Here is a 72,089-nt window from a genome sequence, read left to right on the forward strand (position 1 = left end):
TTTTTAGCGTAGCTGGTGTAGGGGCATCTCGGTAGAAGACTTAAATGTTTTTATTGGAGTTCAGCAGAAAATCAACTATGATATCTTTAACTTAATTATTGACTTTTTCATATTTACGTGTGAAGGGTTCATATGCTTCTTCCAGGTGATTTATGGATATTTACATTTTAGTCTTTCGTAATTTATGTATTTCTTGTAACAATATGAATTTCAATTCTGAATGATAAAGAAAATGCGAAGTATTCCCCATAAGATTTATTTTCTGACCATACTCAAATAAATGCAGTAATACGGAGATTGTTTCAATTAATTTAAAATGTTTTTGGCCCTATTACAAACAAAATAAATAAGCTCCCTTTAACAGTCATACTTACAGGGTCCAACTAAAGTCATGTTAAATTAGCTTTATATAATATAACTATATGTAAGGTTGCAAGATATAATGTTCAAACTCTAGTTGCCTCAAAACTAGATCAAAACAAACAGTTCTCAATGAAATAACCGTTTTGTTCACCACAATGGAAGACACAAGAGAGGTTATAACCAATGAGTACCTGAAGGGCAAATCCATGCTCATCAAGAGAACCATTGCGAGATACCAGGAGATTCAATCTATCAAGGACAGCCCCAGAACATTCTTTTGAACTTGATGTGTGTACGTTCGCGCCCTGGTGATTCCAAAAGAAAGAAATATTCATTATATATATGGATTTCAAGAAAAGATTCTTAGGTTAGATGGAGTTAATAATATAATGTTTAGTTATACTTAATCAGTGCAACTCCATCTAACCAATTAAAGGAACATTAAAAAAAAACAGAGAAAGGTTCAAAAAAGACACCCGGATTTGTTCAAGCAGTGAAGATTGCAAGAAATCTCATGAGGAACCTCACTAAGCTGGCTAATGAGTTCAACATTTGTGCAATAACCAAGCGAGACCTTATCCGAGATGACCTTGTGATGTATCCCTACAAATAGAACAGGTAACAGAACCAGTGAAGCAAGATCTTGGCTAAAAGACTTGAGAGAAGCAATGCCATTCTTCGGAAGCGGAGGATCAGCAAGACTCCAAAGATTTTGTTCAGTGATCAGAAGATTTTCACTTTGGAATAGGCTTTTTACCCCAAAAATGATCGGGTTCTGACTAAAAATGTGAGCTGGGTGACCATGGAGTTAACAGAGTGCAGAAACTAGAGTCTGTGATGGTTTCGGCGGCCGTGAATGAGACAGATAAGTTGGCTTTTGTGTCGGCCAGGTTGAATTCAACACCAAGGAGTACGGCAGCAGCATCCTGAAAGAAGGTTTTGTTTTTTCAGCCCGACAGCTCTTCCGGAATGATTACTTGATTTTCAAACGGGATGGTGGCTCCTCCCATACATTCAGAGAGACGCCGCAGTGGTGTGAGTTCAATTTGAGCTGCTTTTGCGACAAAACAGTCTGCTCCAGCGCAGACCTAAATGTCATTGATTACTTCATGTGTTCCATTCATTAAATCAGAGCTTGTGTGCCCCTAGTAAGAATTTGGACGACCTGAAGGTCAAACTGGTGGCTCTTGGGACTCCATCCAGTGGACATGGTGCGTGCAGCATGCAAGTCCTTTCAAGAAAGACTTTGTGCTGTGGTCAAGGCTAAGGTTGACCATTTCCTATGAAAGCTATGTCACATGTTTTTGGAACTTAAGTCGACCTATTTCTACAATTATATACAAATTGTGTAATTAGGTATATCATTAGTACTTTCATAAAAATTCAATAAAACTTTCCGTCAACCCTGTAGATATAGAAGCAATCGCATACATATTATCTTTCGTATTGATGGTAAACTTATTGAGTATTATGAATTATTATAAATGCAATTTAATACAAGTACGGTTTGTACAAACCTAAGAAAAACCATTTCAACAATCCAAAAACTATTAACCAATTACGTGTCCTTGAATTAATTGGAAAATTATATATTGGACCATGGCGGAAAGCAAATTATACATCTGTAGACAATGAAATAAATCATGTTGACGCCATAAAAATTGTACAAAATTTGGGTAAGCTGTCGCTTCTTGGTATTATATAAGCTGTGTGCGAATTCTAATTACTATTGAATACCCATGCATTAATTGAAAGCTGATTTTGTGCTCCATGTGTCAGTGTTTAACTTCATAAAATAAAATTTTCCCATCCCCATTTAATATAAATGTACTTATATCAAAAAGAGTTATTTATTCATTAATGTACAAACTATATAATATAAAAAAGAAACTTAAAAAAAATGCTTTGAATATTTAAACTTTTTTTTATAAATTTTCAATTTCATATCTATAAAATAATTATTATGGCTTTTTCTTTTCTTCTTATCGTTTAGAAACATAAAAAACGACATAAAGAAAAAGAACTGTCAACCACAACAATATCATAAGTAATAATAAGATTGAAAAAGTGGCTCAGAAGAGGTGGACGAAGTAACTATCGAAAATATTGAATTACTCCGTTTCTAAGGAATCAATATTGGCAATATTGGCATAACTGAAACAATTAAAAAAATTGTATCAAATAAAGTTAATTATGGCCTTTAAATATAAAAAGGAATTGAATCCTTTAACATGCCTACTTAAAAGATATAAAGGGATGGGTGTGTATTTTTACCAAAGAATGATGAAGTAATAGATTTGGAATTTAAAGGATATATGCACAATGACTAATACTTTCTTTAAATGAGATGGCATCCACCGAGTAAGGCACAAGAACCTTTTCTAAAGAGAAGAAATCCCAGTACATCATGGATCTCCCAATGTCATGAACACATATGAATTCAATAAAACTATGACTGTTCAATGGACATAATTTTTATACAAAAACATAGTTTTAACAAAATGAATATTGGACAATGCATAAATATGCATAGAATATATGATGTACAAAAGGTTGTGTCTTTAAATAAAAACACGCAAGAATGACCTTGCAGTTGTAAAACCAAATCTTAAATTCCCTGCAATTCAATTGACATGCATGTTATATTCATACAAACAAAATCTGAAGAGTGCAGCTTGTTGCTCAACTTTTTAATATTTTATACTGCTCCTTAGAAATTTCAATAGTTAGCATTATTACACTTTGAATTAGTTAATTGTTTTTGGATAGCACAAATTTTATTTTTATTTCATATAACATTTTTCAATGTCATAAAAAATTGTGCACATATTTTTGTAAGAAAATTAGAAAACTTATAATTTTTTTCACAAAACTGGTCTAATAAGTTATCAACCAAAAAAGTTTTTAGAAAGTCAGTCAGTAACGTATGAACAGAGAAAATAGAGAGATATTGAATCCTGTTTAAATATTTCCATGATAATTTTATTGAATGCCCAGTAGCACACAATATTTTTATTTAAGTAATTTTAATGCAAATCTTGTTTTGTAATTAAGCAGAACACACAACTTATTTTAGACCATATCTAGAACTAAAAAAAGCGATATTTATTGTCTGCTTGGTTGAAATGGTTACATAAAACCAAATAATTTTATTAAAAACCTCTTTAAATATAGGAAACTGTTTTTTTTAAATTATTAAATGGGTAATGACCCGCAATAATGATTAATTTCCTATTATTTGACAAGCGAAATATGAATGAAATCATGTTAAAACACACTCTAAATTGAGTAAAATGAAGACTAAAAAGAATACAAGACAAGACTTATTCTTTTTTATTATTATTTACTAAATCATTCTTTATTGTCTAGTTATAATAGAAGTCCTTGTTTTAACGGTCTCTTCATAGCATTGTTGAGTGTAAAGGTGGGATTTCTTAAATTTCGACCTTAAACTATTTGATTTTGTGAATATCCACACTAACGAAAATATTAAAATGTATTTAAGTGTGGAGGTGCACGTATCTTCAATAGTGCATAAATAGTTGGATAAGTGCGCTTTAAAGATTGTTTTTTAGGTGAAAAATTATATCTGTTAAATTATGAAGTTTCTGTGTTTATTTTAGTATCCTTTTGAGTGATCGTGCTTTTGTGCCAAATCTAGAATTTTCAATGTGAATTTTGTGAGACTTTTTATTAAATATATTCTTTTGTTTTTGTCTTTCCTTTGAACAAAAGTATTTGTTCTTTTTCTTTATGAATCATCCTCTAAAAAATTATCTTAGTATATATGTTACGGTCAATGTGCAAAAAATCCATTAGAGCGAGTAATCTATAAAATTTTCAATAGAGTAGTCAATTTACTTTTATTTATATTGTTAGATGAAATAATTTTGGAAAATTGAATTTTTAAACAATTCATTGCAAGCAATTTCATCATTAAGGAGTTGATAAGGATCCTATTTTATTGCAAGCAATTTGATAGTCATTTGCATTTTCATTGAAATTTATACTGTATTCGGTCAATCAAACTCATTTATGATCAAAAGGTGGGTTATTACCCACTGCCATTGCTTCCCCTGAGCATCAAATACCCTTTAAAAATCACATTTCGTAAAATATTTCTAACAAGAAACTAAAAAAAATAATTAAGTATGACTCAAAGGAATGATATGATTGAAAACAAAGAAATTGCATTCTTTGTTTAATCATACATATAATCCAAAGCGTCTACACATTTTTTTTTTAATATTTCTAAAAATAAACTAAAAAAAAAACTTCCACCAAAAATCCCACAGATGTCACTTCCTTGACAATCAATGGATTCTAGTTTATGTAAATTACTCAATGGCTCAACTATTTTGCTATTATACTTAGAGGGCTCTGTTAAAGTATGTGACACTTTTGTTGTGATTTATGACCGTCATGCGGCTCCGCTGCAACCATAGTTTAATATGTTATTAATACTAAAATGTAAGCCAAAAAGGTGGACAATTTGAATGAACATGTTACAATGTGGGCACTACAGCAACAAGTCAAGATCTAATAAAAATTTACATAAGAATCGTTGATCCTATTTAATAATATTCGAAATACACAGTTATATATTTTATATCAATTTTATTACTTCATTCAAAACTTCATTAACAAAAAATCTTTTTTCAAAATAATCTTCAACATCAAATATAATTAAGATTAAAATTATCTTTCTAAAGGTGGATTTTTTTTTAATTTAAATATTTTACATGTATTGTAAACATTAAGCAATAAAATAGTAAACTATTTGTTGCAACATGAATTGCTATTATGGCATTTCCTACTACAGAGGTCGCCATTTTTTTGCAAATGCACATATTTGTTTTGCACCGGATGGAGCCTGTATAATTGTACCATTTAAATCCTTGTCCATCTTTGTCCGACAGAATTGATGAAGTCTGTCGCAAAGCAACTTCATTCTCTTTGCCAACTTAATTAATACTTAGGAATGACTCCTTGCATGGCTCAAATTGGCTTCTTATATAGAGTTGTTTTAAGACGCCATTTTTGGGCCTAATTTATAATATCCTGTCTCTGTTACATTAATCGCAACTGCCAAGACTTTGCAGGGATCTGTTTTTACAATGTCCATGCTTGGAACTGGGACTTTGACACACTGGCCTACCTTACTCTCCTTTAACCCCCATGAGGAGAGTTGCATCATTCGGTTTGCTTATTCTTTTTGCTTGTTACAATATCCTGGATGTCTCGATTGGCTCTCCCAACGTATCCCTGAGATTGTGAGTGACTGGGCTTTCCATGCACAAGTTTGTAGTTTTTGCCACATCGTAACCAGTTCTATAATTATTCTATTAGCAAATTCCTTACCATTGTAATATCTGTGGTTCTCCCTTGTCACTAAAGATGTGAAATAAATGATGAGCAACCTCCTCAGCGGTATTTGTCTTCCAGGGACGCCGGCAGACAAATTTAGTAAGGGGAATTGTTTAAAAATCCAATTTTTCAAAATTATTTTATCTGACAATATAAATTTAAGTAAATTGACCACTCTATTGAAAATTTTATAGATTGCCCGGGTGTTTTGAACATAGACCACTTTAATGGGAATTTCGCACAATGCCCGGGTATTTTGCAAAATGCCAGATTTTCTACATTGCCCTTAACATATATATATATAGATAAATGTTTTTTGTTTATATCTTATTATTAGGTATGTTAAATATTTGCAAAAAAATAGATTTCATAGAGATATTTAACTTTATTTGATGTAACTTTTTCTTCTAATTTTAGTGATGACAGTAATTTGAAAATTTTATTTAATGAGAACAAAGTCATTTTAATTTTTCGATAGAAAATCCGCTTTTCGCGAAGAAGAATAAAAATAAGAAAGAGATAAATTACTTAATGTTAATTTAGAAATAAACAGTTAAAACCTGGAATAAGCTTTTGAAATTCCATTGACTTATAAATTAGAAAACTATATTAATCAGTATGTTAACAATAATAATGGGGTATAATCTACCTACACCCGCTTTGATCAATCATTAATGTATTGAATTTTTTTTTCAGATGAGGGGTTTCTTGCCGCTTATAAGCAACAAGGCATGTACATCGAATATAATGCCATGTATCATCAAATATATATATTTGTGAGAATAGAAATGTAATGATAAGGAATAATGTCCCATCCTGCATATCAGCACTTTTATACTGAGATACAGTTAACATCAAAAAATATTATCATATTATTAGGAAATTACCATATACAGGCTTTATTTTTAAACATGCAAGTAAAAGTTTCATTTTTTATGTGGGAAAAATATTATATTGGACGTCCATAGTTTTAACAGTAGACATAATACATTTAAGTTAATATCAAGGTCCTCGATCCTACACCAAGGATGTACGGAAAAAATAAAAAATAACTTTTTCTCTATAACATAGAACTATGACATAGATGTACTAACCGATTTCAAAGGCCATACCGCATGACTTTTAAAAAGTTACTTACTGAAAAAAATCCAATAATAGATAACTTCTTGAATGAGAGCCAATAATAACTTTAAGATAAATTGAAGATTTTAAAGGAAAAAATGGTATAACAATTAATTATACGAAAGAATTCATAAAATCATCATTATTCCTTTAGCATCGATGGGAAACCAATGTCCCATGTTTAAATTAATTTGGCATTGCATTATTTTTCAAGATATTTGAGATATTTTAAAAATATTAGAAAGAGTAATAGTAGAACTCTAAAATTTATAAAAAAACATTTTATCATAGGACTTCATATTCGTGCTATTTAAGTCTCCAATCTAAGCCATTTTTTGGAATTCAATAAAATAAGATTTTACCTATAATATGCTTTTCAGGTATGAATATTCTACATTTTTTATTGTTTTTTTATTCTATATCTCTTATAATGAGTAATTATTGAAAATTTTGCTATGTTTTGATGAAAAATAAAAATGTTATGGCGGTTTAAATTTGTGTTCCTCTGGGTTTGAAAAATATTTATTTATTTATTAGATTTAAAAATTTGTCCAGGATGAATCTTTGGTTTTTGTACTTTTAGAGTGTTCATATTAAAGTATTCTCTATTAGGAAACAGATTAGCAAATAAAAAATATACATACATATATTTTTGAAAAGAAAAGAAAAAGATTTGCTTACTGTGCCAACAAAATATAGAGAATCGGCCTTTGGTCATTCATATGGCTTATTAGCTTGTTTTATGCTTGGTAAGAGATAGTAGTTGCTTCGTTATGTCTCACATGTAAAGCATTCATTGTATTAATATTATTACTTGTTTGAATTAGAAATAAAAAGTATAGCAAAATAATTAATAAATGTTAATAATTCAACTCTATAGCGTAACTTTAGTATTGTGTTTATATTTAATAAAAAAATTCCATTCAAACCCAGAGGGACACCAATGTCCCATCCAATTCTGGCTAAACTATTCAAGTTATTAAAAAAAAAATCGAGGGAGTTGTAATATGACCAAAGATGTTAATAATTGACAATAATTATCTTTGATTTTCTTTTCAATTCCCTGTGGGTCTGAAAGGGTTAGCATCATAATTATTTGTTTTATGTATCTATTGGCTGAATTCAAGGGTGTGTTTCTATATGAACGACATATGCCAAACAATATCATTTAAGGACAGTACATTCTAGTTCATCAATAAGTTCTTAAACTTTAAGAAACTTTGTTGAAAGAGTACAAAGGCATTTGCTTTATTTTATTTCACATTTATAATTTATAGAAAAACAATAAGAAAAAATCACAATTATATTATGTAAATAGAAATTACAGTTATGTAGTATAATACGTTGATTATCTTAAATTTAAATAATGAATACTTTTTAATATTAATTTTTTGGGAAATCCACGATTGCGTAGAAAATAAAATATTAAATAGTTAATGATCTTAAGTTGTAGTATATGCATAAACAACAAATAAATTAAAACAATTATCTATAGTTATAGACAAATAATCATAGTTAATTGGAATTAGAAAAGTTACTTTTGTTATTATTGTAAACGATTGAGAGGTAAATAACGCAAATATGGTTAGTGCCAGGTTTATGAAGTTATATAAGGATAGATAACATTTTAAATATCAGACAGCTGTATGGAGTCTTAAGAAACCCTTGAAATATTCATACCCGATCATGAAAAGGATGTACCTACAAATAATTTAAAGGGTTTAGATCCATACAAATAGAAAAGTACATCATTGATTCATGTAAAATAAATAAGTAATATAATAAATAAAACGAAAAGTGAAAACGAGTATATAAAACCACATAATTGTATTCTTCTCCTATAAAGATTTCATTGCAATCAATGGACAATAAGACATTTTAATATCTTATAATGTCTTCGTTCAATTTCAAGAATGTCGTGTTTTAGGCTATTTTTATTTATATGATAAAATAAATATAACGGTTAGTTATCCTTCTCTAAATAAATCAACTACCATTTCCTACAATCAAATCTATAAAATCAGGTATTTCTGTTATATACAGAAATTGTCATCTTCAGACCTTATACTACGACATACAATAAACACATTAACGAAAGATACAATGTTTGAACTAACAACATAAGATATTCGTTGTATCGACTAAAACTTTAATATACATACATAAGTAAATATCAATATCTTCAACAGTCGTCTTACCGCAAAGATGCTCAGGATGTACAAAAAATAACTTGTTCTCTACATTCTACAAAATAAGACTATTGGAAGAACTAAAATATCTAATAAATTCGATAGCCATGAAAAAAATATTTAGAACGACCTTTCTAAGGTTACTCTATTCTTGAATAAAAGACGATCCTAACCTCAAGCATCATTGAGAAATATATATTTACAAAATTACACTTGAATAAATTAATATAATATTAAAATGTTTATATTCTGATTGTAGTTATTTCATAATACGTCTCGCTGCAATCATATGTATGATTCACTTACATCGACGGAAAATTAAAGAGTTTACCTAATTTTATAACTTACAGAAATTTGTATCTAATAATTCAGTCAATTCATACAAAAATAAATATATAATATGTTTATATTTTTTATAAATATCTATATATAAAGTAATATCACTAAAATAGTAAAATATAATAATGTACCATTTATAATAAAGGATTTTATAGAAATTTATTTACTAATTTATAAAATTTTAATAAATCCATATTTACAAATTTGGATATGACAGTTAAATGCATGTAATTAAGGTTAAGTGCATAAATTTATATTGTAGTGCAGAGCACAAATTGTTGATGTCATCCACATTAAAGTTTGTCATAATAAGATAATTAGAGCATTTTGATATTTTGTCAAATTTTCCAAAGTAGTTTTAGAAGTACGGGCTTGAAAATGAAGACGGTTATCCGAAAGTGGAATTATATGTAATTTTTGTAAGTTTCGAAATACCTATAAAAAATATAAAAAGTTGAAAAGTTATTAAACAAAAGTTGAAGCACATACATCAATCTACAAAACTATTTTAAAAAACCTACTATTTACACTTCCATTAATAATATTAAAGTATATTTGTAGTTTATAGTACTGACAATAATTTTTGGGAACTTTTCTTGGCATTTATGGTTAATATTTGATTTATGAAATTTTGGTAAAGGATGGTTGAAACATTTGAGTATTTTAGCAAACTTTTCAAAATCAAGTCATTCATAAAATTATAGAATTTAATACATATTACTATTTTAATATTGAAATTTAAAGAAAAAACTTCCCCTCGTTTGCATATATAATATTCTGAGTGCACTCTGAGTTGTTAACATACCTAATTATTATTATATCTAGTCCTGATAGGGGTAATTTCGGAAGGGGATTCATTGGATCCAATTCCTAAGAAGCTGAGCTATGCAAGTATTGTAGTAAGACATGGAAAAATTATGAAATATGCGTCGGAGAATATCAATTTCAACTTTGATTTTAAATGGGGTACTTTTGTCCTTGTATTAATTTATGATAATGATGTTTCACTGAGACAGTACTACCTCGATTTTGTGGTAGTATTTAATGCTGCAATTTGATTTGGGTTCAAAGAAGAAGATATATATATGGTGTAAATCTTATGAACTCCTTTGGCCACACAAGTTTTTATACTCACGATCGAGTTGATGTGACAAATAGGACTCCAGATCTGAAGCGGGTATACAAGACTCTAATTACGTTAGTGAGAAGTTGCGATACTATGGTCAAAATGAGAATTAAAGGTTCTGAGAGACTAAATGAGACAATAATTAAAATCTAAAAATTGATGCTCTAAAAACAATAAGGAGAGTTAAAGATGAAGCTATGATAGCTACATGGCTATCAAAGTTTGGGAAATTTCTTGACCATGGTCCATCTAAGTACCCACTTACAAATAAAGCTGCTCACATAAAATTCTATAGTAAAATCAGAGATCTACACTTTGTAATAAGTATAGAGGTAAATCCAAAGAATATCCCTCAAATCATACCAGTTTGATCGTCAGTCTGAATTTGATGGCGTCAGAAGGCAATATCATCAGTGGTTTAGCCTGGGTCATACGAAATTAACTTGTACTGCAAGACGAGTTTAATCTTTTGCCTATGAAAAGATCCTAAATGCTAAAATCAAAGAAAGGCTTATTTCCAATGGGAGAACCAGATTTTAATTAAAAGTCATTCGAAGAGTAAAAGAAATAGGCCTTTAAGTGCATTGTAATTACTCTAACAATCCTTTCTCTTTAAATTCTTTAATCTTGAATTAAATAAAGAATGATGTTGTAACTCTTGTTGACACAAGAACCAGCGAAATGTATAGTCTTAACGAATCCAACTCAAACAAGGCAAGAAATGGTGTTGTAATTTTAACGAAAATAGGCATTGAAGTCTGTTATACCTTCAGTCATATAAGTGGAAATCTATGTAAGGTCAGAATAAAATTCAATTTTTATGGCACAAATAAACACAAACTAGAGTTTTACTCAAAACTACATTCCCCACTTGCAAAGTCCTGTGACTCAATCTTAGCCAGTGATTTTAACTTATTGAGGAAAAGTCAACGTAGGGACGGTCCTTTTGTATATGCCTACATAGACGATACATCTGTTATAATCAATGGAAACACTGTGTTGATAATAGCATCATTCATAGAACTCAATAGAGTTTTAGCATCCTTTGGCACAACGTCAGCCCTCCTACTTAATGAAGAGAAGTCGAGCATGATCACAAATACTCAATACATTGTAAATTTATATCGACAAATAGTCCAAAAAAGGATCAGAGTACTTGGTACATTCATTGGGAAAGAGAGGTCAAGAGAGCAATTCAATCCAAAATATATCAGCGTACCAGTTCCATACACAATCTTGGATTCTATAAATGGGGTCGAATTGATCTATGGAACTCCTCTGTGATTTCTAAATGCCTACATATCATGCATCGAACTGAATTCGATTTAAATTTGTTCAAGGAGGTGGACAAAATTATCCTCGGATTTTTTGATCTCAGGACATAACGTAACATCTCGATGAAGAGAATAATATCTCCAAAGAGGTGGGGAGGTCTAGAAATTATTAGTTTCAAAGACGTATGGAAAGTTATGTTAACCAAGCGGTTGGTGAATTGCTTAAAAATAAAGAACTGATGAAACCACTGTGACTTTGAAAAACACCCAAAATGAAGAGAACTGTCATCAAGGCATGAAGTCGATTTTTCAAAAACTAATTGTAGTTTGTTATATAAATAAACTTATTGTTAATACAAAAAAAAAAAACCGTTCCAATTGCTTGAACTATCTTGTGAAAAAAAACAACTAAAAAAAACTAACATCATACTTCCTTGTTTGTATTATATCTCATTCATAAGTCAGTAAAAAGCAATGAGTGTTGAATCGATTCAAATTTTTTGGCTGCAGTCGTCACTGGATCTGGTAAAGTCGGTATTAAATCGCATGAGCGTTGATTATGAAAGGGTTGAAGGGGCAAGCCACACACAAAGTTGTGAGAGGGTTGTTCAAATGCTCACTGAAGATTCTTTACATTATTTCTCACAAGAAAAGAGAGATGGAGTAACTAGGAATGACGAAACCAGCAGGAGACAGATGTAAAGCCGTGACTCTATAACCTTCACACATTAAATATATTTTAAGAAAGTTATTATGAAAGAAAAATTTGAAATGCTTGAATTGATTCAAATGTAACTTAAATATTTTCATCATTTAATGAAACAAATAATAATTTTATAAATTATTTGGGAATGCGATATTTCTTATCTCTTATTAGATATTTGGATTTAAAATTTTAAAAAAACTGATTAAATGTAACGTCAACAGATATGTAATAAAGAAAAAAACGGCTTTTTCAGAGTGAAATTGATGTAGCTTAGGTTTATTCTATCTTTTTAAGGATTACATTTTTTAAATCTACATAAAAAACGCAGTAAAAAAGTTTTTCGAAAAAAAGGAAGACCCATCCTTTTTTCCGTGTGAAGAAAAAGTAATGAAACTTTCCGAAACTATAGTTTTAAAAATGTATTGTTGATTAAATCTTAAAGTTCCGATTATTTTTTAATAGAGTGAATTTTAAGCCTTTGATTGATGTACATGTTGTAAACAAAAATTATATAAATGTCACGATGGAGGCAAGAAAGGCAATTATAGACAGTTTTATCCGTTCTGGGAAGACCACCTCAGACATCATGAAGGACAACAAGGCCGCAGTCTGTCGTGTAAAAACTTGTGTGGCTGATGGGGGCAACCTTAAGGACATACCCAAGAACGAAAAACCCACCATATTGAAGCCCGATATGTAATGGATGCCTTTTAGGTCAACCCAACGATTAAGATATCAGAATATCCCAAAAAGAAGAAGGTGCATCGGTTTACTGTGGGCAAGAACATCTAAAGGCTAGAGGAAGGTCGCAGAGAAGAATTTAGAGGGCATTCCTATTTTCAGCGATGTCAAGAACTCTTAAATGATTTGAAGCATAACAGCAACCAGGTAATTTTTTTCTATGATGAAAAGACCATTACCGTTTACCCTGTTTACAGGAAGCAAAATGTTCAAGTGGTATTCTTGGGCAAGGCTAATTTCAGCATCAGGACAGTCACCAAGACCAAAATTCCGGCCTCTGTAATAAAGATGGGCGTTGTGGCATCAAATGGAGAGAAAAATGCCCCCAATTTGATTTCCTGCTGGATACCGGTTACCTGCAGCCGACTGGTCCCATAAATTATTAAAAAAAAAGAAGTCCAACAAGGCTGCATAAGTATTTCAGCACGACGGGCTCTTGGTTATACTACTAATATTGTACAAGAGTGGATTGGTAGCAAAATGAACTTCTGGTTCAAGAATTTTTGGACCCCTCAGGGCCTAGATATGAATCCACTGGATTATTCCATCTGGTCGCAAATATAGAAGAATGCCTACAAAGTCTGCCACCCGAATATTAATACCCTGAAGACCTCTGTTAAGCATCAGTGGAGGATTATGAAAAATGACTACATTGCTAATGTGTGCAAGGGGTTCCGAAGGCAGTTGGAGGCTGTCATTGAGGCTAATCGTGGCCAGATTAGTAATTATGAACCTTTTTATTCTAAACAATATTATAAAAGAAAACTTTCTATGTAGAACATCATCTTGATCAATTATGAGTATTTTAATGACTACTTAGAGGAAGGTCTCTGTACTTTTTTTGCACCTAGTATATATATATATATATACTAAGTATGTAAATAGAAAATATCCCCCTTTTTCTATTATAAATTTCATACTCTTGTTCCCCAAAAGTAGGAATTTCAAATTCTTCATATGTTTTTGTGGCATCCTTTAAAGTTGTTGGACAGTCTAATTTTTTGTTTCAGTAGAGCCTTTTATTTGTGTATTTGGCAAATCTTAATCATAAAAAACACAAATCATAACTAGTAAATCATTTTCAATGACATTCATTCCTATATTTTGTCGGGATCCAGGAAGTACCCAATCCAACTAAGAAAACTCAATAAGTTTGGGGGAGGGGGATAAATTGTATTTCAACATAGTCTCCTCCAAGCTCGATATATTTTTTTGCAATATTCAAACAGTTGGATACCCTTCTTAAAAACAGAAACAATCTTACTACTCAATGAGATAGTAATTCAAACTAAAAAGGGGGCCCACAAGAATATTTTTGGGGGGAGAGATTAGTTTTTAATTTTCTTTCATTAAATCCAAAAAAAAAAAATAATAATTCCCAAATTTAAAAAAAAATCTAGTTATTCACAAGATTGAATTTTTTACTCATTAATTTCAAAAATTACAGCTTTTCACAAAAATAAATTTCAAAAAATAAATTTTTTAGAAGAAAATTTCGAAAGTCCACAGCTATTCACAAAAAATTAAATTTTTAGAAAATTTTTAAAATTAATTGCTATTCTTAAAAAATTAAGGAGAAATTATTCATAATCCAGAGCTGTTCACACAAAAAAAAATTGTAAAAAAATAATAAAAATTAAACTTTTTGGAGGAAAATTTCAAAAAGATATAGGTATGAACAGAAAATTAAATGGAGTAAGAACAAACAAGCAAAAACTCCATAATGGAGGAGGGGGCTACAGTCCCTCCAGCCCTCTCCCTCCAGATGCCCCTGTGTTTGTTCATGAAGTATCTCCATTTATCTTATTCAGAATTAGTGAAATATATTTCATTGATGAACAGGTGTTGATTTTGTTATTATTTAATAGATCGAAATATGGCAATAGAAATCTTGTTGGGTCTAACTTTACAAAAAAAAAAATGACCACCAAGGGCTTTTGAAGCCAAGTACAAGGACGGGGGAAACAATATAAATATATATTTTAAAGTTAATAATTAATATTGCCGTTAGGGCCATTGAGCTACCTCTAAATATTCTTAGAAATTGAACAAACTTTGTTAATCCTATTTTTTTTTTCAATAGGAACACATTTGAATCCTCAATTTTTTACTTCTACAAAAAGTGATTTAATGACACCCTAGTAAAGACTCTTCTTCACGTTCAAAAGAACTATTATTCTGAAAAATTTTATTGACTTAATAAATAAAATAAATTGAAAAAAAAAAAAAAATATCTTTGGTCTGTGAATGGAAGTTTCTTTTTTCTTTTTTGCCTTGTGCATGAGTCTTGATACTTCTTTGTTATCTTGTAGAGCAATATCAGACTCGTTATTTGTAAGAGTAGGATTAAAAATGTTCAGATATCCTGCGAATTTCTTGTTTTGAGGATCAAAATCAATATTCAATAATGATAAATATTATGTTCATCATGGAAATCGAGAACTGTATTACATGAATCTAATTCATGTAAATCTATGCCATAATGGTTGCATAGAGTCCAGAGAAATGAACAATAGAAATAAAAGGAGCAAAATTTTATATACACATTCATGACCTAAGTTCATAAACTTTGTATTCCAAATCATTTGTATACACAGTTCAATTCATTTGTAAGAGTTTTATAAAAAAATATTATTTGAAAACTTTTCCTTTATACGAGATAAATTATGCCGTTATGCAATACTAAAATATATTGCTTATTCACTCATTAAGTAAAGAGAAATGCATGTAGCCTACCGTTGGTCAATAATTAACAATAGTTTTAGATATTCATTGATATTTTGAATGGGAGCTACGCTCATTATTTATTTAATAATGTTCATTTTTTAACGTTTATAAAAATAAAAGCTATTCATTAATAGGTTATTATGAATTAATTATCATAGGGGAACACTTCCAAGATTGGAGCAAAAATATGACAAACTTAACTTGATAGAGGGAACTTCGGTTAAATAATTGTGACAAATAAACATAAATAGATTGTTTATTTTTTATTTTGAGGGGTTTTTGTGCAATTTTGTCCTGTCATTACACAATAATAATGCCTAATGGTTTTTTTAATTTTTTTATTCATGATAAAATATGTATTATGTTAAATTAATCAATTTTAAAAAGACGATATTGTATATTATTGTAATATAAATTATATATTAAAGATAGTATATTCGACCTGTGTATATTGAATCTAATATTTCGAATGATTTAATTTAAAAGAATAAAATAATCAACGTTTTTTTCAAAAAAACAGGTAATTTGAAACCAAAAATAAAAAAAATAAAAAATCCACATATAAAGTATCTAATTATTATTTTTTTCGAGAAATATGAAAAAATAAAACGTAACCCATATTAATAAAGTTAGAGTCAAGTGCTATTTATTGGAAATTATTTGATTGTATTCGACAAAGGTTTAGATTGTACAATATTTTTCATTTATTTGAAGAATTATTAAGATGGAATCAGTTCTTTGACCAATTAGTACGATAAATTGTACAGCATAATGCATTCATTTCATTTTTGATCTATTTACGGTGTGGTCAATTAAAATCTGAATACTTTGAATTTTAAATTTCAACAATATATAATTTTTTATTTAACAATATAATTTCAACAAAATTAATACTATATAGCTGTGTGTCTTAGCTTTCTTAATCATTAATGTGGCCGCCTGTCCTTAGTGGCAATGATGGCTTCCAGGCGACGGTGGAAGGCCTGGCACCCTTGCGGATGTAACACTCTATCAAGGCGTCCCAGTGCTGACTGAAAGTGTCATTGAGGACCTGAATGTCTGAATAAAGCACATTCCAGCCCTTCCCCTAGAGATGCACTCAAAATGATGTTCGCATCAGGGCTGTGGGGTTGATTGCAAGTAAAATAGTTCAAAAGACTAATTCAAATGATGTGTGCAACAGAGGAGGTAGGCTTATTGCATTGTTTGTGACAAAAGTGGCCTCTCCACCCTCTGGAGGCTCCTTCCACTCACCTTTTTGATAACTTGTGGACATGAGGGACTTGGTCTTGGCTGTTTTCTTTAATTCCTCCAAGTCCAGTCTGGCTTTTTTGACAAAGCCTTTATTCCTCTCCAACGTTTCGGACTTGTTCACAGCAGAGAGGATGGAGACGACCAACTGCTTGGAGTGTGCAAATGGAAATTCGGCAATCACTTTCGAGTGTCTTGTTCTCTACTTGTGCTTAAGCTAAAGAGCTCTGGTTCATTTTTTTGTAACTAATATATCGATATATGCATTAATTTTTATCAGTCAACCTTAATTAACTACTAAGTGCTCAGATTTCAATGTACCACCCACTGTAACTTATCTCAATTGATAAAACAAAGAAGGCCTCATGGGTATTAATAATAACATAAATTCTTGCTTCTTTCAATCTTAAAGGATGTTTCATTGAGGGAATTAGGGCATTTCAATATGTGACCAGGATATACAATTTTAGTATTCAGTGAGTTGATACAATTTGATTGCATTGAGTAAAACTTTTCTTCTTTTGCAAAAAAAAAAAAAAAATACTTCTAATTTTCCTGAAAAGTAATTAAAAGTAACAATGATTCACCTTAAGAGCGATCAAGCAAGTAAAAACTAATTTTTGTTTATTTTAAAACAAGTCACCAGGTGCAATATAGCTATATAATATACAAATACAGTATAAAGAAAAAAGGGAGTATTATATACAAGCAGCACCGTATAAAATGAATAATATTTCAGAGGCATGTGGTTCAACTATTATTAAAAAAAGAGGGATTTTATATAAAATGAATATGATTTTATATGAGGCATATCAACGGGCTAAAACATTCCCTGTCTCTTCAAATCATATTATTTATTCATTTTTTCTTCTTAACCTATTATGATTATTATATCGAATTTTTTTAATATAAATATATTAGCTTTTTTCCTGACTTTTTATGTACGTCCGATCAAGGGGGTCTATATATACAGGTGAGGCGACAAGGATCTTCTAAGGTAGTCTGGTTGGCGTTCAGCTAACTCAGTTGATGTCACTGTGCGGCAGTTCAGATAATTTCATTTAAGTGAAGTGCACTATTTTGGCTCTGTTCAGCAAAAATGGTATCATCTCGAGGTGCAAAGCGTGTTTTTGTTATGGCCAGCTGTCCCAATCCACGCTTTTCTCTGTATTTTAAATTTCCTCAGAACTATTTGATGTTCCAGGTCCTTTTGATCTCAGTCCACATGAAAAAAGACCTAAGTAATATTTCAGCTTCCATATTAAAATGTAAAATAAAGAACTTCAAATTACCAAGTTAAGCTTGAAAAAAATACAAAATAAATATCAAAAATTAATATCTTATAATCGCATCAAGTCTAAAAATAAGTTATTGTAAAGAGTCTCTCGAGCCTGATTCTTTTTAATTCTTCATTTAAATTAACATAAATTCGAATTTTCAAATTTGATTATTACTTTACTAGCTACAAATTCTATGAAATATAAACACAAACATAATCCCTATTCATTTTGCTGCATTACAGGATTAAGTTTTTAACTTTGTATCTGTCATTATCTTTTTTTTTTTAAATAGTAGTTAGATCTTGAAATGAATTTATTGTTTGAAACTTTTATATGTATTCGAATTCGATCTATAAAAGTAATAAATTGGTCATTAAGAATTTTAAGGATGAGAAAAAAATAATGGCAAAGTTATTTGCCTATGTGACTCCAACAGTCCTATATATCTTTTTGAATCTCTAGTTGAACCACAAAATTGGGAAATTATCAACCTTACATATCTTAGGTATAACAGTTATATCAGGTTTCAATTCAAAATATGCACAAAATTCTTCAACATCTACCCATACTATATTCAGTTATAAATAGGGAAAAGTTAAAAATAACAATGTTTGGAATTTTTTTACTAAATCTACGAAGAATAGAATATTGGAATTTACAGTCTATGTAGCAAAAATATTTCAGTTTCTAGTGTCACACCACTTGGAAAACGTCAATTAAGTAGGTTTAAATTATTTTATCAATAATTATACTGTAAAACTATTTGTCTATGATTATGTCTGGCCTCAAACATAAATGCTTTATCGAAAGGCAGCCATGATTCCGATCAAGGATCTTAAAAAATGATCTATTGTTTCAATGATTCATTAATATATTTTATTTTTTGATTGACAAGTTTTTTAGCGTGTAAAAAGTATTAGAGTGAGTGACCAGTAGTCAGGGGAGTAACGAGTATTCAAATGAATAACGAGTATAGTTCTTAATTCCTCGAGTTTTTTTTTTTTTTTAGTAACTCGAAAATATTCATAGAGGAAAATTCCTCTCGGGAATTTTCACTAGAAGATTATTATTGTTGTTAATAAAAGAGGTAATTAGTTTAGAAACCTTATGTTCAATATAATTATAAATATAATTTGACATATAAATCAGTGACTCCCGCCCAGTATATCATTATACTCTTAATGATAAAAATGTTTGGCTTCTTTGTAATTTACAAAAATCTAATTAATATATATATTTTTTTTTTTTCAACAAAATCCTTAATTCAATTTTGTGTGTATAAAATATAATTTATAAATTAATATTTAATTTGTATGTTTATGGACAAAAATATTCTCATGGTGCTCCTTGAATAGATCATAAATTAGAAATACAATATAAAAAAAACACAAATGCTTAATACATGAGACACACACATAAAAGAACAGAAGCAAACCTGACTGAAAAAGAAGAAGTAAGGAAATTATATCCTAAGTCATAGCAACATAACTGTTTATTTCATAAAAATAAGATTGCATGTTCTGTATACAATTCAATCTCGGTAAGAAGAATAAGGGGTAACATTCTTATATCGTCCCATGGAAATAATTGCTTGGAGTTGAATAATTACTTTAGAAAGCACACGAATTGTTCCCTGGCTCCCAAAAGAACCATGTAGGAGTTCGGGTAAAGAGGGAATCCTGCTAATCCTCTCCCCAATCCGGTTCCGTACGGCTTCCATGATTTATTCAATAGTCTTGGAAAAAGTGTGAGATTTTTTGTTTTGTTTTGTATCACTCGCACAAATAGAGCATGAGTCTTTATTCCCACGAACGATTGCTTTCTCCACTATATTTAAGCTTTCCAAAGTATTAGGTATTATGGACAAATGACGTCATACCCCGTTATAAATAATATGAAATATCATAACATAATACCGCGAATTGCACAAAATTCAAATAAAATAATCATTAATTAATAATTAGGGATACTTTGAATATTAAAATTATCTACTCATCATACTCTTCATATCAGTTCGTTGTTTCTATTATTGAATCCCCTTGAAGGAGTCCAATCTACTCTCATATGAAACCTTGTAGTTTTTCTTGGATGAATTTTTATACCCTTGTAGAATACGGAGTTTCGAAAAAGACAAGAGCATCATTTGAGATGGGTGATCATGTTAGAAGTATCTTCCTTTGGTTCTAATTATTGCAGAACAAAAAGTTCACTTCTTCAAGTATTCATGAATGAAGAAGGATGTTAGGCTTTAAAATTTGTCAAAATAAAATTACATTTAGATTTCAAATTGTTGTATATTGAATATATAGGACACATCCTTAATTCGATGTACAGATTTAAAAACAAACGGAGTCTCAGTGAGAATTTTTTTTTCGATTGGTTTTATTCTTTTCGTTAAAGAGCAAGCATAAATTTTATATTCAGTTTTTAACAACGACATTGGTCTCCACTAATAATTTTTGTTTTACCCTGTCTTCTTAAACAACATAATATTTTGAGTCCACGTTATTGCTTTTTTTGATATTTTCTAGTTCCAGAATTTGTAATTAAAATATGCAATAGATCCAAAAAATTAATATTAATTGGGTTTTAAAAATAGAAATTACACCATTGATTTATTAAGGCATGTAAATTCAGAGCATTTTTTAGTGTACGAGTTTTTTATTTTTTGGCAACTTTAATTGTGTTTTATCTTTTTCTAAAGCTATGACTATTATTTTTTATTTCTTAAGGAAATATGATCAAATTTTAAAGTAATCACAAGAGTCTGCGCTCATTAATTATGGAGAGTACATCCAAAAGTATTCTTAGATCATTTCAAATATCTATTAGACTCAGAGCAGAATTGAAGAACAACAACAGATTCATTCCTGCCCAATAATGTAAATCTGGAATATTTTTTTAGATGTCCGATTAATTTGTAATTGGTAGTATAAGGTAGGAGTTTTCTTTTCATAGCAGTTGTCATTATTATTTAATTCGTGAGTAGTCCTTTTCTATATGAATTTAATTATATTCAAAACCTACTTGAATGTTCGTTAAAGATGGAAGTTAACCTAAGGATTTGTTGCAGAATTATAATTGTAAGTCCTTGTTGGACTCAGATTAGAATTAGAAATGGACATCGTAGTAATTTTAGCAAGTTTCCTTGTTTACATCCTTTTTACCTTCCTCTCTTGTCACATCTGATTGTAACTGATCTTATGAAACGTCATGATCATTATTCTTTCTCTCCTCCTAAACATTTTTCCAATTTTCAGGGTTACCATGTTGATTTTTGTTGTTGTTTTTTTTCAACATGCCCATTCCACACTGGATATTCATCATTGTTCCTACCTATGTTCTTACTGGATAGAGAGGGACTTGTTTTTATTTCCTTTCCTCTCATATCTGCTTGCAACTAATTTATTGAAATGTCGTATCAGTTAAGCTGATTTCCTTCTTAAAACATGTTTCAAGTTTAAAGGGTTACCAGGGTTTTTTTTCGGTTTTTTTACCTATCGAAAATTTCATCCAGTATTGGTATTACTGGTTTCAATAGTAATTTACTTAAGTACAGTTCTAAATGCGTCAATATCCTGGTATTACTATTCCACTGTTGTGCCAAACAATTCTCTACGGACTAAAAAATCACATTCGGTTCCAAACAGGGACTCCTAATTATAAATCCCCAACTTCATTCAAAGAAGTTGGATATTTTGCTAATAGACCCTAATTTTATAATTCCACAAAAAAAAAAATATATATTATTTACTTTTTGATGTTTACTTTGACAACAATATTTGCTTTGCAATAAATCAATTGTAACCTTTACTGTGTAACAAGTAGCACTTTTTTGTTGAAACTACATGTTTCCCAAATCCATACATTGTAATTGGGGCCAAAAACAATCAGTTAACATGGGATGATAGCAATTAATGTTTACAGTGATATGGCAATTATCATAATCAACGAAAAAATCAATATGACCCAATGACTCATCCAGCATGAAGTCCACACCTAACATCAATTTTTTGAGATGCAATGATGTCTTGTGGATTGCTGCACGCATATTTTGCTTATTAACAAAGCTTTTGACCCGAAAATGAGCTTCGTCATTGAAGATGATTTTGTGATGAAAATCAGTTGTCAGAAAAACAGTTATTTTGATAGTTTGCTATCGCTCATCAAGTGTATGCTCAATGATGAAATTTATAATAATGAAGTTTATAAAATTTAAAAAAAGAAAATCAATGTGGCGTTGTTTGTTCCCTAACGGAAAAAAATTGAAGCATCCCTACAGAAAACTCCGTTTTTTTATGGAATTAACCATATCAGCTTTAACAAGAGAAGATGATCACAATTATTTGAAAAAAGAACCACATAGTTTATAATAATCTCTATTCAATCTCCAGTTTAAAATGAAGATAAGCTAGTATGTTATATGTCCTTTAAAAGAACCTATTAAAAGTATAGAGCAACGTTTCATATTAATTTAAGTTAATAGTAATTAATTACCTTTGTCTGACCTGTTAGATCATCTCTAGGTTGAAAAATATCCAACTGGAACTAAAAATTAAAAAAATAAACTAAATAATGTTTTTTGAAAAATAAATTACAAAACTTTTCAAGATATTGGGTTATTAAATTTCATTTAATTCGTGTATATGTATAGAGATAACTAAAATAAATGGCTGATCCTTAATATATGCAAATAATAATAAACAATATAAGAAAGCTCTAGGAATTGTTGCAACTATCCTTTGTATACTGAAGTTAAAATAGATAACTTTTCTTTTCACTCAGTGAGTTTGTAATCTTGATAAATTTATATTAACTGATAACACGTAAAGAATTATTCAGATAATATCACTTACAGGAAAAACTGTTAAAAACAGACAGCATTATTTTAAGAATAATACTACGTTTAAGACTGAAAAACAGTTTTTATTCGATATCTTGTGGCACAGTTAACAAAAATTATTGATTTTTCTAAAATAATTATCATTATATTATAAAACTGTAACATAAATTGTAAAGTTGTATCGTCTTTGGTGTTCCAAGAAGGGGTATTGTGTTAACTGTCCCGTGTTGCAAACGTCCTCGGCCTCTCTTATAACATATAGAAGCTTTCCATTTGAACTATTTCAATCTCATGTTTCATGGGTAAATGTAGTGGGTGTTCCAGATGATTGACTTCTTCGGGGCATCCACAGATGAATAATGCTTAGTACAGGATTCTTGGTCAATCCTCTCACAGAGATAAAAATCATATGTGCTCAGGTCCAGGCTGTTTTAAGGCCAAAAATAAAGGTTCCATAACATTTTGTGCCCAAGACATCTTGCACTTTTTTGGCCTTGTGGGCTGGTACACTGTCTTGTTGGAAGGTATAATGTCTTCCTTGGTCTACTCAATCTATCCATTTAGGGAATGTAAGCTAAAAATGCAAAACCAGAAACAGTACAATGACAATGCTTGATTGGCACAGGTCGACCGGGGCTGCCAAAGCTTACTGGGCCGTGTGAACGAGGTTATCAAGAACGGGGCTTATCATTTGAACCATTGAATTTAAATTTATGTAGCTTTCAAATATGTCTCAACCCGATCTAGTTTATTCCCCTTAAAATATTTTCTCAAATTATCTGGACCACCCTGTACATTATACACCTTTTATATCAATATTTGTTTGACTCAGATGATTGATATTGTAATCAATCATAAATATGTAGAACTTAGTTAGCGTATATAGAATCAAGATAGTGTGCTTGAATAGCATTTATCATTTAAATAATTTTATGAAGAACTTGAATAGAAATAATATATATAAAAATACCTACTCCTGGATATTACTTTTAGGTTTTATGTAAACAAGTACATTGATTATATATCTTGAGAATGTTGTATGATTTTATTCCATTACTTTTTCAGATAGTTATATCGGCAAATTAAGTATTTACATATTATGTTCATATTTTTTATATATCTAGTCCAAATAGTGTAACAATTAATTTATATTATTAGCATAACAAGAGTTACAAAATATACTGTAAATACTTTAAAATGCCGCAATTTTTTTTTTTTTTTTTTAATTACAAATCTAAAATGTTGCTCGCACATTATATAAATAAGGAACAAAAAAGCAGTTTCATGTGATTTTCTTTTGCCAAAATTACAGCCCTGAGTCTGATAGTCAAGACAATTGGTAAAGTTATCAATTATAATCAAAATTTTATAGATTAAGACAAATAAAATTTCTAAGTTTTCTATAACTCTTTGTAGTGTTCTTAGCATTAAAAAATATATTGTTATTTTGTTTTCTTCTATAATATAATTCCTTCAATAAACTGATCGAGTTTTTAGGTCTTCTATATTACTTGTTGTAAAATAACACGATCTATTTGCATTCATAATTTAGCCATTTGTCAAAAATAATATTTCATTAGCTACATATATTTTAGTACTTAAAACACGAGACTGTTGGGGTTAAATCTTGTAAAATAACGATCAGATACCATACTGTTTTAGTCTTAACAGACATAAAAGTCGTATTTTCAGCTTTATAGAAGCATAATAGCTGTACATAATCATGCAGCATTTTCTTACGCTAAATGTATATATTGGTTATCAAAGTCATTCATTTTGAGTGGGTAACTCTATACTGCACGAATAGTCTTTCACATTACATATTGAGTTTCTAACAAAATTTTGACATAAGTCTCTCATTGTACTCAAGCAAAACTATGTCACTTTAATATTGTTAGTTACAACGTTATTTGATTTTTCAGTGATGGAATATAATTAGGTAAATCCATAAACAAGCTTATTTATCACAAAATATATTTTAAAATCTATAAAAAATATACTTTTGGAACTACAAAAATTGTCTCGAAATTTTTTTCAAAAAAGAAAATATTTTATAATTTTAAAAGAAATATATTCAAGAAGATTAATAACAGCATCAGTTTGATATTAGAAGATATTTCGAATGGTTTGTATAGTGGTTGATTTCTAATTTTAAACTTGCAACTCTGAATAAAATAACTTAAATGTATCAAAGGATCAAGTTAAATAACTAAGGATTCAAGAACTGCATTTGTTAACGAAAATGAAGAGGTTGAGCATGATCGATATATATAACTCATTCATTTTCAATCAGTTATGGATGTTTTAATATAAAACAATTGCAAAATAATGTGAAGACATATCTAAAGTATTTTCCTTTGATTGTAGCCCCGTTAAGAACGTAGTGGGCACACAATGTAACCCTGGACGTTACTTCCGCAATTACTTTCCCCCCCTCCCTCCTACAAAAATCCTGTTATAATACTTACATTTTTGCTTTTTTGAATAAGGAGTCTGCAAATAAATTAAGCAGATCTGTTAGAGATTCTAAGTTAGTTATGATTGTTAGTTCAATTAAATGAAGTAACCAGAATAGTTCATTTAATGCTATTCGATGACCAGTTTCCACTAAGGTTCGAATGAAAGCAACGATATCAGGAGTAGAAAATTGTTTCATCGATCACCCTTGTCGGTCTTTGGAATCTCTTCCAGTCTAAATGTGGGTAACAGTAAGAAAATTCTGTAATTCAGAGTTTATTTCTCATTCAAAAGCTGGACAATCTTCAAAAGTGGCTGATTCTTTTGCCAGGGCGAAAATAAAATCTCAAACTTTTACCTTTGAAAATGTTTTGGTAAGCAATTTCAATGTATTTTATTTCCATATCGTTTTCTTTGTCAAAATTGGGTAAAGATAACAAAATATTTTACTAAAAAACTGTTAAAAAAACAAGATATCATACAATTTGCAGGTTTTGTAGTCCTATAAACTTCACAATATACTAAGACTTTAAATACAAACAAAATACCCAAAGTTATTGCAAAATTAATACAAAATATATTTGAAATAACATACATATAAATTAATTGCATTTGTCAAAACAAATAAAGTTAAATATATGAAATTCTTCAAATGTATTTAAAGAAAGAGAATTTTGAATATACTAAGTTAACTACTTTTATCAACAATTATAGATAGGTAATAGTTAGTTTTGGATTCGTTAAAATTTTAAAAGAATAAAAAATGATATATAATCGTTAAACATTCTTATTTCAAAGGACGATATTTCATCTATTCTGTACAATTAAAAAATGGATACTTTTTACAATCCATGAGATCATGGCAGTAGTTTGTAAAGTACTCAAGTTATCCAGAAGGAGGACAGAATGTCCTATTTTTTTATTTCTTTTCATCTAAATTATAAGTATGAATATACTTATATTAAAGGATTTAATTAATTTATATGGAATTTTTCATTTATTTGCACCAATTGTAGCAAAATTCGCAGAGGGAATCTTGATAGCACACATGATAACCATATAACTTGGATTCAGCAATGTTAGCTTCTTTAACTATTTTTTGGGGATCTTCAGGAATTTTCCCTGTTTGCATCTTTAGAGATGTCATTATTTTCGTGTTTCGAAGGCTTTCCCAATATATGAAAAAAAGACTTCCCCCTAATGTTTGAGATCTAGTTTTAAACCTTATCATTAACATTTTATTCATATACTTGCACTTGCAAACTTTCTAACTAGGAATATGAATCTAAAGTTGGTTCTCCCATAAAAAAAAAAAAATATTGTATATTAAACTTGTGCTGTTTTATTGTGAGAATTATCTAAAGCTACATATCTCTAAATTAAAAACTTGTGTGTATAGATGTAAAATTCAGGCAGTCCTCAGCCCACAAAATTTAAGGCCTAAAATTGATCAATTTTTTTTCACAATTTTTTGACAAAAAGGTAGTGAAGTTTTTAAAGATGAAGAAGTTTTTGCTACTTGATAGCCCTAGAAAGACGTTAAGTTTATTTTTTTTCTTATTTTGTTTGTTTTAATCAATTCTTTTTCTATGTTTTACTTAAATAAGGTATTCAAAAGACTATAATTGTTGGAAAAGTAAAGCCGTTGAACAAGAGCTCATTGCCTTTTGATTATGGTTTTCAGCCAATTGCATTTTGGCTTGAAGCTGGTCTTTATTGTGAACAGTAGGAGCTTGGTTGGAAATTTTGACTTGTATTGTTACCAAAGATAAACTGCAATAAAGATTTAATTATCAATTGTACAATATTATGCCCATAGGCTAAATGAAGCAAAGGTTTTTTTAGAGCTCTTTCAATAAGAAGGCATGCTCTTTTATGAAATCCAGTATTTGATTCTGTTGTATCAGAAGACATAGCAGATACATTTTCTTTATTTTTCCAATCATTTATAGCATTACATGTAGCACTAGCCTCTAGTTTTCCAGTTGCTGTTTCATTTACATGAATGTTACGTTTCAATTAATATCAATAAATACACTTAGAACAGTCTGACTCTTTATTTCATATATTAATACAGATTTACACATACTTCTTATTTACATGTTGATAGTTATATCATATCATCTCCCTCTCCAGTTCGATTTTACTCAAATTCTTTTCGGCCTTCTGACTCCAAGTTCATGTGTAGCCCCATTATCTTCCATACATTCCATTTCTTCACCTTTCTTCAGCCCCAAGAGACGTCTATTTCGTCATATAGTTCTTTCTATAGTTAATCGAACTAGGTATTTTCTATTTTTGTCCCCTTTCCAATAATCCGTCTGTCGTCCGAACATCCATTATTCTTGTAATTTTGCACTATCACCTCTATTCCTATTTTCAATTCCTGTAAATCCCTCTCGTTAATATTATAACCGATTATTTCCTTTTCCCTTTCTTCCTCCATTCTCCTCAAACAGTCTTTTTTTTCTATTTTCGGATAGAAAACTTATACTTATACCATAGGTCTTCCAATGAAAAGGTCAACACGATCTTATTTGATAACCAAATAAGATATCATTTGGTGATCTTCCGTCTGCCTTTGGAGTATATCAAAATAACCGGATTCCCTAATTCAGATATTCTACATTTTTCTCCTATTTTCACTAATATATTCTTTATACATTTCACCAAACTCTTAGCAAGTCCATTACTTTGCGGATAAATGTCCCCATCTTACTTCCACATCTTAAAGAATATATGAAATTCTCCGGAACCTATCTGAGGGCCTTGATCTATTTTTATTTTGAAAGAATCCCGTTTTCCGAAAACATTTTTCTTAATGTTACTATTACCTACTTCTCCCGAAGATGGAACTCTTTTGAATTTCTCTACATAAAGATATCTTGAAATACGATTTCCATATAACAAGTAATGTTTTCCTCCATACTCAAATAAATCTGCAGACGTGCTCCCAAATGGCATCATTGGAATTGGGTCCCTGATCATCATTTTTTCCGGTAAACTCGGTAACTTTCTGTACATTTTCTTCATATTGTAATAATTTCTTCAATATCTGAGGAAATTCCAGAACAATAAATCGTCTGCCTTGCTATTCATTTCGTCTTCTCGATACCTTTGATGTGAACTGTGTAATCTCTGAAGAATTTTAACTTGTCTTTCTTTTGGAATTAACAGCCTATTACCATATAAAATAATACCATTTTCAGTACTTAAATAATTTAATATCTTGGAAAATTGTATATTCAATTATCTTGACTAAATCTTTATGTGTTTGCTATTTCATTGCCTCTTTTCTAATATCTTCTATTAATAGATCAACGAATCTTTCTTCATCTTCTAAATGAGTAGCTCTTATAACAACAACTATAATTACTTATTCTCTGTGATATTCAACATTTCTATCCAACTCTTCATCTTCCTCGGGATAATGCATAGAGTACTTCATAGTATTTCTCCTTTATCTATTTCCTTTCAAAATTGATACATTGATATTTTCAATAAAAATCTAATTAGTCTAGCATTATCTAACTTATCTATAGTGTAATTATTTTAGAATAGAAACAAGTGGTTTATGATCCGTAATTACACTAAATGTAGGTAAGCCTGCCAGATATATGTGACATTTCTTTATGGCCCACTCTACACCCAAACATTCTAACTCTATAATGGAGTATCTTGTTTCAGTACTTAATAAAATCGGGAGCCACATGGAATTAATGTTTATTCTTCTTTGTGCTTCTGACATAACACATATACCAATCCATTTACTCTCGATGCATCAGTTTCAAGTTTGGTTTCAAATGTTGGGGGTGAAGTTAAAATTCTTTAATTTCCTTCATTGATAAAGAATAATTTTTGGTACACAAATTCTTTACTTTTGATGATAAAAGCTCTCTCAGTAGGCCTAAAACTTCACTAATTCTTCGTGAGAACTGTCTTAATTGATTGACTAATCCCAAAAAACTTCTTAATTTCTTTCTAGATGATGGCTCTACAAAATCTTAAATAGCATTGTATTTTGTTGGATCCGCTTCAATACTCTTCTTAGATCAAATATAACAACTTTGTTTTAATTTAGGTTGTGTAAATACGAATTTAAATGGATTTAAAGTTATTTTGTTTTCTTTACATCTCTGTAGGATTCAACAGACATTTTTAATATAGTCTTCGAAATGGTGTGATATAGTGAAAATATCATCTACGACTTTGTTAGTGTTTGATAAACCCTCCAATGCCTCGTCTCCACAAAGATAATATATGTCCTCCGTTGCTATGAATCTCATCGAATCTCTATTAAAAAAATATCAACCCTAAGGAGTCATAAAACACGTCATTTTTCTTGATTTTTCTTCCAGTTCCATCTGGCAATATCCCTGGTTGGCATCCAGTGTTGTAAAAAAACTCAACATTCGTTAGAATACTTGATATTATATCCTAAGGAGTTCTTGTGGGATGGATTGAACTCTTAACTTGATCATTCAATTTCTTAAGATCCACACATATTCTCACTTTTCCAATATGTTTGGGTACAACTACCAATAAATGGGACACATCAAAAACTTTATCACTGACTTTACTTATTATTTTAATTCTTTCAATTTTGTTAATTTATTTCATCACTTCTTCTCTATAGGCAAATGGTATGTTTCTTGCAGTATAAGTTGCGTATGGGTGATAATCTTCTTTAAGAATTATCTTCATTGGTTACCCCTCCATCACAAAATATATTCTTAAATTCTTCCATCCATTCTTTTTTTTTTAAATCTCTTGGGGGGGAGGGGGGGGTATCTCTTCTTTCTTCACAGATGGCACCTCAGCATCACCCATTTATTTTGGAAAATCCTTTGAAATGATTCGCAATTCTCTAAGAACTTGTCTAGACAAAAATATTTTAGGAATATTTCGAAATATAATTACATTTTCTGCACTTTTTTCTGAATTTAACCCTAAAGTAATTCTTAACATTCCAATAATTTTTAAATGTAATCCATCAACACCTGAAATCTTCTTTTCTTCTTCTTTTTTTATTTTTCCAATTTTCTTATTTAACACCATTTTCTTAACAAATTATATTCCTGATACAGTAACTTATGCTCCTTTATCAGGAACTGCTTTAATTTTACCAATAATCTTTCTTTCACAAACTACATCCAGTAAAACCATTTGATTATTATTATCTTCCTTCCGCCAATTTGCAGCAAATCCTTTATCATCTATTTTGGACATGCAAACTCTGTGATAATGTCCCATTCTTCTACATCGATTTCACTTCTTTCCATATGCCGGATATTTTCCTCCCTTTCCATGATTGTTACCTCCACAAAAAGAGCATCCCATGAATTTTTGACTTCTTATCTATTTACCATTTTGTTGTTTTATACTATATATTAATCCTAATGATTTAATGTCCGATGCCTCTTCCTGGACTTTTCTCTTCACTGCGGCAGATAAAAATTACTTTTGCAAGGATAACTCGGGTGATTTGGATAATATCAATTTATTTGTAGCTTCATTTTTGATCCCAAGTATAATTAAAATTGACTTCCCAGCATCAAACATCATCTAGCGTAACCCAGCGCATTAGCTTAAACAAATAATGAAGTATAGAATGAATCAACTGTGTAATTCTCTCTTTTTTTTCGTTCCACTAATTTTATTTGTTCAATTGCCATATGTGTTTGTTTTCTTAGGTAATTTCCCATAAGAATTTCAATTTTCAATGTGAATTTCCATAGCGAGATTGATTTTGTTCAACATCTCTGGACTACATAATGATTCAAAAATTGTTTTTTTCTTAACTTCTGTTTGGTCATTCATACCCATTGCCAATAAATAATTGTCCCAGAGTGCTCTCCAATTTATAAACTCTTTGGATTCCATATGTTCTTCAATTTGAGATGGTGGGCCTATGTGTATTTTTACTTCTCTGACACTTGTTGATGGCCTTCCTTCTGTGACTTTTTCATCATCCTCACTTCTCTTATTATCAATGAAATTTTCGAACATTTTCTCCATTAATTGGTAGTTTTCATTTCGAGCTTGTTTTTGTTCTTCCGTCATCATTTTCATTATTGTCATTGTAGATTCTTGATTTGTTATTACTACATTCTTTTCTAGCTTTTGAATCCGCTCCATTAGTGATTGATTTTCCATTTCCTATTCGCTATTTGTCGACATCCTTTTTAATATTTAATCTTCTCTCGTAAGTTTTTTCAATTTCTTAATTATCGTTCAATGCAACATGTTCCGTTTCAATAAATATCAATAAATATACTTCAGACACTTAGAACAGAATAACTTTTTATTTCATATATTTACACATACTTCCTATTTACACGTTTGATACTAATATCATATCAGGGGATAGCCAATATTTTGCATTAAAAAAGACTCCAGTTGTAATTTCTGTCAATCCTTCTACATTTGATATCATTTTTGAATCCCATTGAATTGTAATTCCCCATGGTGACTTGGATGTTACTACCCTGAAAGAGTCTTTCACTTCTTTGGATATATTTGTGCGGGTTTCTTCCCATGATCGGCTTTTGATGAGCTTGAAAGAAACTAATTCCCTATTTCTACTCAACTAGCTATAATTCTTGCTGCAATCAAAATAGTATCCATTCTATTATAAATTTCTCCTCTATCCATGACTTTGGCTATTTTTGGCGATGTTATAACATTTTTGAGGAAGGTCAGTACCTCATTTTTTTGAACGAGTTGATTAGAGAGCTTTCTCTTTTTGTGGAAAAATTCTAAATCCTTTGGAACTGAACTTCCTCTTCTAATCATAGGACATTCTTTATTTGATAATTTATTATTCTTTACTAAATCAATATGCTGTTTTTATTTTTCTAAACGTTTACTTTCTTCTTTTATTCTGTATATTTTCCTTTTAATTTTCTTTTCAAAGGCCTTATCTTTTGCTCCCGGATATACATTTCTCCTGCTCTGAGCATTTTTACCAAAGTCCATATCTTCAAAAAACTTAATCTATGCCTAGAATTGAACAAAGTATTTGTTCTGTTTCGAATTAGAGATATCGAAAACCATAGCTATGTTCTTCAAAAATTTATCAATATATTGTTAATAAACTTGGATGTCCTTTCTTTGTGTTCATTACAAGTCTCATTACAAAAATTGCAGTACTTGATAAGTTTTTTTCTTGGCACAATCATTTGTAATTGTTGATAAAACTCACCTCTCCAAAACAATTGGACTTCATCGATAACGATTCCAGCTTCTTTTATTACTAAACTTCCTTTGCCTAGTAGTTGATTAAATTGTAAGGAAAATGTTTTATATCATGAAAATATTTCAAAACTTGACCAACTGTTGGTAAAATTGATTGTTCCATTACAATTTCTATACAGCTTCTAGTAGCAGGATTAACTTTAGCCATTATGAACTTGAAAGTTTTTATATATAACTCAAACTAGTATATTTATTCAGAAAAAGTCCCAAATTAAACAAAAAATGATTCTTAAATATAAAATAAAAATTAGTAAATGTGTATGTGAAATATTGATTTTTAGTTTTTCCAAATGAATCATATAGATTTTTTACCTTCTTACTAGTGGTGGCTTTCAGTTTGGAAATCCTTGACTGCTCTGAGGCTCTTTTCAGTTTAACTGAATCGGTTTCATAATAAAATTTGGTATAAGAGCATTGGGGTTTTTTTTTTCTTTTAAAAAATTAATTAAAAAGTTTCTTCCATATGATATTTCTATAAAATATCTCTTAGGCCAAGACCGGAATAAAATTGATATAAGGTTGAGTCTGGACTCTACTTTTTATCTCAACTACCAAAAATTCAAAGGTCTATCTTCCAGACCCTTGATGTTGATGGCGACAAATCCTTGCAGAATTTTGACAGACCTGTAATCCACAAAGGTATGCAGTATATTGTTAAAAAAAACCCATAATTTTGAATGGTTAATAAAATTTGACACAATTAGCAGACATCTAAAATTGTGGACTAAATTTCCTGCTATTCGATAGATACATTAGGGAAGATAAAATAATTTTTTCCAATTTTTTTGAAGTCCTAATAAATTTAAATTGTAATCACAATTAAATTGAGCTAATAAATGTCATTTAAGATGCCAGTGTCTATGATTAATAACATATTTTGTAGCTCTTTTTGAAGGGAAGTAAACACGACCTTTAGGACAAGAAAGGTTAAAATAGTTTTTTTCCAGGGCTTCTTCCTCTAAATTTTTCGATGTGTTAAGATTAATAAAAAAGACAGGCTTCTTAACCTTGCCTCAGATTATATCCAGAATAGAATTGCCATTCAATAAAGTAACAGCTGACCAAATAATGAGTTAAGCTGCAGCCCATATCGGGGAGAGAGCTGCAATTTTCTCGTTGGTGAGGTCAGAACCAATCAAGAGCCCCATCTTTTTTTTTTTTTTTTTTTTTCAAGTTGATTTCTTGTAATTGCCTTTGATATCTGTTTTTTACGTGATCCTTCCTCCATCTTTTATTTCTAATTTTATTTGTATTAAATAACCCTTTTTTTAAAACTTTATCTTAATATGATAAAGAGGTATTTTTTACTAAAATTACATAATTATTAGATGATTTGTGCAATTTTATTATTCTTGATAATATTCTTAGACAAAATGAAATAAAAAAAAAGTCACTTACAAACATTGCCTTGCATTTAAAAAATAATGGTCATTATTATTTCTAAAATCATTTTAAATTTATCAATCAATCAAGCAAAATATGGTTTAATCTAATATCATTCAAACGTATACCCTGGAAACAAAGAAAAACAAATGCGGAAAATCTATTGATTTAAAAAATAATTATTCGTTGTTCTAAATTGATATATATCTATATAATTATATAATATCGCAGAATAAATTTGGCTTTTCATATCAAAACAGAATCGTTTAACAAACATAAAGAACATTTTAAGGTATAGCATCAAAAAAAAAAAAAATATGTTTGTGGCTCATTCTACATTTCTTTAAATATGATAAATAAATCCAAATAGTAATTTATTTCGACAATTTCTTCAAAAACGTTCAGTATTGCTTTATAAATAAAAGTTGAAGTCAACTTAAAACAAAGTGTACCATTAAAAGCTCAAAATTGATAAAATCTATTTAACCTAGAAATGCCTAAGTTTTCTAACTAATTTTTTATCTTGTCCTTTATTTGTGGCATTCATTTAATATCGAAATAAATCACTATATCTAAAAAATCTATATTCTCATATTATAAAAATATACTGTGTTTTTGCATTGATCTTTTCCATTTTTCTTGTGCCATTAAAAAAAAGATTAAAAAAATATTCTTATTGAGTTTACTCTCGAAGGTATTCTTCAATAAAATTTAAACACCATTTCGTATCGAATAACCCTAGAAAAAAGGGTTTGTTGTTTCTGATATTCCATATGGAAGGCATTTTCCTCACTTGTCTCTAAAAAAATTGCTTACCATTCCCCTAAGTTTTTCTATTTATGAAACATATCTCTGCAGTCGTTAAAATTTTCGTTGAATGTATATATACACCAGAAAATGCACCATTTAATTCTTTGCTGTTTCAGAGAGTCTTTGAAACGGTCCAAAATTAGAGTCTGAGAGCATTTTGATGACACTGATACCATAATTCTGAAGGGAACACTTTGGTGCTGTACCTTATTGTCCCACGGAAAATATAGCAATCATGCTGTAAGACAATTTGATAAAAAAGAGTCGCAGAGATTGCAGGATTAACAGCGATGTAGAAAGCGTTATTTTTCACATTAAGTGAAAAAATACTTTATGTAACCGACACCTCACACTCTAAATGTTTTTCAAAGTTTGTGTAACTCTTTTCAAGTCTTTACAAAGAAAAAATATTGCAGGTAAATACTCACTTCAGAATCTTGGCCAGTCCAGCACAAGGTTCCCTTGAATGACCAACACCACGCTCTATTAAAAAAAATGTTTTGGATGAAGATTCCATAAAGGACATCTGTACCAAAGTTGCCCGATCCAATACTGTCCTCGGTTTGTAAAACCTATTATCCACATGTTTTTCAGCTTTTTACATTGTTTTCACAGAATAAATGATGTATTTCAGATTTGACAAACAAAGTAACTTGACTTAGTCTCAACTGGTTCGCTACTTAGTAAATCTAAATAGATTTTAAAATTACAAAAAAACGGTGGTTGCTTAGATGTTGATAATAGTTTTTACAAACAGATGACATTATAACAATTAAGGCCTCCAAACACACAAAATTTCAAATACTGAAAGGCCATATTTTCATATGATTATACAGGGTGAGCAAGGTAAATCTAGAATAACTTTAAATGCTAATTATGGGACTTATATAAGTTACATGATATAATTTTTAATACTTGCAACAAGGTAAATGTGTTAGTTATCGAATTTCATAACAACGTTTTTTGAATATATCGTTGTTCCAGCATGGAAAAAGTAAGGAGATTTTCCATTATCGAAGCTCGTCTTGCAGGGACACTCTGTTATGCCCACACTTCTTCCAAAAGGGCCAAAAGGTGACCAAGGAGGTCTACAAGGACGTGGTCATCCATGGATGAAATCAATTGTGGTCTTTAAGGCCTCCATCGTTAAAACAATGAAGGACCTGGATCTGCACGAGGTAGCAAGGGCATGCAAGGCATTCAGGGGCCGTGTAGAGATCGTGATCGAGAACGAAAGCTGGCATTATGAATAATCATTTAACATTTAATGTTGCCTTTAAAAAAACCTCATAATCTCATAATTAGCCGTTAAAGTGATTCCAGATTAACCATGTCCACCCTGTACAATAGTTTGTTTGGTAAAAATGATGTTGTCCATTCCTATATTTTTGACGAAACCTTATTGAGAACCTTGCATTTTCTTGTTGAAAACCAAAGTTAATTTGTTGGCAAGAACATGAGAAATATCTTTTACAAAGAGTTTGCAATGTATGTAGAAACGGATTCTTATGATATTTTGAATCCTTTTTATTTATTTGAATTAAAACAATGTTTCCGTCGGCTGCCAAGCTCGGGAAGTATCCAGTTTTTTGATAAAATTTAAAGGTTAAAACAGAAGGTCCTTGTGTCTTATATAGTTATTCCCGATTGTTTATTTTATTTTATCAAAAATTAAAACTTATTTTTATGTCTAGTTCAAATATTTAATATCCTTAATTTTCATGCATATAGATTTAATCTCACCATTTAATCCTTCAACTGAAACTATATAGTCTATTTTTTATATAATATGTGTCTTAATGGATTTTATTTAATCTGACATACATTGAATATATTAATGTTTTTTTAACCAAAAAAATTGCATATCATATATCAACATATTAACCTAATTAGTTTATTAAGTTGGGTATATATATATTGAGTACGCGTTCTGTAGAGTAAAATAAGATAACTGTGCTTAAGAGGACGGATTAGCATCCTCAATTTGTAATTGAAGCTTTTCTAAGAAATCAATCATCTCTTGTGGAGTGAGTTCAAGTATCAAGATATTACATTTTATATTGTGTAGTTAAAATCGGTACTTTTTTCTGTCTAACTTACCAAAGAGAATAAAAAGGAAGGAGGAGACAAGATATAAAAAGTAAATAAAAACTATGTATATGAATTATGTTCAAGATTTACGTATCTTTGATAAAAAAATATAAAATATAATTAATCTTTGTAGATGATTAGGATTATGTACTTTTGTTTTAAAATAACTTTTACAATTTTTTAGAGCATAATTATGAATCAGATACTAAAAATAATTCTTCTAATAAATAGTTTAGGGTTCTAGTTGAATCTAAAGAAAAATATATATTCTTGTCGGAAACGTTGACCTCCATTAAATTACATTAGATTAATCTTAGTCAAAAGATGTGATAACAAGAAAATGTGCAAAAGAAGTTCAAAGTGCATATAACAATTTTAGAAGAATCAGAATTAGATATAAGAAAAAACATTTTTGATTGATATACATAACTCTTCTTTCCCTTATAGTCTCTTTACAAAGTTCGATATATTGAGTCGTAATTCAAAAATAGATTGTAAAATACACAGATATATTTATAGAGCTCTAAAGGATGTTAATATAAATATTTTGTAAAAAAAAAAAATGCTCATGATTTTTGTACAATTTATTAAAGAACCAATTGATAGCCAAACAATTTCCATTACATAATTATATAAAAATATAATATAGAATATATGAATGATAGAAATGTATTGTATAATATGATTTATTTGGTCTCTAGGAATACCTGTGCGAAATGTCAGGTTATATTACAAATGAGTTAATTAATATCACTAACTAAATATCGTAGGTTGGGATAAAATTGTTTGAGATAAAATGGTAGATAAGGTTAAAGAGGGCGTTGAATATTTTATCTAACTGTTACTATCCCGAGTTGCTTTATCTAAAGTATTTATTTTATTTATATTCATTATCGTATGTATATTTAGTTTTCAACTATTCTAACAATTTTCATCGAATATAATTTAACATTTTTATGTTGTTTTTAAACAACAGTGTATTTATGGCATTGTAATTGAGCATAGAACGATGAAATTACAGTCTACATTCCTAAATTATTTAGTAGAGTATTAGTATTTATAGTTCAAAGAGTAGTCGGGAAACAATAATACAGGGTGATAAAATGATATTGTAGCATCTTTAAAATATATTTTAATTGTCACAGAAGCCACATTTTTTGGCGGACTAACTTAAAAATTGGCTTGAATTTCATGAATGAGTGTTTACAAGAGCTCATTTGATAACATCCAAAATCAATTGACCTGGAATACAGGGCCGAAGGAAAAACAGGCATTACCGAGGTCCTTATTTAGCATATTTATCATTGTTTTCTTGATTGACAAAATCAGAGAGTCTTTGATATGCTCTATTTATTTAAGACCAAAATAATCAATCAGATTAAGGGCTGGACTGCTCGGAGACCATATTTCCTTCCCAATGAAGTTTTTGCTCCTGGTGACGGATCTGCGATCATCAGACTCCAGAAGAGCCTTAAGAATCTTTTGTACTAATCAAATATGAGACCTCCTGATTTCCAAAACTCCATGTGTTTTTGGACAAAAACCATCATTATAGGGCAAGTTCATCCTCCTCTGTAAATTCAATATTATTTATATCTGGAGCAGCTGTCAGTATGAAGCCCAATACTTCACTAAACTTTTTTGATACAACATCGTTTCTGCCGGCAAAAATAAATAAATCTACCATCCAATAGCTGCATCATAACAAAATTGACGGCGTATGCAAGCCCCGAATTGATCTTAACAAAATGTATTTTCTTTTTTTTTAATTTGTTGTATTTCAAGAAATGCATTATGTTAAAATGGTTAGAAATTATAAAAAGAAAAAAATAACATACATATTTGGTTAAAAATCATTTGTCTCATAAAATACTACTCAACACGATTCTTTATATTATTATATATCATTAATCGCTGCGATTTCAACGTGTTTCATCGATGGATTAAATTGAAACTGCAATGACAAAAAATTGGCAAAGACGTACAAAGATAATCTCTTTTTTCTCTCCTACATTTCCTTACATCAAAAGTATTTTTCAAATTTTTTTTTTACCCCTCCGATTCAGGGAAGAAATAGAAATGACTAGTTGAAACAAAACTCATATTTTGACCTATTACATAGTATGTAGTTGTGTTACAAAACGTATTTATTATTGTAAAGTTGAGTACAACATACAGCTCTTGGCAACAATTTTATACTATTAAACAATTTTCTTTCCTTTATTTATAGAAAATTAATGTTTTTCAAAAACAAAATTAATGGTTTTTCTTTCTTTTTATCATTCAATTAATGTACATATTAAGACATAATTTGACTCATATATATTCTTTGATACCTTATACAATCATATATAAGCGCATACATACATCAACAAAGATAAACACTATTATTAAATTTAAGAGATCAATTTATACAAACTTTTAGATGGAAAAATTAATTTGCACATACGTGGTCAAATATCTTTAAAATCCTTATTTAAAGTACATTTTTCACCTCAATTTTAAATTATGTTAATGCTTTGAATCTCTTTCCAGGGTGAATATTTAATTTAATTTTCCCTCTGTGCATTATTCTTTGCCACAGAAATATAAAAAAGGTACCCCTCTTTTGCAATAATAGCAATAAGATACTCCATTGAGTCCCAATATCAATCATACTAAGGCCGCCTACATATTTTGGAGTGAATATTTTTCTCAATCCTAGCGTTTTGGGTAAAAAAATAAGTTCTCTCCCATTCGGCCTCCATACTTGACTATGTGTTTAGTTATAAGACTTATATCTTAGAGTATGGTTCACTCTTGGAATGACTACCATATTCCAGCATGCAATTCGCTCAAAAATGAGTCAATGATTTCTTATTTCCTGAATTGAGCGATCTATATTCTTATTGACTCCTTCTATATTTTTAGTACTTGTATCTCTAATTGAGATTAGATTTCGCACCATGATGGCTCTCTCCACTAATTTGAACGATTTTAGGTTATGAGGTATTGTGGACATATTTGTAATCAATGGAGGCTCAGATATATTTATATTTAGGGCTGGCTACTTTAGAAATGTGGCAAGTATACTGTGAAGCTTTGAAGATTCTATGTGATGTTTTTTTTCTGCCGCGAATGACAGTACAGCCGTCTGCAAAGAATATATTTGTAACTATTTATTCTCCAACATCCATTCCTTCCAGATTGGTGTCCATATTTTTTTTAAGCCCTGCTATAGAAATGACAAAAAGTAGAGGTGGATAGCACAGTCGTAACAATTGATTCGTTATTTTGTATAGATATATATATATATATACATTACTCGTCGTTGTGTGTGTTTGAAGGTGGCATGTGGTCGCCTTTAATAAAATTAGAATTACAGTCCAATAATTAATTTGTGTGGTGAATTAGGCCCGTCTTTGCCTCTAAAAGGAAAGAAAACACTCCGGAGAGGTTTTATTCATGGTCCTTTGAGCCAGATCTTAAGGATTTGGAAAGATTTGTGATTAACAATAGCATAGGGCAATATCATCTGGGATCGTTAGTGTAACAACACGCGGTGGTACATGAATAAAACCTCTCCGGAGCGTTTTCTTTCCTTTTACAGCCAAGGTCAGGCCTAATTCACAATACAAATTGATTGGTGGACTGTAATTCTAATTGTCAATCTAATTCGACATGTACAAAAAGTCATCCATCATAGGTAAAGGAGCCTAAATGCGACTATTGTCTGTTATTCTGACCTTAGAACGAAAAACTTCCTCAGCCTTCGATTCATTTTTTGATAATTGTTTCTTATTAGAGGTACCAATTTCTTCTAGTACCAAAGTTTTTGATAGATGTATGAGATACAGAAGCATAATGACGATTAAATGGGAGAATAACATTTCCACTAATAACCTATCCAAGTTTCGTATGTTTTGCAAACGGTTCATCCTGTTTCCCAATTCTATATGGAATAGATGTTAAAAATCGATTGATCATATTACCTCCTATCAATATTTATATTTTTCCTAGTAGATCTACATAATCAGCTAAATCTAAATTCCATAAATGTGAATGAGAGAATACACTTTTGACTTGATAACAAGTATTCAGAAATACGATTAAATTCAAAGGCTTCGATATGAACTGATTTTCCAGTACGCGTCTATAATCTGATACTTTGTCGAATATACTTTTTAATCAGACAATCCATATCAGCAACACCACTAATAGACATTTCTGCCGGGATTCCCCGTAACTTATTATACTTGACCATCCTAGATGTTACTAAACTTATCTAAGATCCAGGATTGAATAATACACGAACTTTTTTACTACGATCATTGCTTACAATATGTGTTCATGAAGCCATTAACAAAGTTGATTTAATAATTGAAATATGCCCAATATTAAGCTTGAAGAAACAAGTTCTGTTCTATGAAGAAGGGTATTGTGTCTACGATACCACTATTGACATGAATTAATTGATAAATATTTTAGTAGACGATGACACATTTTCAAAAAGTTAAAACAAACATCGAGATTCTTGACTTGTAATTGACGGACATTGCAAGTTTTCTTCTTGAACATCACACAACCATCAGTAAATGTTGTTCTATACAATTATTAGGTCATTGATACAAATTTACTATACTTTTATTAACAACCCTTTTCATGATTTGCGATGTTTTCTCACTCTTACTTGAATTGTGAGTTATTGCAAACTTAGCTGCAATTCGAACATGCAATATAAAATTTTATATCTTGATCTTGAGTTTCACTAACAAATCTCTCCCATCCATCCCTAAGGAGGGCAGAAATTTTATACTCCAGAAAAGGAATGACAAATCTTATTACGTTAGGTTCTTCCAAATCTATATCATTCGCTTTTAGAGCAGATTGAATCGTAATTATTTCATCATGGAAATGATGAAGATCATTTACATTATTTTTTACTTGAATCAGACCCACAAATCTATGGACCAGCTTGGATAATATACTCGAACTACAGCCATAATTTTCTTTTAGTATTCTGATAGCCACGTCATAGCTTTCCTTGGTCACAGGCAGAAATAATTTTGTTTAAAGAGTTGGAGTGGGGATCTCAAAAACGTAAACTTCGTTATAGTTTTGATATTATAATTATCAACATTTGCTATAAAAGTCTCCATCCATGACGTCAAATTTGTCAGTTCCCCGTCAAACTTTAGTAATTCCAATTGGGGTACACGTAACATGGGGAGGGACTCATTAGTTTCTCTTTCAGTCTCTTCAACGAGTAAAGAAAACCCCCTTTTAATATCTAGAAGCTCTTTCTGATATTTTATTTCTATTTTCAAGTTATTGATTTTCAATTCTCTTGCAAAATTTCGAAAGCCTTTATAGCCTTTCCGTGCCGTTTCTGCAACTCCTGAATTTTTCAGAGTTGTTCACTATAAAGATCTTGATGGGTGTCGACCTCCGCATAGAATTTAATTAATTGTTTCATTTCCAAACAAACACCTTCATCCAACTCTTCGATTCTCTTTAAGTCAGGGGATACATCCTTTTTTCTTCAGTTGGCTCTTGAAAATACTCCCTATGCTCTTGAAGAAGTGCAATACCTATTTTAAATGGTGCCATCTTATATTTAAAAAAACAAATATTAAATATTAATATATCTACCACGAAAATGCTATTCAAATCCTTAAGATCCGGCTTTGAAGGACCATGAATATAACCTCTCCCAAACGTTTTCTTTCCTTTTAAAGGCAAGGACGGCCCTAATTCACAACACAAATTAAGAGGATTTAATGGATCCCTTGCCCCACACCTCTTTCCAATCTTTTTTTCAGAACACCCTTTATATCTTTCATCAACTCCACACAACCTAATACGTTACTCAATGCAGAGCAAAATATCTCAAAAAAAGTTTCTTTTCACCAATTCTTCCATGATGAAAAGTCGAAAGTCTTCTCGAAAATCAACCATATAAGTTACCATTCATCTCCATTTTTTCGTCCTGTCCCACTATTGATCACAAACAAATGGTTACATTCTCCATTTGGCGTCCGCAACGAAAACCAAATTGTGTATTTGAAAGAATTTTTTAGAAAATTGGTTTTGGATCTTTCACATAACCATCCTGAAATTTTTATTTTATTTTTTTTCCACCAATGTGACGAATCTCCAATTTTTAATATTTATTTAATCTCTTCCTGCCTTCGGATGTAATTTGATTAACTCACATTTTGCTACCTGGACAGACGTTTTTTGAAGAATTTTTCATTAAAAAGTTCTGTCAAGAAACCCAATAAGCTCTGGGAACTATCAATAAAACTCTGCTGTAAATCCTTAGGCACCTGGGGCTTTATCAGTCCAGATCTCTGATAGGAAGCTCTTTCCTATCCTCGTCAAAAAAAGTCTCTGTCATAGGTTAAAATATCTTACCTTGCCTATATCGGGATGTAAATAAATCTTTCCAACATACTCAACCTTTTCCTTTATATTTGCATCTTCATTATTCTCTACCTTGATATGACTTAAAATATCATGGTAATTTGTTAAAGGAGATTTAAATTTTTAGAATTTATATTTGTATTTCTTACTCATACTTGCGCTCCTTCGGTTTTGTATTCGATTAACCTCTCCAGTTCATTACAGGAAAGACAGTCAGTCCTCTTTGTCCTAAATATGTCTCCGCAGTCGATTTTCTCTGTAAATATACTTTGAAATGGAACATACACATCAATAATACATCTAAAAAATCAAGATATTGCACTATTTTATTTTATAATATGTATCCAGTTTAAATGATTATAGGTTATGTATTTTTATTCGAAAAATATAGAAACTATCATAACCGAAAAACATATACATCAATGATAAGAATACCATAAATAAATGTGATACAAAATATATTTGATATGATGAGTAAAATTTTTGTAAAATAAGGGCCGGTTACCACATCTATCATGTACGTATACGTGTATATGTATTCAATCTTGTCAATCGTTTAGAGGATATTGGTGAGAATAACTCTTCTCCTAGTATGTTATATAGAAATGGGATTTGTGTAAGAGTACAAGGAGAAGGCAGGAAACATGTTAGATGTTAACACACATACTACTTTTTAAAATATGCAGAAAAAAGAAGGATATATTTATGCTCCACCATTTTTCATGTTGTGTTCGCTATACTTTTTTTTTCTTAACATACATCCCATCTTTATTTATGTATATATATGATATTGGGAAAATATTCATATATATATATGTATACGTACACGCATGCACGCCTGATAGATGGGGGTAACCCGTCTTGAGAGCAATTACTGACAATGGATCATTTATTATTTATAATCAACATTGCCATCCTACCAACATAGGTGTATACGGAACCAAAAAGTTAAAACAAGCAATTACGACAAAGTTTTGTTAATCTGAAGTTCCTATAGTTGCAAAAATGCACAAGAAAAGTTCGAAATGAAATTGTGGGAAAGCTACCGAAGCAAAAATATATTTCAAGGTTTGCAATGAGATAATATGAAAAAATCTGCCCGATGAAGATTTCACTCCTACCACAAGGGGATAAGATTTTTTTATTTTTCGAAAATGAAAAGTTCCCAAATATTCGACCATATATAATTTTCATTTTTTTAAATAAATAAAAGATGGTTTTGTGGTTGAACATTTGATTCTGTAGGATGAAGTATTACTCATAAACCCATGCCCCTGCCAATAAAAATAAAATCCTAACCTTAAATTTAAATGTGAAATTATATTTTACTTTTAACAATTTTTTAAGTTTCAAGCTTTTACATTTCTATTACCTATATGGATTTTGAGCGTACTCCTAGAAAAGAAATAAATGAAAAATCCCAAACTAAAATTTCCAGATCTTTTTTTCCATTTTTGACAGGAAAGATGTATTGTTTTGCTCTATGGAAAAATAATAGGCTTTATTTTTTCCCCATTTATTTGGTAATAGAGAAGCGAGAGGGAATTACTTTTCTAATGTAAAGTTCTTTCAACTTAACAAAATTTAGATGATTCTCAAAATGGAGTGGGATATTGGAGGAAATAAGAATTTTCGTTATATAAGTAGTAAAATTGGTAATAGATAATCAGAATTGGAATTGATTATTCGGTTTGTATACAGTTCTAAATGCCTCTAGTGAATAAGAGTTTTTAATGTATTGTTCTACTTTAAATTTATTTGATAAACAAATTGACATGGCAAAAACCAAAAGAATAAACCAATATTTTTACCTAAATTATCATTAATTAAAGAATATAAAATAAATTTTAATACCCTTCACAACCTTTTTAATAAATATTAACGCATTTTGAAAAAAAATCAATAACATTAATTCTAATGACATATATTCTATTTATGACAAATTATACTTTCTTTAATGGAGAAATGTTTATTTTTGTACTTGTAAGTACGAAAAAAAGGGCGTAAAGAAAGATTATAAACTATCAAATTAATATAAGACCTATTTTTTACTAGTACCAAAACAATTTTAATATTTTACCTAGCTCTGATAAATATGTGACATGAACATAAATTGAAATAACATGTTTATAATTTTGTTGTTCTCGACAATGACAATGAAATGAATTCTTCATAATAAAAGCTTTTCATTATATTGAATCCGATTTTAGGCAATAACAATTTTGCAACTAAGAAGAAATAATTTATTATTTTTATAAACGATTTTACGACATATACATGAACCCTTGCTTTAACAATGATATCAACGAAATTTAAAAAAAAAAAAAGGTATCGCTCACATTTTTCACTTTATTAACATAAATTTGGTTATCTATAGTCTTTGTAGAGAGCATTTCTATTTTAAAACAAAACTCCAATGATCCACGCAGGATTGTTTTCATGTTATTTGAACATTTGATTAGGTGTTTATCCTTGATACACACCAATTAAGACAATAGATTAATACTTAATATCATAGCGAAACTATTCCTACCTATACACCATAAATATACAGGGAGTCAGATGGAACAATTGCCTATGCTTATAAAAGAAGCAAAGTAACACTAATGATTTGTAAGGGAGTTATATATGTAGGTCTTCGTTGGAATTAGATTATAATTAAGGATTTACATAGGAGTAATTCTTGCATACATTCTTTCTGTATACAGAGTGGGATTTATGTTTACTTTTGTTCCAACTCCCTCTGGGCTGCTCAAAGCTATTTAAATAAGACGTCATGACAACTAAGCTACTCTCCTCCAAACATTCTTCAAATTTTCAGGGTTACCACCTTAATTTTTTTAAGAATCGCCAATATTGTAAATAATTTGGATATACAAATAATTATGATAATAACTATTTATTACAAACTTTAGAATAATATAAATACAAAATAAAATCCAAATCATGTGACCCTACAGGAATCCAAATTATTTGCAATGCAGTAATCAGTAAGAAGAACCAGCGATGAACTATTTTACTTCCTCATGATCTATACAAAAGTCGTATTGATCAAACAACTTGAATGATTCAGCCCATATAAATAAAATATATAGTTAAATTTTGATTAAAAATTAAAATCTTATACTTATTGTCATGTATCTAACACATTCTGTTGCATAGTAATAATTATAAATTTCTATAGATAATTGCTAAATGTAGTGTGTCAATATACAATAAATCTTGAACTCAAATCAAGAAAAAGGTGAAAATCCCAATTGGTATTTTTATTTACAGCTCATTATTTCATGGATATTTTTGAGTCAATTATAGACGTTGTATTTAAATTTGTAGAATGATTTAAGATACCTTATTTTTTTTGACTGAAGGTTAAACCCTTTAGTTGATTTCCTTGTGTTCCTTTAATTATAAGTATGTGGCTAAATTTTATTAAAAGTTAAGCTGGGGTTTTTCACTTCCAAATAGCTTGTCTAGACAATGAATGACAAAAAATAGTATTGACCTCAAAAACAAAGTGGGTAAACACATTTTTATGGCACCCCATTTTTTTACTCACGATATAGTATTATCTATGTCTCAGTTCTATAATTTGTAAATACTCTATTTAGAAAATTTGTGATATTAATTTTTAGACGTAAAGTACGTAGAAATCATTATTAAATTAAAATGCTTCAATTTAATTTTACTTCAAAAATCTGGTGAAAACTTTAGTTTTATATCTGATGCGCCCATTATTTTGCTAAGTTCTTGAAAAATGAGTAAAATTATATTCAACATACACTATTAGAAAGACAAATCCATTTAACTAAAATATTAAAAATATGCATAACACAAAAATATAGATTAAACAAGTAAATTTATTTGAAATACACTATGACGGATGAAGTGTTTTTCCTATATTCCTATATTTCCTATTGTATTTCTTTTGGTAAGTTTATCACACTATGGACAATTTGTGGATAGGAGATTAATTACCAGCAATGCTATTGACATTTTTTAATTGAATACTGATTCATTGTGGAATTCTTATTAATGCTGTTAGTACATATATTGTTCTGGGCATTGTGTCTCATAAACTTATATACCTGCAAAATATCTTTGAAAAATAGCCATTCAGATGTATACTGAAGCTATTTTTTTTTTTTTTTGCTTAGTTTTGAGGAGGAGTACGTGATATTATTATCTAATATCCGAAATCGATTTGTGATTATCAAAAACTACTATAACAATCGTGTTAAAAGCCCATAAGAAAAAAGTGTTTGAAAGAGCGAATCATCCCTGAAGGATGTGTATGGATCTACCTCCACCAATGTGTGCTCTGTAGAAGGAAAGCAAGATATAGTCATAGCTTAACCTTTGAAGAAACATAGACAAAGTTTAGGTGAGGAGGCAATTTTTTATTATGAGTAGTGAGGTCAAACCCCGGACCTATTCAGCTAGAATGTTGACATTGAGTATGAGGAGTATTGGGAATATTTAAGAATTTTCTCAAGTGGAAGAAGATCAGCTAAGAAAAGAAACGGAATTTATCAACATAGAAGATGTCGAATTTTTCACCCGGACCCGGAAAATAACCCATCATTCAGAAAGAGATATCATGATAGATAGAAGGACATATAGTTGTTAGATTGATGTATTGCCACTCATAAGAAAATTTAGAGATACAATGACTGAGGTGAAAGATATGATACCACTATTATTAATAGGAGAGCAATATCTGCGGAGAAAGTTACGAAACAAGCTGCTTGTGAAAAATGTATGGGTATGTATACAATCAAGAAATAACTGTTGTCTATAAGCCAGTAGCAAATAAACCCAATCTGCTGATGATTACAAACAATACTATGATATATTACCTTCAGCAAGAACCATCGACATATTAAAACGGGAAAAGCCTTATGTCAAGGAAATACAACTACTCTTGTCCTCAAAGAAAATAAGGAACCCACAAAGATTTTATTATGCAACGTTGGAAACGACCGATCAATGAACACTGAGTTCAAGAAACAAGAAAGTACTACGCTCTCTCGAGCGTATTTTCCATAGAGCTACGTCGTTTATCGTAATAATTTAGTCTTTTCATGAATACTCGTATATCTAATCTGAGTTTTATGAACTTATTTATGACTACAGTATCGAATCCTATTATGTCATTCCTAATCTAATTGCTATACTACTTTTAAATCTAAATTTGCCTCTAAAATGGTAGCTTTTATCAAAGTTTATGTAGTAAAGTCGACTTCAGAAGTTAAAAACCCAACCCTAAATTGTTATTTATAGAATGACGGCCCTCTCCTAAAAAGATGGAGATGTGTATAAGTAAACATTATAGTATAAAACTTAATTTATCTGATCTAGAAATTGCATTAGAAGTCTTTTTAAACTATAAATATTTCCTATTATAAAAGCAAATTTCAATCGAACTTATATAAATTGAGTTGAAGATAATAACTTTTTTGAAGCACATTGTCTTCTGAGCTACATCAAGACCTATATTTGGCCCAATATGATTAGAAAATTCAGCAATTTATCATTATTTTATTATCAAGATGCTTTTTTGCAACTTTGATTACAAATCACAGGGTCTCCGATAGATAGATAAAAATTATTTGTGGACATAATTTGAGAATAATTTGTAAAAGTATACAAATGTAATCCACAATCAATTATCATAAAAATAATTGTAACTGCTTTTGTGTTGACAAGCTAAATATATATAAATGGAAGTAACAGGAATAAGGCCCACAATATTTGTGCAAGGAACTATTTTTATAAAAAACTACATTTCTTTGTCAGTGTTCCTAAATATATTACACTACGTGCAAAAATAACTTATTAATATTCTGGTAGTATGTTCGCATAAATGATCTTTGAAATAACTTATACGTGATTTTTTTTTATAAAATAAAATGAATTTTGCATTAATAAGTATCGGGGCATAAAATATGTCTTGCCGGTGTGTAAAAATAAAAGAAATTAAAAATTAACGCAGTAAATTGTCAATTTGAAGAAAAGTAGTTTCACTGTCCAGACTTTTTATTAGATCAGACACAATTAGTCTTGATAGGAAACAAACAAGCACATATTCTATTCCGTATATTGCAAGGATATTACTCCGATGTCGATATTTTGTTCTTATCCACGGGCAACAAGAACTTACACTTATAACTCTCGAGCAATCCCTTATTGTTACTCTACGACGTTTTTTGAGCAAACACACTAGTTTTTACAATATAAAAAACTTCATATATTCTACATGTTATTTTTATATGTATGTATATTTATGATTTTGCTGAATTAATGTGTATTGTAACATTTAAACTTCTTGTTATATAATAATATGTTACCTCTATTTTACATTGAAGTCGTTCGTCCAAAAAAAAAAAAAAAAAAAATACTGGAAAAAGTCCCAAAAAAGGTTGGGTTTTCAAGTATTCTTCCCAAAAATGAAACTATTATTCAATAACTATCGGGAATTGTTCACAGTTTTATTAGAGCTAATTTAAATACAATTAACGCTTTGAAGACTGACACGGGATAAAAAGAAAATAAAACGACAGCTGACAACAAGATCCATAGTCTGAATCATATTTTCTAATACTTTGATGATCAATATATGCGTTTTAGTTAATATTCCTCAAAAAAAAAAAAAAAATAAGTCTATCTTTCTGAATGTCCATCTCAAGTAGATTTTTCTTTAAATTTTGCAACTGTCCTTGGATAAAAAGAGAGTTTAACTACAATTGATATAATTAATTAAAAATGAGATTATGGCACCACCATAAATTATTTAGTACAATTAAAAGATTTGGATAACTTTTTTAGAATTAACTTGTAGAACAATCATTGACTATTATATTACATCGAATATCGAAAGAAGTTCAAGAAATATAAAAAATAAGTGTATATACTACATATCTCGAGTAATCAACAATTATTTTAAATTTCTATACAGTTGAATATTTTCATTATTGAGAATCTTAAAATCGAATCTCAATAAAAGTATATTGAATAATTTGTATTTATGAATGAGTGTTTGATTTGTGTATCAATCGAATTTCTGAAAATTACTTGAACTCACCCGAAATATAATTCAACAACACGGCTTAACTTGAGCCTCTTGTTTTTTTCACATATTTATTGAGTAATCCCAAATATAATAATTGTTTTGTGTGCAAGAGATTTTTTCTTTAGTAGAATTTGCGTCAGGTTTTACTGCTTAGTTAAGTTCACTATTAAAAAAAATATTATTTTTAACTTTATGTTGCAGATACAGAGTCTCCAAAATTAAGATTTGTACCCCTAATATTGCTTAATGTGTTTAATCCGGCTAATGATATTTATAGCTTATAAAATTGACTCTCAACAAGAAACCTTCATTCATGGAGAAAACCCCAATTTTGGCCTCTTGAAATTACTGGCTGGATAAATCAGTATTGGTTCAAAGGCATGAAAGTTTGAAAATCAATGTTAAGGACCATGCTTTTGAGTAGTGATTTTTTAAAATTTGAATAAAAAAAGGCGGAGAAAAATTTCAAACAAAATAGGTTCTAATTAAATTTGAATATTTGATCATTTTTGTTATACTCTCTATCTCAGGTGGTTAATCAATAAACATATTATCATCTTTGACTTTATTCAATACTCAAAAATGTGAACTTTATTCAATATTTAAATACTAATACAAATAGTTATAACTCGAATGCTACAATAATAAAAAATAATGAGCATGAATAGGGTAGTAATTATTTGTTTGTCACTCAATTTGGAGGGGTAAAATTATAATTTATTGTATGTTATCTCTTGACATAATAAATTCTAATTTTTATAATAATTAAAAATACAAGGAATATTTCTTTTATGTTTGATTTTTGTATGAAAGTATAAGTGATTAATATTTATTGATGGAAGTTTGTATTTTTCTATTCAAGAAATATGATAGCAGTAAGTCGATGTATATTTGATACACACACATATACTTTTTCTTAAAAATTATCTTTAATAATAAACTCATCTAAACTATATTTTAATTATGTAGAATAGCTACATCTTTTAATACACTTAAGTAACGAAAACCATATTTTCTAATAGTTCAACTAAAGCAAGCAAATATTGGTATTTAGATGGAGCTCATTTATTCTGGCAAATACTCATTTGAGATTAGATTCTTACTTCCTGGAAAGGTCCGTTTCAAAATAAAACAAAAAAAAAATTATTATTTTTTTCCCTATTCATCTAGAAAAGTTGAATCAAACATTTATAAATAAAATTTTTAGTTTAAGATTACTTTTCTAGAAAAAAAAACCAAAAAATTACATCAATGTACTCCAATACACACCTTTAAAACGATGACTAACCAATAAGCCATGAAAAAGTGTTTGAAAGTTCAAAAAGCAACCATAAAATAAACAAAATGACAAGAATAATAAAAACATGCAAGATATTTTTTGAAAGAGCTTCAATCTCTAAATTTACTAGATCCATCAAGGTTTTAAAATAATACTTTTTCCTGCCTTTTTTACTAATTATATCCACTGGCATACTGGAGTATTACTTAGGTTGATAATTCCAAACTACCCTCTGTACTACAGTTCATGTAGGGGAAAGTTATTCAATAAAACAATCAGATATATTAGTACCCATCATTACCCACTTATAAACAGGTGAACTGGAGAAAACTGTTCTCCACTCTTAGTCCACCTTAGATGAAAGGTTAATTAATTTTTTTTTAATCAATTTTTGAAAGAATTGATGCCAAGAAAACGATTCTTCCCCCTAACTGATTTCTAGGTATACTTACATCAAAAATATATGATTAATAGAAAAGGTTAGACAACCATTGACTTTCTGCATTTATAGCTTTATTGGATACTATACGATGGAATATTGCTTTATACAAAACAAGCAGAAATATACGGGTTTTATAAAGATGAATATGATTTTATAGGTATAAGTTTCTCCATTTTCTAGCCTTATTAACTACTTTCACGTTTTGAAGTCCAATTCTCCTATATATCTTCATTTCTCGCAAGTACTACAACCTTGTGTGTTACAGGACAACTGGCAATGACCATATCATCAGCAGGAAAACATATCTCAATAGGAGAACACTCGTCTTTTTAACGTTTCAGCTAAGACCTGGTTTCATCTCTAACTTAATGAAATAAGACAGCACTACTTCCAATCTTCGGACAAACTGCAATTCTGAATTAGCCTCTTTATGTATACATATATATATAGATCGATTAAATGTTAGACCCAAATCCACAAATTTACGGGTTAAGGTTAAAGCTAATTTTTGAATGGCCATGACAAACAGTAAAAGAGCAAATGGGCATCCTTCCCTACAGCTACGTTGTAGAAATATAAGATAAACCACTTTTCACTCAAACTCTAATTGGATTGTAGATACACTTTGGTAAAAACGCTTAACCGCCCTGTGAATATGCTCGTGAACAACAGAATCGAACACTTTCCCAAAATCCACGCCTTCTATAGCCTCAAATATTTCCTCATATTCACTTAGTCAATTACACATTGTATATTTATTGATACATCAGATATTTTTTATGTTTAAGAAAGCCCTTTTGATAGGAAGTTATTTTCATATTAAATATTGGTTTGATTTGTTTAGCAATAATACTTGAAAGAATTCGATATGATTCAATAACGATTATTATTGGTCGCCAATGACTTATATCCGCTTCATATTCTTTTTGAGGAATTAAAAAAATTCTTCTCGTTGCAACGGATCTCGGTACCTGAGTATCTCTTTCCATCGCCCTTCCAATACTTATGGGGTAATTTCACATGTAAAGGTGATAAAATTCTTCTTGTTATCTATGAAATATTTGTTGTTGTAATCAGAAATAATATTAATATAAAAAAATAGAATCTGAAGGACAACTTGCCTTCTTAGGAAAATAAGACTTCCGTCTTCTCGCCGTAGATTTAAATCTGAATGGAAATATCTCAAAAAATAATCGGGGTTTGTAAAAGTATTACTATTTGAATAATTTTACTAATCTCAAACTTCCACCTCTCTCTTTTTTCTTTAGCTTTTTGAGTCTCCAACTAAAGAAAGTTTCAATTCCCATTTTTTTCCTTATCTCTTCTTCAACTACATATAATTTCCTCTACGTATTGACGATATCCGAAGTAAAATATCTCCAGAATATCGATCCATTCGACTATACTTCCTCCAAATTTTCTGAAAACTCCTCTGACTTTTTTTTTTTTTTTTTTACATCGCTTAACAATTTTCTTACTCGTTTGGATTCTGCCAAACTTAGAATATCAGCTGCTATGGGACCCGAGTAAGAACAATGAAAATTACTCCCGAGTCCATAACGAAGAAGTTCTTTAAATTCATCTTCCTCCAATATCCATTTTCTTATATTATAACTTTTATAAGATGTTACTTTGCGAAATTCAAGATCAATAATTGATCTGAGGTTGGACAAGTATAGTAAGATGCATTTCTAATATGGGAAAACAGTTTTGGAGATGAAAGTGCTAAATCAAACCAAGAACACTGGTCTCCCCTTCTCCGTGAAAAAGAACTGTTAGTGTTTTGAACCCTTATAATATCCACCAAATCTAGTTTTAAGATTAACTTTTGCAAAATATATTTTTTTGCACAGTATCTCGATGCATCATGCACGTTGAGGTTTCCTATTTATATAAGTTATATATGATTGGGGTTGAATATTTCTTTGGTCATTGAGAATTGGCTTAAAAAACTGCAATGACTTTAGATTGGGACCATAAGCGTTATAAGAAAGAAAGCAAAACTCGAAGTCCGTATTAAAACTGTATGCCACTCCCCTGAACCTATGTACTCTTTTATAAATACAGGATTCTCAATTTTTCTTGAAATAAATGTTAGTACCCCTCTGGATAACCCAGAGCCAGAAAAAGAGTAAAAAAACTCAGGAGGCAGACACAAGTGACATGAAGAATTAAACAAAGAGGATAACCTTGATTTAACATCTTGTAGGCATATAATGATAGGTTTGAAAGAAAGCATGCATTCCATAAATGCATGTTGGAACAGTATGTCCCTTCCTTCTGCAATATTGAAAGAAATTATTCCACTAATTTCTGAGCTAGAATGGGTTTTATCAACGGCTTCTTATTTACGCGAAAACCTTGGTTAGGGAAAACATCAGAAACTTCAGTTTTTTTAATATTATTATTATTTTTTTAAATAACAGAAGACGATAAAAACAAACCGAATTAATTTGGTTTTAATATTTCTATTACTTGAAACCTTATTTTTTATTTTAAATGGGGAAAAAAAGGGAGAAGGTGCGTTCGACCATCGTACCTCGTGTTTGTATTATTAATCATTAAAATGAATCGATGATGAGTTAAACTATTTTCGATTGTTTTTCTTCCTTTACAAAAGAATAATCACAGGCAGGTTTATTTCTCTTTCCTGCTGATTCCGAACGAGTTTGAAATTTCATTATTTGCTTGGCGTCTAAATAAGGCTTAGGCAAACTACCTGGCTTTTTTTTATTGGCTTCTTCATCTCCTTTTTCCAGTCCTGCATATGAAGAGCGTTGATCAACAGGACAATTTCTTCTTCCTTTTCAATTATGTCATTCTCATTTTCTCTTCTATTCTTATCACAAGTCAGACCTTCTTTAGCGACACCTACTCTGTTTGGGGCAGTATCGCAAAAAAACTTCACTTCAGTATCATCAACAGTACTCCACTCCAATAAATGCCCCTTTGTCTCCAAGTTATCTGGTAAATTATTTGGCATAACGGTATTATCACTATCTTCTTTATCACTTCCTTAAGTCAAGCTATTCTTAATAGTGACAGGTCTAGAGACTAATGATTTTTGCCTGATTTATCCATCATATTGTAACTCGTCTTTAAATACTATTATGCGATTAGTTCATTGAAACCAGAGAAGCTTTTAAAGACTTTTCATACTCCAGAGCTTTAATTCTTACGCTCTAATATCTGAGCATGTTACGCCCAATGCTAAAATAGATTTGGCACTGCATTGATCTCCTTTAAATCTTAATTTAATTAGATATCCATTGGTAGGGAAAATCTGAGGAATCATATCAGGATTGGCCACAATTTTCTCTATATAATCCTTATCCCTCCATACCTCTTTATAGATCTAATATTTATCGTCTATTTTTTTCTTAAAAAACCATTTTATTTATCCGGAAAAAAGAAAGGTCTTTGCATTTTTTTAAACTCATTACATTTTAGAGTCGGAAACAATGAAATCTTTTTTTTAAAGTTGAAAATGAGAAATTTGAAAAATAAAGAAGCTCAACATATTTTTTTTTTAAATTTAAGATTCAAAGTGTTCAGAGTTTTTTAATGTCCTATCTTTATTCCACATATTAAATCTGATCTTCATGTATATAGATATAATTTGTTGCATCAAATAAATATTTACTATTTAAAGGTAAGGTAAGGTAAAACAATACTAATGCCCTATTTTTTTTCTTACATTTTCTTCTAAAGTACCACCTTTGCCAGTAAATACTATCGATAATAGAAATGTAATCAACATATTAATGTAGCACGTAAAAAAGGAAAACAGTAACAATATATCTTTATAATAACATTAAAAAATTAAAATACCAATCGAAGACATGCTGCACCATCGGTGACAATTATTTACTGAATGGGTTTTATATGGGCAAGTATCGTTCTAAAAACTAGAATATTATGTAAAACCTTGTTTTTCTTTTTCAATAAAACAAAGTCATGGTGAAGAGAGATCAAGTCCAAATCGAATCATCCGAGGCATTCTCTTGGAGCTCCCTTGTTGCCGCCGTCACAAATCCTTTGTTTATATTCATTCTCCTCGACATCACTGCAACTCTATCATATGGAATTTAACAATGCATTTATTGGCAAATATATACCTCACATTATCTACTTTTTGCCCATACTTTATTAGAGTCCTTGATAGTTTTTTCCCAATAATTCCCTTCACGTTCTTCTTAAGTGAAGTGTATTTTAATGTGTTAACATTCTCCAACAATGTGGTCAATTGGTTTTTTTATTTGTTTCCCCTCATCAAGAACACTTGAAAATATTTCCTTCCTGCATTTCTAAATTTCCAATATAGAATGATTCTGACGTAATTTTATATCTGTCGAACATTTGGCTCAAAGTTAGATCCCTGTCATAGATTTTATAGTAGAAATTTATCAGCTTGCCTGTCTCAATTTTAGTCTTTTTTAAAAGATGCAAAATATTTGTTTCACTACCTCTTCCCTCCAAAATTTTACCCTTAATTATTTGGTTACAAAAATTTGTGGCTTTATTCCTAAACTCATTCTTATATCTTGAGTTTATTTGCAACTTCAGTAATGCTATGGATGGATCACTTATATTGTTTAATGCCATTAATTCCTCCGCAGGCCTTATTCCTATTGTACATAATGTTCCAATATTCATCTTAGTGATGGGGAGTAAATTATATTTATATTCCATCTATATTCCTGAACAGAGATAGCGGCACCTGTTTCTTTTTAATTATATTCTTAATTGCTTCTGCCCAAAGAGGATGTTCACAATGTGTATCGTATATTAATTACTTTTACATGACTCAATCATTTCTGGACTTTTTTTCTCTTGCCATCGAACATAACATCAGTATCCAGTGAACACCATAATTGCTCCAAGTCAACATATATTCTGTCTTTTTTTATGTTTTTAGGACGCTTATGTATTCACTTTTAGATATTTGCACAAATTTTTGACTTATTCTATGGTTGTAGTTAGTAACTTTGAACCAATGATTTATATTGAGGTAATTCATATTTGATTTAACACTTTTATTCTATCTATTAGTTTTAGAAATTGTTTTTTTTTGCGGATATTATCCGTTTTCGACAAGGATTTTCTATATAAGTGATACCCCTTTCGTATCTATTTGTTTTGTTCACTATAATTCCCAAAAGATCCGAAGATATATTTATTCGTTTTCCTTTATTTCCAAGTTCTATAAAACTGGTTTTTTTTAGTATAGTTGTCATAAATGTAAATTTGTTCAAATTTGTTTGCTGTCCACTTCGGCATTTAAACTCCTCTAATATGCTTAGAAAGTTATTAATACTTTTTTACCATGTTATTTTAGTCGAACAGGAATCGCTTTACATATTAATTATCTTTGAGACAGTTAGTTGGTAATGATGCAGTTGTTGTATTATCTTTAAAAAAACAAGATGTAGGCAAGGAAGTGAATGTAGGAACTAAATTCTTATGTTTAGGAGATTGAATATTTACTAAATTTTTAATGAAGAAGTTCGTTTCGTTTTGTATATGGTATATTTTAAGAAAAGTTGTTGCTTTTTAATACAAAAAACAGAAGGATACAACATTTTTCAAGATATTCCATTCTTCCTAGGTATATAGTTATATGAAAATGTTTTTAAAAAATTGAGATTTGAAATTTTATAACATGTTAACAATTTTTCTTTTTCTTTTTTTAATGTTCCTTTCATTGGTTAGATGGAGTTGCACTGATTAAGTATAAGTAAACATTATTGTATTACATTTACCTTGAATCTTCTTTGAAGTCACTATACATAAAGTACATTTCTTTCCCAAGGAAGGATCGGGGCGCGAACCAACACACATTGATATCAAAAGAATAATTTCTCCCTAGTGCATTCTCCATTGAGCTACGTATTTCCAAATGTCTATCTCAACTATAAAATTTTATTTCCATGAACTAATAAAACGTAAAAACATAGAACTGCTAATGTATTTTTTTTTTCCTACGTTGATTTTATCTTGCTTGAATAAAAGTTTTATTCAAAACAGAGGATATGATAGTTGAAGTATTTAAGGTAAAAAAATATGGTCAAGGTCAATTCATGACCTTTTTATAACATAATAAAAAGATTATCTAAAGGACCTTGGTCCATTAATCAATAGCTATGAAATGATGTATTATATGCATCTATCAGATGAGGGGTTTACAATCTACAATCCAAAACAGAAGGGTCCTGATACGATTTTTGATTAAATTTATCATTAAAAGAGTTCAAAGCTCATAGCTGGATAGTGTTAAAGATCCAAGATTTCCTTTTATGAGGTTTGCAGGGATAGGTCATTTGACATATGCAATTTTATTCAAATCGGATGGGAAAAAGTAAATAAAAAACTCGTCGTAAATTTTTCTTGGAAAAATACTTACTCCCGGGTTATAAATATGAAATTAGATTTTTAATAGAAAATCCATGTTAAATATATGAAATAAGAAACAATATTTTATTTGAAGTATTTCCCATCATTATTTATACGTTTTCGCAACCTCGCTCAAAAAATTGTCTCTCTTCTGAACTAAACTAGCCATCTAGCCGTTTTGCACATCTTTGTAAGAAGTGTAGCCTTGCTGAGCAGCTGCAGGTCCTATCAATACAATCAGGTGATAATCAGACGGAACCAAGTCTGGTGAGGGAGCCACATCCGAAATTATTTGCAAACTAAACTTTTTAATCGTTTCCTCGACCAGTTTTGCTTTGTTCGATGGTACATTCTTTTATTATGCTGTTTTTTTGTCGATATTTTGAGACAACCTTATATTCAAATTTATCTATTAGTGACAGTTCAGTATTAATATTTAGTCTGGTTTCAGCAGTTCATAGCAGTTTTTAAGCTTTTTGTTTCGTTTTTCATGTCCTTCGTTTCTGAAGTAAAATTTCCAATATTAAATTTTTGAAATCACTCAATGTTCTATTGTTTACCAAGAACCATGCTCATCGTAAGCTTTGACAAATATTTATTGCGATTCTGGAACAGTTTTCTTCAAATAGTAGCAGAAAATTAATACTGTCCACGAATCGTAGTTTCAATGGAAAGTAAAAATATTTAGAGCTGTAAAAACCTGCCAGTTTGTCAAAATCGATAAAAATGACCCTATACAGTTGTAATAATGTTTAAGAGAATACTAATTTATGAGTTATAACATTTCATTCAATTATATATGCACATATGCACAACTAGGAAAGGAAGAATACAAACGAAAATTTAACTTTCTATCTAGCAAGCACATAGACAAGGATAACTCCGATTTCCGACAAGGAATAATCTTATAACCCCACTACAAATCATCGGTTATCTCGATATTATTCATGTGTACAGGCATTTTATACCTAGAGTGTCCCTCCCAGAGATATATTTTACCCCTAGAACTGAATACCTCACTAATACATTAATATACGAGCATATAGAAGTGAAGTTAAGAAAATGTTATTCAGTTTATGCGGTCACCAATTAATTAAAATTATAACTCACTAATCGTAATTGTAGACTAAGGTATGAATTTTACATACCACTGATTAAACTGCAACTTGAAATTTCACCACTACTCTACTTGTACAAGTATAAAGATATTTCAGAGTTGATTAGAACTCTCTTTGAAGAACTCATAACTCTATTAAATACAATATCAGGTTAACAAAGTTAAGACTTTAATCGGACTCGAGGCTTGAAACCCACTATTAGAGCTCGTTATATGACTTGAACTAGTATTCGGAAACATAGGGCTTTAGTTGTGAGACTCAACTAGTGGTCGTAAAACTTACTTATAATACCTTTGTTTTAGAGTATGCATATATATCTTAACAAAACTGAGCACGAAACGACAAAACTACTTCTACAAATAACTTGAAAATCATTTTGAAATTCTTTTGAATGATGAATAATTTTTCTCTATAAATATAATAATAACACATACTTGTACATGGACTATTTTCACTAATATTTTAGTCTGCAATGAATATGTAAATCATAGAAAATACTTTTTTTGATAAAAATATAGCTCTTTAGATATAATATTCAAATGTAATTTGTCTTTGTGTCTGTGAACATAGAGTAATTCAACAAAGTAATAACCTAAAAAATCTTTGACAATGACATCGAAACTGTTTTAATGAATACGCCAACTTTAAATAGCATTAATTTCCTTTTTATATATAACTTATCCTCAAAGATCCTTCCCCGCATAATTTGTTAATTAAATAATACAAAATATAAAATTGTTCGCCTGATTTCAAGCAAATACCATCTACATATTTATTTAACACTTACCCAGATCTCAACGACAAAAAAAATCAAATTACCCCAACACAAAAAAAAATGTGGGTAATGTACAATTAATAGATAAGACAGGGAAATATGAGGGAATGTTTTTCAATATATGTACGTCTTTTTTTAAAATTATACATTGAATATTTTTCTAATATATAAGCTTTGATATTTTTTACCACTATCTATTATGAATACGTTATGAGGGGCTACAGAAGAGGGTTGTTTTTCATCCCTTTTCAGCCTAAATAAGGATCAATCTCTTGTTCAAAAAAAGATAAAAAATAAATGAAAACACTTAATAATTATACCAAACACTTTTATGTAAGTTTGATTAATCTTACGTTTAATTGGATTACTGTATTGAGGGTGAAATTTGACACTAAACAAAAATAGTCCCGAATTACTAATATCCCAGATATTTTTGAAACCTGATGTGTGAAAGAAAAATTGAAATCCGTTTTGGATTATGCTCTTAAAGATTAATCCTATCTCTTACTTAAAGTTATTGGTTGCAAATCTCGTGTTCCCCTAGTGTAATCATAATGATAAATGAATAGGAATATTTTTAGCAATATCGAAGAATACCTAATAATTAATATTTAATGATCCATATTCTATGTCCCATCGGTATGTTAAAGAAATTAACGTGGTAAGCCTGACAATTTGAAGAATGTTCGGGAAGAGAGGAGCTTAGCTGTCCAGCCACTATGAAATAAATACAAAGCCCACTCCGTATCTAGCAAGGATATATGGAGGATTTACTCTTTTGATTATCCTCAATAATACTCCTCCTTTCAATAAGACTTACATATGTACCTACATAAAACAATTAATATAGGATAATATGCAAATGATGTAAAGTTCTTATTATCAGAAGAGCCAAAAGAAATGACATGATCGATTAAAGATACATAATATATGTCCTTGAAGAATGCCCTTGAAGGAGGTTGACGGAATTTGAAGTAAACCTCCAAGACCCAAAGTTATTCTCTAATTATAATCAAAAATTGGATGTTTTAAATATAGATATAAATCTTATTCTTATAATATTTGGATCATTTGATACGTAAATCAAATGTTGGTAAAAAAAAAAAAAAAAATACAAATAATTGCAGTTAAATATTCAAAAATTATGGATAAGCATCTACTAGTAAAAGTGTATGTATACAATTTCCTCATGCTTTTTAAGGTTTGATGCATCATATTTGCTAACAACAAAACTATTCTCCCAAAATCTTCCCACTAAATTGATACAATATATGTCAATATTTCGTTCCCCATGGATCCAAGTAGAATATTAAATATTTACTTTAAGGGAAGTTGAACTGAGGGATTATTTATTTATGCCTTTATTTATTTAATGTGCAAAATTAATAAATAAGGAATACTGCAACTATAAATTAAAAACTACAATTAATAACGAAAGTAAAATAAACGAGAAAAGTGGTCGTGAAGGTTTTCTGCTAAGGACATATTCAAATATATCAAGAATGAACGTATGAATTGTTTCAGTTATCATTTCAACAACAGTGTTGTTACTATTTTTCTTCCTTTTGTCATGAAGAACAAAGGGAAAATTTTGTTTTGCTATCTTAGTGTTTTATTCTAAACTAATGTGCACTAATTTTCTATTTGAATGTAATTCCACAAAAAAAACTTTGTCGATACACTTTTGGGGTTTAGTTGTTTTATATAAAGGAAAAAATAAAATTTAACAGCAACATCTACGTCTGCGGCCTGACATTGAAATATAGGGGAAATAAAAAAAATAAAAACGTTATAAAAGAACTTTAACGATCATTTCTAGTTCAGATAGAATAATGTTAAAACAATGATATTCATTTGAATGCAACTTCTTCAAATAAAATAAAGGAACATTAAAAAAATAATTAGAATAAGAACTAAAACTTGTATTCAGACTAGACCTTTCAGGAACATAGTAAAAATTTTTCCCGATAAAATTTATTATTACAGGAAAATAATGAAATTCAGTTAATTTGGCTACCAAAAAGGATCTTGCTTATGATGGATTTATTTTTATTCATTTTTTTCTATTGCTTTATACTTAAGTAACCTAATTATACTCATGTTTGTTACCCAATTATTTCTACGATTGCAACATGGTCCTCCAGCAGTAATCTCGCACACCTGCTCACACATCTAGCAAACCTCAAGCTTTCCTAATGGGTAAACTTCGACTTTTTAGAGAAATGCAGTCTTGATGGTAGCCCCATTGTAATATGGTATAATTAATACTCTTAAGAATCGGGTCGACACATCCTGGAATCAGATGTTTCTGAATAAAAAATAAGACTGTGGTCGGCATTAGAAAAAACCTGGAAATAATGATTGCTGCTTAAAGAAGGTTCTTAACATATAATAAAACTATATAAACTTAAGAACTGGTGGAAGGATTTGTATACAAACAAGCCGTTTAAAACACACTTAACGGTTAGTTCAAAGATATTGTAGTATTATGGCGAGTCGTAAAAAAAAAAATCTATAAGATTAAAGGGCCCATAACCTTTTTAATACATTCAATAAAGGGAAAAAATAACTATAATTTGTACAAATCTTCATATTAACGTAAGCAAATTCTTGATTATTGTGAAAAATATCATTATATATGAAATATCATAATATGCAAATACTCAAAGCATTTGGTTTTGAAATGACGATGATTTGCAAGGAATATTCGGGGTTAATACCATAATTATTGATGTATTATTTATTTTTTTTAAGTACAAGTATGTATTCTAGTTTATTCTGACATTAATGTGTATGATTAATAAAATAATTGTGAGGCCGTAGGATAACCAAAGGAAAAATCTGTTAAAAAAGTAAAGTGCAATCATGGCTTCTTTCAAAACAAGAAATCAGTGTTCAACACATCTTAGTCACCTTTTTGGGACTGAAAAAGAACTCTTCAAGTCAGAGCCTATTAACTTTGAGATATATATTAAGCTATGGAATTTTAATTCGACAAACTTGTGAAAAAAATGAAAGAAATTACACCACAAGGATATAGCCTAAGTTATGACTGAAACAATATTAGCTCAGCATAACCTGGCTAATTCTCAATTCCAAACTCATGTTATCCTAAGTATACGAAAGACTCCTATTAAATTGGAAAAACATATGACATCAGATCTTGCAAATGTTCAAGACTTATTTGCATTAATGTTGGTTGTGAGCTTAATTGTAAAATGAAGGTTTATGTGAATTTCAAATGCAAACGTGAAGCATAAGTTATAGTAATGGAGTTTTTATTCATTAAAGCTCAGAAAATTCGTAGTTATAGAGGACTTATGATATCTAGTCAGACTATTCAGGAGTAAAAAAATAAGAAACTGCTATCGAAAACAAAATTTAGCATCATGTAGCTTAAACGAAGAGATTAGAAAAACTTCTTGAAATGCAACCACATGTGGAAGAGCCAAAACAACTTAATTGCATAATCATAGATTAAGACGAAGAAAATAAACACTAGTCCTAATAAAATCTTACTAGTTGATAAAAACCAAAGCCGGTAGAAGTGATAGCTTATAATATATAATATTGGTTAAAGAGAAGAAGCCTCGACCGTATGATTCAGGCTATTGGAGGTGATAGCACAAACATAAATACAGGATTGCAAGTAAGTGTTGTTCAATGGACTCAAGAGGAATATTGGAAGGAAACTTGTATTGATCGTATGCAATCTTCACCCAATAAGCTTCTGTTAAAGCATCTTATTCAAGGACTACCTATAAGTGAAGATATCTCGAAAAGATGCTAGATTATGCTACAGAATTAGAATTAAGTACACATTTTGAATAAATTACTATTGGTTCTTCCTTTATTTAGCTAAAAAAAGAAATAGGTGATGAATTAATCACTGATCATTTTTATGGATATATGATTTGTAAAGTAATTAGGACTGGTGTATTCCCAAACAGAATTACATACTACCAAATAATTCAAGTTTCTAATTCTAGATGGCTACAAAAGCCCTGATATTCTGGAGGATTTTTCTTAGTCATCACCACATAACAGAAAAACATCTTAAAAATTTTATAATGCCCGTTCAATTTTATGTTTGAGTTTATTTACCAAATTAGTTTAATATTAAAATGAAACCCTTTTTTTTATAAGGCCCTAAACATGAAATTCATCCATTCGAACTATTACGTAGTCAGCTCAAGAAGGTTATGGACACTGTGAAGAACTTTGTGCAAAGATCTTCAGGGAGGGAAAAAGGAACGCCTCGCATACTATACCCGAGAGGATGACCAGAGGTTCACTGAAAGGAAAACTTATGACTGGAACAAGAGTTTTAAAAGGGAAATCCTTGTCATCATGATTTAAGATAAATCTTTTCACTTTGAAGAATCAAACATGTTGAAATAAACGATGTGGATATTCGGTTCGGTTTTAAAGAACATGAAATAGTCGGAGCGAATCCAAAGTTTGGAATGAATCAAGTTGGATTCTATTAAAAGTTTCCTATTGTTATAAGGGGGAGAATTGAAGACCTCGAGAAGATAAACACATATAGAGGTAAAAATATTGAACGAAACCTTGTCTATGTAAAACTAAGTGTAAAAGGAACTGAAATACTGAGTATTAATAAGAAGAAAAAAGGTAATAATCACAATGGTTAACACCTTGCAAAGGGTGAATGAAGTTATAGCGGTTCAATAGTTCAAGCAATTTGGAGATGTGGTTGAGCAATATCCAAAAGAGACCCATTAAATGAAAAAGGCGAAACTTAAATACAGGCATTATAAGAATTTAATGAGAGATAGGGACTACGTTGTGGAAGTTGTTGAAAATCGGGTTGGATTGGCACAAACTTCTTCGCTATTAAGCTTGGCTATACCGTACGGGTACTTAGTAAATTTTTGTACCAGGATCAGATACACTCTCGAATACAGAGTTTTTCCATTGCTGCAACAGCGGAATAAAATTGTACAGGGTGCGTGGACAAAATATGCCGCATTTTAAAGACGTTATTACTCCATCAGCTGATGTCTGATCCGTCTGTTTTTGGTGTTAAAATTTTTCTCGGGTCATAGGCTTCAGTCATTGTTTGCCACTTATAGCAATAACATCATTTTAAGTGCCCAAAAAAGTCATTATGTTCAATGAGAGAGATCGTATGTGCGCTGCTATTCAGATTATGCTTAGTGATCACATGAAATTAAGCAATGCTGACATCTCTGGCCTTCTGTCAATGCCAGTTAGAACGGTCAGAAGTCTCAGGAAGCAGCTGGAGGATTCATCGAACCCGGTGGACGTTGTTGACAGGAAGAAGAAGGAGGAGAACAGTACCAGGATTGTCCGGGACGTCACCTTCATCAACAAGGTCAGGGACATCATCGACGAGGACCCCCAGCGTTCCATGAGAACCATGGCGAGGTACCTGGGCGTAGCCGAGTGGGCCGTGAGGGCTTGTGTGAAGGAGGACTTCAGGTGCAAGTCCTACAGGCGTCAGACAGCTTAACATCTGACTGAAAAAACTCAGGGGTTGTGGCTGCTCAAAAGCTTCAGGCTGCTGAACATCTTGAAGAACCTAAAGTCGCTGAACATGCTCTGGTTCTTCTCTGATGAGAAGAATTTTGTTCAGGATCAAATCCACAACTCCCAGAACCATCGCTTCATTGCTGTGAACAACAGAGACGTCCCCTGGGTCATGTAGACCAAGTTTCCGGCCACTGTCATAGTCTTTGGGATCATGTCAAACGTGGGTCATGTCATGCCGCCCCAAATCCTCGAGACAGGCCTCTGGGTGAACACATCTACCTGCAGGTCCTGGAGGACGTTGTGTGGCCGTGGATCAAGTCTGTTGTCAGCGACAGGCCATGGATGTGTCAGCAGGATTCGGCTCCGTCCCACAAAGCTAAGCGGACGCAAGAATGGCTGAAATGCAATGCTTTTGCGTTCGTACCCTTCTCCTCTTGGCCTCCCTCATCACAGGATTTGAACCTGTTGTACTACTTTGTATGATCCTACGTGGAGAACATGACCAACCACTCCTCCCATAACACCAAGCAGTCTCTCATCACCTGCATTAAGGAGAAATTCAGTGAGATAGAATCAGTGCAGGTTCAAAATGCCATTCTCGGTTTCGTAGCGGCATTGAGCGGATGTTGGCCGCAGACGGCGACTACATTGAAAAGATAGCTGCTCTATATTCTAATAAAGATATTCTTTTTTATTTTTTCAATAAATATTATAAAATAAGCTTGTGGTTGTTGTTTTTTTTAAAGCGACAGATTTTCTCCACGCATCCTGTATATAATCAATGCATCTGTGTAATCAAAACTGACAAAAAGTATGCACTGTTTTTGATACATGGAGTTTTCTATGGTATTGGTCACTTGTGAAAGAGCCGTCTCAGTTGATAACATATTTACACATTTTTGTAGATATCAGTAGCTGCTCATGGGCTGTGATACGCAGATGAACAGACAGATATGTACAAAACCTACATTTTATTGCAATATTTTTATTATTCTTTTAGACACGTAAAAATTGATGTAGTATAACTTAATTTAGCTACCTTATTTATAGAAATTGTTAAACTTTGTGAATTTTATTTCTTTTTTCTCAAAAGGAACGCATTTGGAACCATCTTTTTTTTATTTTTTCATAAAAATAAATTTAATTGGCACCCTAATGGTCATGAAAATGAAAGCAGTAAAAAAACTCCTTTCGGTTACATACTCTAGTTCTGTCAGAGCCCTTCTCTTTTACAGAACATCAATTATCTCTATGGGTGATAGAAAAAGTGACCCTATAACTTTAAATCATAGTTCTTGGTAATGCTGTACTTCAGCTCCCTTGCTATTTGTTGCTAAGCTAAACGATCTTGCGAGTTTCATTTTAAAGAAATTCCTGGATTTTGGAGTAAATTTTGGGAACTCAAAACCTATACCTGATATGAACGCCGATTACGTCACATTAATGTCAGAGGCTAATTCTGAAATACAAATAAATTAACAGATTGATATTTTAATGTGCTAACTTAAAAAAATTATGATAAAATCTCGAAGGAAATTTAACCTTAAGAAAAGAACCGATATGTATAACTTCTGAACAGTTCTAGTACAATTTACAAAGCAACAGCTATTCCCTAGCTGGCCGAGAAAGCAATCAAACTGGTATCTACCTGGCTTTGACTTTTAATTTATAGATTTTATTAACCTGCAATCAAAACACCGAAATCTTTCATTGGAGGAGGACTATCGCTAATCGCCCGAATAATCCCCAAAATATACCAAAAAGTTTTAATTGATCTTATAGGACATCCGAATGTTGAGTGGCAACCCACAATCTCATGAAGTCCGTGTTACATTTGGCTAATGGATGGGACAGATTAAATAAATAAACTTTGGAAATTTTTTCTCCATGCTAAGCAGCAGTTCAAAGAATTTCATGAAAAGGAAAACTGTTTTTTACATTGTCCTCGACCATTGACGTGTGGGACAAAATTGAATTAGGAAATTTATTTTAAGACGCTTTATGAACCCAGAAAATTGGAATGGTTGGCGTTATCATATGATATTGTTTCTATTCACGATTTCGGAAACAACTCAATGTTCAAATACAGTAAACTTTTTTACCCACTCGTAAAAGCAACGGAATTTCATATAATTCACATTCCATGGTATTTGAAATTATCGTTCGGATCAAATTTTAAGGAAGATACTGAATAAATATGAAACATATTTTTAAAAGTTTTAAGCCTACCGATACTATGCTGAAAGGGAATTATGAGCTCAATTGCAAAATTAATAAAACAAAAAGTTTACTTCACAATTTCAAATCTCACAGGATTTCAATTTTTTAATTCTCTTTGCAAAAATTGTGGGGAATTGTTTAATACAGCAATACATGCTTTGGCTGACTGCCCTGCTCTTTGTATTGTGAATGAATGTATTTCCCTTTACATATCTGCACTACGGTATAAGTGCGTAACTTTTCTGCTATTACACAGGGTCCCATGAAATGTCGCCAATGCTCCAACAAAGACAAGTGCCATGGAGTTTGCTCTCTCAAGCTGTAAAAGTAGAACAGCTGGGATGTTAACTAAAGGCGAACAATTCAGACAGGAAAAACCTAGAGCTATTTTTATTACAACTGCTACAAGAAATTCAGCAATCGCCATCAAAATCCTTAATCTGGATGGTCTATCGTAGAAATATGCGGTGGATATTATTATTACTAACCCTTCAAATTCAAATAACAATACGAAGTTTCTGCGTCACCTGCTACGCATTCATAGACAGTAAAAAAAGTTATGCCCCTCAAAAGTTCAATAGTTTTCTTTTTTTATTACCATTAAAACTATATCTTTTGTTTTTCTTTTTTTATTATGTATATGTTAATGTTAATTTGTAGGATTATTTTAATGTTAGTTTTTTGGATTATTTTAATGTTTATTTTATACCTATGAGAGAACATGCATGTAATAATGTATATTATCTGTTCACCATGTTTATAGTAGGCATGTCTTTCTAATTTAAGTATTTTATTATAATGTATTATGTTTATTTTTATATTTTTTGCGTATGTAACTTCCCTACACCTTTAAAGAAAGAGAAAAAATAAAAAGATAATTCTGGTTTGCTTCAACCAAAAAAGAAGAGAAGGTTACTTTAGGGTTCAAATATTTAGTAGATAACTTAAGCATAGGAATCGAAGCAAGAAGTACTTTTTGAATCTAGAGAATACATAAATGGCAATATTTTTCTATGGACCGATATTCAAATCATCCAAGAAAATAAACACATACCTAATCTTTGACATTTTCTTCTGTAGTATAATTAAAAATTTGATTGTACAAATTATAACCACATCTCATGGGTGAAGCAGAATATAATATTTTCTTCCCCTCATATCTGTTTGTATGTAGCTAATTAAATGAAACGTATTTTCAACTTAGCTGCATTTCTTTATATCGTATTCAAACTACTGGGATTGTTATGCCAATTTTTAGCTCCTTTTTTTTATATACCCAAAATAATCAGGATTTACAACACTACAGTTTCATAGACAAGAAGAAATATGTTCTTCTCTTCGGAATTTAATGATAATAATTAATAGTCAAATTCATATTGGAAAATAAAACACATCCTTCAGATTAACAAATACCAAAAATTTCCCGCATGAGTAAATATTTAGAATTTACAACATTAGATTTGCCTATATGACCCTTATAAGCTTTAAACCAAATAATTAAACGCGACTGTTAGTCTGAGAAAATAGTATGGACAGTATTTTTCAACATGTGTCGCTTTTCCGATATTGAGTCTTTATAGACATTCATACAGTAAAGTAAATCTAATTTTTCTTTTTAGTTATAAATTAATTATGTCAAATGGAAGGATAAATCTTTCGGAGTGTCCTAATAATGGTTTAGTGTATAAGCTCTGTAATCTGTCCTTTAAGGGAGAAAACAAACTTTTTGGTCATGCTAAGACTCATATTGGATCGAACAAAAATTCTTCAAAAGCTTTATCAATCTCTTCTGATCATTTGTTCTGCTAGAATTTTAAGGTTTTACTGTTGACTGTCGGAGATCTAGTTGAAAATTCACGTCTTTATGTTATGGAGGAGTTTGATTACTATAATGAGGTCCCTGTGAAAAATGAACACTATAAAATTGAGAAAGGAGGTCTAATGATGGTCAAATTTAAGAAACTCTACTCTCCAACCCTCCGGAAATTCAATGAATATTTACAAATTCATACATATGCTTCAACGTGTGAGTTCGACATTTCTTTTTCGGATGGGAGGTTCTAGTAAGGAGAATGGTCTCCAGAGGAGATAAAATTATGCATCAATATCCTTAGGAGCATTACATTAGCTCAAATTATTCAAAAATTTGGCTGTAACATTTTTGAGGAATACAATTGTGTACCTACGAAAATGAAGTCAGGAGAGCTGAAGGGATCATTTCAGCATCGTTATTCCAGGGTAAGTAGTTTCAATGCAGCTCAAAATATCATTTATATTTTTAAAACTTCAATTCATTAGTAACTCCTTAAAGAACTGAATTTTGACCTCCCTGTTTCCTTGAAGTGATCCACTCGATCAAATTGTCTGCCAATATGTCTTCTGGATATCTTTTTTCTGAACAAAGTTTTATCATACAATTATAGGAAGATCCTGTTATAGTATATATATTTTTAAAAAATCCAGAGAAAATTTGATCTTAAATATGCTCTTATACCAATAGCTTGCGATTTATGATGTGACGGTATAACGTTTTAATATTTCAAATTACAAGCAGATTAAGTCGATAATCATGAATAAGATATCCAAGTTAATAAAAAATAAAACACACTATTAATAGAAAACCACTTAAGAAGTCAATTAAAATTGCCAATTATAGATATATTGTTACAATTATTTATTATTATCATTGGAGAATAATTAGTTTTACATCTTGTACATAGTAAGCGGATTCTTCATGAAAAAATCGTCTTTACGAAATTTATGTTTTCCAATAAATGAATCGAAAACTAAAGGGCATATTAAGGCTTCCCAGAATACAAGTCGAAAAAAAAGAAAACAAATTTAATCATGATTGCAATACATTATTTCTATTAATTTATTATAAATAAATATCGCTCATGTGAGATAAACTCTAAAACTTAATAAATTACGAATTCAATAACGATATCTTCTGTAGCTGCGTCTTGAAGGCTCCATCAATATCAGTTGCCTGTAATTCCGGCTGCCATTTACACTCTTTTCCGTTTTAAAAAAAGAGCATTCCCTTTGCAGACCAATGTTAAGCTGTCTCAAATTCCGATTTAATTTCATGAATTTCCATTACCTTTTGCTTGAAGTATTTAAAGATTGAGCCTTGACACAGAAACAAAACTGAATTCATCCTACTCAAGCACCTCCTTGGGAATTTTAGAATGAAACTCCACCAAAACATGAAAACGAAAATGATCCTGTAGGTTTCATAGGAAAGTGGGCAAAAAAAACAATACGGTATCTGTAGGGGTCAGTTGAGTAGAAGAGTTTTTTCTCTAAAACTACTCATAGCATGGTGAATAAGATCATCTATTCTCTTGAAGGACAAGTTACAGAGCTGTCAAACCAGACCATTTTCGGAAGATTCCCATAAAATTGTGACAAAAAAAAAGAAGCTCCATTCACCGTATCATCTCACATAATTTATCACTAAAATAATTAACTATAGTTAATATTTATTGGTTTTACTAGAATTAGTAGAGCATAATATATTCTACTTTCTACATTTGTGACTC

This window comes from Lepeophtheirus salmonis, chromosome 1, assembly GCF_016086655.4.
Source record: "Lepeophtheirus salmonis chromosome 1, UVic_Lsal_1.4, whole genome shotgun sequence".
Taxonomy (NCBI): domain Eukaryota; kingdom Metazoa; phylum Arthropoda; class Copepoda; order Siphonostomatoida; family Caligidae; genus Lepeophtheirus; species Lepeophtheirus salmonis.